This window comes from Nelumbo lutea, chromosome 5, assembly GCF_056320005.1.
Source record: "Nelumbo lutea isolate HS-2025 chromosome 5, American lotus-T2T, whole genome shotgun sequence".
NCBI lineage: Eukaryota > Viridiplantae > Streptophyta > Magnoliopsida > Proteales > Nelumbonaceae > Nelumbo > Nelumbo lutea.
This window is the reverse complement of record NC_142688.1, coordinates 83201510-83273598: the sequence shown is the minus strand read 5'-3', so window position 1 is coordinate 83273598 and position 72089 is coordinate 83201510. Positions and strand designations below refer to the sequence as shown.

At 37.4% G+C, this 72089-nt stretch overlaps 2 protein-coding genes across 3 annotated transcripts; one reads left to right on the top strand and one right to left on the bottom strand.

The window, feature by feature from the left end:
* Nucleotides 1-20337: 20337 nt before the first annotated feature.
* On the top strand, nucleotides 20338-52811 carry LOC148853153 (uncharacterized). Its single transcript, XM_088943889.1, has 9 exons — nucleotides 20338-21128; nucleotides 24156-24341; nucleotides 44098-44190; nucleotides 49405-49587; nucleotides 49670-49772; nucleotides 49860-50045; nucleotides 50419-51659; nucleotides 51836-52278; nucleotides 52394-52811. The coding sequence occupies exons 1-9, from the start codon at nucleotides 20877-20879 to the stop codon at nucleotides 52449-52451; spliced, it is 2745 nt and encodes a 914-aa protein (XP_088800015.1). The 5' UTR covers nucleotides 20338-20876; the 3' UTR covers nucleotides 52452-52811.
* A 2088-nt stretch (nucleotides 52812-54899) lies between these two features.
* Nucleotides 54900-64042, bottom strand: LOC148853152 (Melibiase family protein). 2 transcript variants are annotated; one of them, XM_088943887.1, is made up of 15 exons: nucleotides 63679-64042; nucleotides 63085-63143; nucleotides 62553-62609; nucleotides 62427-62461; nucleotides 59981-60084; nucleotides 59739-59811; nucleotides 59476-59534; nucleotides 59320-59385; nucleotides 59160-59243; nucleotides 58771-58835; nucleotides 58543-58625; nucleotides 58015-58105; nucleotides 57681-57739; nucleotides 55948-56088; nucleotides 54900-55317 (listed from the first exon to the last, which is right to left on the bottom strand). In XM_088943887.1, exons 1-15 carry the CDS (start codon nucleotides 63867-63869, stop codon nucleotides 55207-55209), a joined length of 1278 nt encoding a protein of 425 aa, XP_088800013.1. In that variant the 5' UTR covers nucleotides 63870-64042; the 3' UTR covers nucleotides 54900-55206. The 2 variants fall into 2 exon arrangements, with proteins under 2 accessions (XP_088800013.1, XP_088800014.1); XM_088943888.1 differs by lacking the exons at nucleotides 62427-62461; nucleotides 62553-62609 and having other exon boundaries at nucleotides 63679-64028.
* Between the last annotated feature and the right edge of the window lie 8047 nt (nucleotides 64043-72089).

The following is a 72089-nucleotide window of genomic DNA, read 5'->3' as shown; positions in this document are numbered from 1 at the left end:
TTTAACTAAACATAAACTGGGTTTTCAGGGAGGGCTGAATTGGTCCATGTAGTGGTCCATCAAACCCTTGGCCCATAACCGATTTTGAGCCACCAAAAACGTGACCCATGGGGTTGTGATCAGACCCCATCGACCATTTGTTCGGCCCAACTAATTTTGACCAAACTAGGTCAAATCGGCCTAAGGTTTGTTGTCCAAAACATGCAACAACTCATATGAATATGATATGAAATTTTAACAACCAAAAATTGACAATCAATCACAGCAAATAAATAGTTGCAAGTGTGATGGTTCGAATCTGATCCGGACAAACTGCAAACCTGCAAAAAACTGTTAATCGTAGATTACAAATTTTCTACAAAATCTTACTTCTTCTCTGCGCACTCCAATAAGTCTTCCGATGTAAAAAAATTAAAAATAAAAAAAAACCTAATTTTCTATTACTTAAATCAGAAAAAAATCCTAATACATTTTTTCTAAAAAGAAAAAAAAAATCATTACAGACCAATGATCAATTCACAGGTGCGCAGATCTTGGCACCGATAAAGAACCTGATCTCCATCACACAAACAACCCAAGAACCAAAGATATCATAGTAGAACAATTCTAAATTATACCAAAATATAATTATAAAAATTTTAGATCAATTTGCCCAAAAACTGAGAACCGATTTCTCAGAGAACTACAAACTGCGCAAATCGGCGAGACTAGTTCTGTTGATTTTAGTCTTGTTTCAGATCTTGTCAATTTCAGATCAAGATTGAACCTTTGACTCTGATACCACTGGAGGAAGGTTAGATCCACCCCGAACCATGCTAGATGGTTGGATGAAATTTCAAAAAATTTTCTTGCAACCTTTCAAGAATCGTATTCCCAATTTTAGAATATCTGCATTTTTCAAGGATCGTTCTTGCACCAAAATCGGACCAATTTTGAAACCAAAAGGAATGAAGAAGTATACCTGATACGGATTCTAAAAATGTAGCTTGCATAGTGGCAGTTCACGCCCAAACTGAATCTCAAAGTGGTAGTCACGCCCAAAGAAATAAGTATACCTAATATGGGTGCTCCATACCCTTATCCAAACCCATATTCGCCCAAGTTGCATGACCGCTTAAGCTATCATTTGACCACTTGATTAATCCAATTGATCATGGACTTTAGGCCCATTAAGAAAGTGGCTCACGTCCCTAGGTAGTTGTTGGCCCATTTAGGTTCTCTTTGTATGGTGTGGGACCCCAACAATGACCTTACATAAACCCATATGGGTTCGGCCTAGCCTCTGTGAAAAGGCCTGGCCGAATTCACTGTCAAGTACAATGAACCCCTAAGTCTATCAGTATGAACTCTTAATGAGTCCAACATTTATAGTAAATGATTCTTGAGTCCAACCATCCTATGAAGGTCCAAGGATAATGGACTTAAGTAAGATATAGTACATCAGGTAAACAACCCTAAATGGTCTCTTACACTGAACCTCTCAACCCATAATGATCAAGCACTACCCAACAGGGAAGGACCTCTCCCATGGCTGCAAGGTGCAGTGTTGCACTCTTTTCTCGAATAGATCTCGGGAATTAAAACCTTTTGCAAACACCTTTTCTTAAAACATAATATATATATATATATATACTCAAATACGGCTGAAATCAACTGCTGGCAGTTTTGCTTTCCATCAAAGAGAGTGCAGTTCTGATCATTCATTTTGTCTGACAAAGGGACTGATCCTATCACTATGATCACCCACTCAAATGAATTTTCAGATTGCCCCAACATGCCCAAGTTTTGACCCCCAAATGATCTCACTGATTGGCATATCAGAGACAGCCCAATCTGAGTGCAATACCATAATCGAGTCTAAAGGCTAGGTGTAACATTCCAGTTCTGCCCATCAGTCTCCAAGGTCCAAGGCATAACTAGAAATTGGTCAAGGTTTAGTATTTTAAACAAACACACACTACATCTACTTCGGATCCAACACTGGCAGCTGAGACAGGCTACCCCAACCTTTTTGGTAGCACATTAGTGTCAATATTGACAAGATAAATTCCCCAAGTCTATCCAATGGTTGAGAACATTCTAAACTAATACAAGTCTCATAAGTGTCTAGTTTAAGAGGTAATTACACAGAAACACACTAATCATAACACAAAATAATTATGTACTTTTACTCATTTACAATAAATGTATCAGCACATCAATTTGATTGGAGCTAAGGGCATATACCGTCTAATACAAACAACATTATTACCGAACAAGCAAGTGGAAATGTATTGATTCTAAGGCTTTCCTTGCCCTCTCCACATGTCGACAAAGATTAAGTATGTTGAAGATATCAATAAACTCTCCATGCTCAAATCAGGTGAATAGGAATTTCAATTAATTTCACCTGTTAAAACTCTCTAAAGCCACAGAGCACACACAAGATAGACTGTTGTGATTACATGATAGTCAAAGTGTGACAGAAAACAAGCTAGATTCTTGTCTCATGTTATAACTTTAGGAACCACAAGACCTACTACCCTCTTGGATATTGAGGAAACTGTTGAGTAAGACATAGCATGCTATCCTAGCCCCACTAAAATAGTCAACTCGCTACTATGCCTCTTAGCAAAAAGAATATTTAAACTCTTTCTTTAATACTCAATGACATTCTCAAAAAGTAGTTGGGGAATTGTCTTAGATTATGCAAAGAGAGGGACCAAATTATAGGTATCCAGGTCAACAACCCACGTTCTTTGAAAAACCTCCTATAGAGGGAATAGGGACATTGAAAGGTAAGGAGGCACTCCCTAGTAATCAGCCTTCATCTATCCTCCAACAATAAGCTACCCTTCCTTGAACCCAATGTTACTCAAAGAAAAAGCAAACAGCTCCTTGGTGTTTTTCCTTTCTTTGGTTTGCTATTGTGGTAAGATAACATGGTTCTTAACTTATCACAACCTCACTTCGTGTTTTGAAGATCACAACTTGGTTTCTTTGATCTAAACCTTCGCTAGCCTCCTCTTTTTTAACATGATTTTGGAAGACAACAAAATAATTGTGTAGGTACATAGTGTTCGCTTAGTCCCTTAGAGCACAGAAAACACTAGATTGACGCCACATGGATGCTTGCAATCAACCTACAACTCATCTCTACTCTGCAATGAACTTATAGCACATCGCAGACCTGTGATGAACCCACAGTTCACCACGCGCTTGCAATGAACATACGCTTAGCACAAGCCCAAAATAGACTCAAGTTGAACTTGCAATGAGTTTTTACACGCATTGGCCCCTGCAATGAACCCTGGATCATTATGGGATTCCAGTTCATTAAGAATCGGACTCAAATATTAGCTACACATGTAATTTCGAAGTGACAAACATGACAAGGAGCCATGTAGGTCTAATAAGACATTGTCCGCCAAGCAGTGATGTCACTAGCGCCACGTCGGTTAAATAAGGTGCAAAAGGTAGTAGCACAAGTGGGTTATGGGGATCTTCGGCTGAAAGGAAAGTCAATCCTCGAAGAGATCCCCATAGGAACATGTGGCAAAACCCTAGCAATGCTCCTTAATGACCGACAACGAATACAATATTCCCTTTCCGAGTAGAAAACAAACATTTTTAGCTCCTTCCGTTCAGGATCTTGGGATCTTCCCCATAAATAGAGATCCTTCTCATAATGAAATTCATTCAGCCACTGATTAACCCTATTATTGAACTCCCTGCTCAACTGTCTCTCCACCCTCTTTGCCTTAACCCTCTTATTGACTCCTCACCTCGGGTCTTCCCTTGTCCTTCAAGGAGACCATCTCCCTAGCCCGACCACCACCTTGCCTACAAGTTGAAATCAGATTCAAGCTCTTCAGGGATCCTATAATCAATCCAATCTAAGTTCAAACCTTATTCTTATTGCCAATCAAGGTCCAAAAACTAAAACATCCAACAATGCTAAGCTACCTCTGTGTAAGGCAACAAACCAACACTTATCATGCTAACAACTTCCCATTAATGATAACAAAACAACTCCTCAAAGTAGCTCAAGTTAAATGAAAACTCTATCTTATTCAACTAGCATGAAGTAGATCAATGCAAATTCACCATGAGTAACCCAGAAATGATGAAACTAAAATCACAAGAGAGTAGTCCTATTTAAGCAATCCAGAAACAAGGAAATGAAGCTAGCCAATGCCAATGGTCCTTCATGCTTAAATGAGTTCAAATGCTAAATTGAAGTCACCTCTATTTGAGAAAATTCACAAATGTTGGTTTGGGATCATTCCAAATACAAACATATTCAAAATGATAAACTGAGATCAATGGAGTTATGCAAGCTTAAGCAAACTCGGATTGAAAAAATTGATCCTAGCATGTAATTATTCACACCTAAGCAACTCAATATGATTAACCAAATCCACTTTGACATTATGTGCAGGAAAAGAGAAAAAAAAAACAAAAAAAGGAAACTTGGAGGGTACCTGTGCATGATGATCTGGACTAAAACTATTCAAAATTTGAAAGGATCTAGAAAATGATGGGCTAAAGTCAGCGTGAGAGTCATCATGCTTATGCAAACTTGAGAATACTAGGATGAGTCAGTTACGAAACACCGAAATTATTCATCATTAAAAAAAACTATGAACTTATTCATACCAAAAAGGAAAGAAGAGGAAGTTGAACTGAAGTTAACACTGGGTTATTCATTTCTCTAATGAAACAAAGGGAACATGCTATGTTAGTTTAAATCATAAAACTGTGCCTTAACACCCTAAGTGTTTTAATTCAGAGCTGAAGTTACTCTATAGCTACTATAATTTCTTTCTATTTCATTTGAACTTTCTCCTTTTGTTTCTCCCTCTTCCATCATTTTTATTGTTGCTTTTTTTTCATTTCTTTTTTTTTTTTTTTTTTGAATTGGTCTCAACTGAATCACCCTATAGAAGCATTCAACAATTCTAGCTTCCAAAGGGAAAACTTTAGGCTGTGAGGGACAGACCTATTGTGACTGTACTCTATACCAAGGAGTGGACTATGAACATTCTTTATTTCTCACGAGTTTAAGGTCAATGTAAGGAGAAACCAAAGGCCCAAATAGGTTTTCTAGAAGGTTGGTAAACAAAGGGAGTGAGGGACTAACAAAGCAGGACTAGGTTTGACTTCAATCAAAGCAAACTGAGTTGTTACTGTAGTTGTTGCAATGGGCTAAACCAGATTTGATTTACTTATGATCATTCTTCCCTCTTATTGGCCAAACTTTTCTCTTAAAGCTCAAGACCTTACTAGAAACTAGTAGGCCATGCTTAGTTGCACTGACAGATGGAACTACAAACCAATCTTCTTACTTATCACATTCTTCCCTCTTATTGGCCAAACTCTTCTCTTAAAACTCAGGACCTTACTAGAAACTAGTAGGCCACGCTTAGTTGCACTGACAGATGGAACTACAAACCAATCTTCTTGCCTATCAAAGGATGATTTGTTTATGCGGAAACAGATCAAACCACCCTACTAGAATGGACTACACGTGCTTTAGTAATGAAAATATAGCTCCTGCTCCCTACCTCAAAGATAATCAGCAATGAGGCTCCCTTAAGACAACAATCTTTGTCATCACCCTTGAACCCAAGAACTGCAACTACGACCTTTAGGCTTCTACTAGATTTTGAACTTTAGACTAAACCTCCTACAGAGAATCAGAAATGACCTCCTTCTACCTTCAAAACCCTCTAGTGTAAACCAAACCCGTCTAAGGATGGAAGCACAACTAGAAGGAAAATTCAACAACTTTTCCATGCTAGCTACAGGTGAGGCTAAAAACAAAATTTGGATGAAATAGCTTCAAAGTTCATGTAGTGGGATGATGACAAATGCATCAAGTATGATACTACGTAGAGCCAAGCAAGTGTAGGCATAATGCAACCACTTTGTTTCTTGGAAATTCAGAAAAAGGATGGAACCCAGACCAACACATAAGTGATTATGCTTTTGAAAACCCAAGACAACCAAACTGATATATCCAAAAACATAGTTGTCAAGGTGTTGCCTAAGTGACTAGGTGCCCTTAGCTAGGTGCCTCACCCAAACACCTTGACTTTTAGCAACTAGGCGCCTGCCTAGGTGACAAAAATGACAAGGTGGATGCCTTTTATAATATCATTTATATTGTTGTATCTTATCATCTTATCAATGTATGTGTTAATACATTTTATTATATGCTATATATATATATATATATATATATATATATATATCAATTATATTTTGTTTTGATTTTTTACTATTGAAATTTAAAAGATCAAAGGGTTTTGAGAAGAGAAAAAGAAAGAAAGAAAATAAAATAAAATAAAGGGGAAAGAATTAAACAATAGAATAATAAAGTTCTTTTTTATACTCTCTCTCTCTAATTAAATAAAACAGAAACTCCATCCTTGTTTTTTTCTATTTTACTTTCCATCTTGAATATTTATCGTATAAAGTTAATAACCTTCTTTAGCTGCTAATTAATATGAATTTTCTCTATTAAATACTTATTATAGTAGTATTATTTTTGAAAATAATGAAATTAATATATGTAAAAGATTTATATCTTTTAGATGTGATGATTTTCTACATTTTTAGAGGAAATTTAATGTTCTTAATAAAGAGAATTGCTATTTTTCAATTAACATACATGTTGAGTGGTATATAAAACTAGGAAACTAGCCAAAAGTCAGTTTTTCATATTATAAATTTTTTATCGCCTAAGCAACTAGGCGCCCCATTGTCACACAGAATAGCTTAAACGCCTTGAAAACTGTGTCCAAAAATGAAGTCAATACTCTTATTAACATGCAATTATTCCCTCCAAAAAAGAGAATTCATATAAAAATTCAAACACAAACTATAATGGACTTCTTTGATTTTTCTTTTGTTCTCTTTTTTATTTTTATGAATGCCAATAATATTCACAACTAAATGATCATGGCATGAGTTTAGCATTGATTTATCCCAAGCTCAAGCATGGCTAAGTGATTTCTTCAGCATACAGAACACAACCATGGCCAACTTTGATACTACTCTACCAAAAGGAAAGTGGGGCCTATGGCCTAAGAGTGTCAAATAAGAACTAGGCCAAGGTGGGAGTAGATATAAGGAGAATCACATTATCTACAGCTCAAAGAATCCTACTATCATACTGTAGATCTAATTACTCCCAACTCCTCCATCTTTTTTGAAGATTAACAATTAAAATCATGAAAACAGCCAAATGAATTGAGGGGTATAAGCGGGAAATCAATGTAAGTTCACAATCTCACCTGAACACATGAATTTTTGTTTTCGTTTTTTTGTTTTTTTTTTTTTGAAAAATTACTAAATCATTAGAAGACGAAAAAGACAAATGCACAGAACATAACAAAAACATAAACGTAGGCATATATACATAAGATGCACATTAAGAGGGCTTGGAACTATTTTTTCTTTTCTTTTTAATCTTATATACTTTTTTATCTGTTTTAGAAACTAACTTATGCAACAGGAAAAAAGAAACACACAAGACTAGGAGGCAAATTCCTGAAATTTCAAGTGGTGTGAGAACATCAATGGTAGGGGAGTAACAATATCCCCTTTAAAGAAAACAGGGGAAACACCACCCACACAGCCCTCAGTGCTTCCCAGTGGAGTTGCCATTATGTGAACGTCGGAAAATATCCCTCTGACTATTCACTTCATGGTCAAATAGATGGAATCACCACCCATCAGAAATAGTTAACGGGGAGTGATGGGGCACCCAGATTTGCTTTTAGTAAAACATCTCAGAATAAATAGTGACTCCGTACCACTTGGTTAAGGAAAGGCTCACCTGGGTAAATTGAGAGGGAGAGAGGGAAGGGGTTAGGCACCCCTCTCTCCGATCAGTGTGAATGTCGAAATTCCCTCCTTGTTTAAGTTCAAACTAAGAATTCGGATCCTCCAATAGCTCGTAAGGAAATGGATGCTTCTCTCCTTCCCCCCAGACCAACCCCTTTTGGATATAGGGGTCTAAGCAAAAGAGTGATTTCTTGCCCCTTTTCTATCAGAACCCCAACTTTCTGACTCGATGGACTAGTCTGAAAGAGTGGAGAAAATACCCATTAACCTCTTTGACGCAGGAGAACATGATGATTCTTGAATTTGAATTCAAGAGGAAAATAGCACACTAAACAAAGCAAACCAAAAGAAAAGAAAATAGATAAATAAATAAGGAAATAGCGCAAGCTAACAGATTTCATATCTAGAAAAATCAAGATTTGACAAGATGTGAAGTAATGGTATTACCTCTATGTAGCCTTCAAACTTCTGGAGATGCTGATTCAAGGGTTATTATTAGCTTGGTTGACATTGGGTGGGCTTCGGTGATAGACTGATATGTATAGCTGAACTCGAACATGAACAGTGATTGAGATTTCGGCAATTGGGAAGGAATAGGAGTGGTAAAACCAGGTTGAAAAAAAAAGAAGAAGAAGAAGAAGAAGAGAAGAGAAAGAACATGAAACCACCAGAGAACTAATTAGGGGGGATGCCGCTTTTTTGCCGCCACTGCTGAGAGGAAGGGGACAATGAACGGTGAAGAATTCTCTCTTTCCCCCTCTCTCTTTGACAACTCTATGTTTTCCTTCTCTCTAACCTCAAAGCTCTCCCTCGTTTTCTCTCCACTCTCGAAGTTCTCTCTCGTTTTCTTTCTCAAACGAAGCTCTCACTTTCTCAATTCTCTCTCTCTTTCTCAGAAAAATGGGAGAGCACTCTCTCGCTTCTTTCTTCCTCTTGCTCTCTCTCTCTTGAAACTCTATGCTCTCGCTCTCTCTCTTCAAACTCACTACTCTCAGTTCGATAGCCTCTTTGAAGGAGAACCACTAAGAGCTCCCCTTCTCACTCGCTCGAGCCTCTTAATAAACTTGAGTAAAATGAAGGGGCTGATTTGACAAGTTAGGGTTTGGAGGAGGGTAATACAAGTTTAGAGGGGGATTTAGGTAACTCTGGTGATTTGGGTAATTTTGGTTCAGATGGCAAAATGGTAATTTGTGTTCCAAAGGGAGAGGCTTAGAGGGGTATTTAGGTAATTTGGAAGGTCATTTTGGTATTTTTGGAAACTTGGGGTAATTTGGGAATTAGGTCAGGGGTATTTTGGTAATTGGTCCACGGGAGGTACTTTAGGAATTTGGTGTGGGTAATTCTAGTAATTTGGTCAAGGGTTTTTTGGACATTTGGTCAAGGGTATTTTGGTAATTTGGAATGGAAACAACTACTAATCTGGTCAAGGGTATTTTGAGCATTTGGTCAAGGGGTATTTTGGTAATTTGGTTAAGGTTATTTTTGGGTATTTGGAGACATGGGCGAATGAAGGGTGTAGAGAACACTGATGTGGTGCCCACTATACTATACTCGTATGACTATAGTCAGGAGTTAGTTGGTAGTTATTTTAATGAGTCTTTAAGTCAATCTTTAATTATTAGTCTTTTATTTTTGCCATATAAGTAGTAAGGGTATTTCAGCCCTTTTATCTTTATTTGAAAATTAATATAAATAGTAAGAGAGGGGCGGTAGATCTACAATCCTCTCCTTTTCTAATCTCCCCTTCGAACTCTTCTTCTCCTCCTCTCTTCTCTTCTCCTATCCCCTTCCTCTTGCTCAACTTTTTCTTATTAATTGAACACTAAAACTATGACTGATTGTAGTCTTATTCGACTACAATGGTATCAAAGCCAATCTAGGAATTCTTATGGTAGTCTAATATGGCCGACTACATAAGAACTTCCTATGGTTGGAAGCTTTCGGCAAAACAAGACCCTAAGTTGAGTCTTGTAGATTGTTGGCAGTGTGCGGCTAGCATTGGAGGATGTCCAACAATCAAGAAGAGTCAGACGAAAGGAAGAACTTTCAAGATTAGGGTTCAGACTTGATTTTGAAGGTGGCAGCTAGAGTTTCACTGAAGGCAACAGATAGTTCAATTTCAGCCTTGCAGACTAAGGCGTTTAGTTCACTGGAAGATCATCATATCAGTTCTAATTTTCTATGTGGATTACCAACCCAGAAGGGTAAATTAGGTTTGGCTATTAGCAAATTCTAGGTGTAATTACCCAGTCTCAGTGATAAAAGAGGTATTTTTTTACCTTTACCTTGAGAAAGAATGGAGTTTAAGAGTCAAGGGGGAAAGTTTTTTTGGAGGCTGGTGATGCTAGTAGCATTCCTGAGAATAGTTTTCAGATTACCATTGTTAAATTTGATGGATCAAACTACTTAGAGTGGGCCCAATCAGCCATGATGGCTATTGAGGGTAGAGGAAAGCTAAGTTATTTGCTGGGGGATGTGAAGGACCAGCCAAGGAGGACCAAATATATGCCAAATGGGTTCAGGAGAACTATTTGGTTATGACATGACTGTGCAATTCCATGCAGCCACATATCAGCCAATACTATTTATGGGAAAAAACAACTAAGGAAATTTGAAATATCATGAAAGAGACCTACTCCCAATCCCTTAATGTTGCTAGGGCTTATGTGCTAAAATGTGAAGTAAATAACCTTAAGCAATGAGAAAAACCAGTTTCAGTTTATTTTTCAACCTTAAAATCCTTGTGGCATGAAATTGATCATTTAGAAACATTTGGGTGAAAAAGTCAAAAGGATGCACAAACTAATAGGGTGTTTGAGTTCCTAAATGGGCTGAATTTTGAGTTTGGCATTAATCTGTTGAAAGTTACATCATCATCTAGTTCCAGCAAAACTCATAAATAAAAAGGAGAATGCTAATATGCCTGTTACTACTGATTGTGCAACCTTACTAGGCACAAAAATAGCACCACTAGACACTCTAGCTACTGTCTGAGCTGCTTTGACCCAGTTGGAAAATGAAGTTGGTAATTCAGCATCATCATCTCAACCGCCACTCACAACATTGGCTCCTCCCACCTTAGCTTTTGCTCATTCAGGTACACGGGCCTCAATTTATCATGCTTCAACTCTAGTTGACACTGAACTTTGTTGGGTGATAGACTCAGGTGCATCTAATCATATGGCTGGCTTGCCCTCACTATTTACTACCTATCACTTATCCTCTAGTAAGAGACAATCTATTGCTAATGTTTCACTTGTTCCCATCTCTTGAAAGGGAGACATCAAGGTGTCCAGTGCTATTTCCTTGTCTTCTATTTGCATGTTCCTAAACTTAGTACTAATTTGCTTTCAATTAGTGGCATTACTAAAATCCAGAATTACTCACTCTTTTTTTTTTTCTGATTGATGTGTTTTTCAGGATTTGGAGACAAAAAAGGTGATTCGGATTGGCCGTGAGACGAATGTGATGTATTTGCATTGAGGAATTTGGCACTAGGAAGATAGTGAAGCTAGGGGATCTTTTGTTTCTTAGTCTGTTAGTGAAGTTATGCATTGGCATAATCGTTTGGGTCATTTATCTTTTAGGTCTTTGAAAATATTGTTTCCTAGTTTATTTGAGTCTATCCAGATGTCCAATTTAAAATGTGAAAGTTGTGAACTTGCAAAGCATTGTAGAACAATCTATTCATTGAGTAATAAGAGAAGTAGTATTCTTTTTGACATTATGCATACTGATATTTGAGGACCTTATCACATCACTGCTATGGGGGGTACAGATATTTGTTCTTATTTGTTGGTGGCTGCACCCTTTTTTCTTGAGTCTACTTGATGCGTTCTTGAGATGAGATTCCTACCTTGACTCGGATCTTTCATCAGATGATTTTAATACAGTTTAGGGTAAAAATCAAAAATTTCAAATCCAATAATGCAAAAGAGTAGTTTAAAACACCACTACCTAATATTTCTTTGACCATGAGATTATCCATCAAAGTACCCGCCCTCATACCCCTTAGCAAAATGGGGTGGCCAAGAGAAAGAATAGGCACATATTGGAAGTGGCTAGAAGTATCATATTTAACTCCAATGTGCCTATACGTTTTTGGGGAGATGCTATCTCATAGTTGTATATCTCATCAACCAAATCCCTTCACCGGTTCTTAACGTGAAACCTCCACTCACCCTTTTATATCCCGATAAAGGGTTGTTCTCTGTCCCTCTTAAAACCTTTGGTTGTACTTGCTTTGTTCAGACTTTTGGCCATCATCGTTCCAAATTTGATCCTAAAGCCTCCAAATGTATTTTCCTTGGTTATGCACAAACTCAAAGGGATATTGCTGCTATGAACCTACTTCGGGGAAGAGATATGTCTCTATGGATGTCACTTTCTTTGAGGATGTACCTTATTGTCCTAGGGTTTCTTCTTAGGGAGAGAAATAAGGTTGGGGTTAACACATCAGAAGTTCATTTACCTGTTCCATTGAATGAAGAGGGATGTAATGGGGAAGGTTATCAGAGATGTCGAGATTTGAGAGTTTATCACAGACGGTGGAGGTAGGTTGGTTTCGGTCACCAATAGTCCAGGCCAGTCCCAATTCCTTCTACGGATTTAGATCTAGGTACCACAACTCCTTCATCTCCTATTATAGATGAACCTTCTATAGTTGATCACTCACATTCATTGGATGACATTGACCTTCCCATTGCAGTCCGTAAAGGCAAACGTCATTGCACCTCATCCACAACCCACTGTATCTCACAGTTCTTGTCTTATGATCATCCCTTCTAAGAAACAATACCTGGGAGCTAGTTGATCAACCTAAAGGGAAGAAACTAGTTTGATGTAGATAAGTGTTTACTGTGAAACATAATGTTGATGGTTCCATTGAAAGGTAAAGGCCTAATTAGTTGCAAAGGGATTTACTTAGACTTATGATATAGATTACTTAAAGACTTTTGCACCAGTAGCAAAAATGACCACTATCAGAGTTTTATTATCTCTTGCAGTTAGTTATTTTTTGCCCTTATTCCAGATGGATGTTAAAAATGCCTTCCTCAATGGAGATTTGCAAGAAGTGTACATGCAGTTGCCTCCTGGTTTTATAGTACAAAAATGGGAAAAATGTTTGTCGGCTGAATAAAACCTTGTATGGACTAAAATTGTCCCCTAGAGCTTGGTTTGATAGATTCAGATAAGCCCTTGAAGAATTTGGCTATGTGCAGGCTCAATCAGATCACAAACTGTTTATTAAGAAGGTGGATTATTCCTTAACTTTGTTTGTTGTATATATGGATGATATTGTAATGACAGGAAGTGATAACAGTGAGATTTAGTATCTTAAGCAACTTTATCAAGAGTTTGAGGTAAAAGACCTAGGAGAACTACGATATTTTTTGGGTATTGAGGTAGCTCAGTCTAAACATGGGATCTTTGTTTCTCAAAGAAAGTATGTCCTTGATTTGTTGGAGGAAACAGGAAAGTTGGGTGTTAAGCTAGTTGGCACACCCATTGAACAGAATCACAGGACCAGTGTAGAAGGTGGAGAGCCTCTTGAAGATAAAGGCTATGTTCCAACGGTTAGTTGGAAAACCTCTTTATCTTTGTCTCACACAACCAGACATCAGTTATGTAGTCAGTGTTATTAGTTAGTATATGCACTCTCCTAGAACTACTCATCTACTTGCTGTTGAGAGGATATTGGCATATTTGAAGTAGAAATATTGTGCTTTTGTAGGAGGTAATCTTGTTTCTTGGATGAATAAGAAACAAATTGTTGTTTATTGTTCTAGTGCTAAAGCTAAATATCGGTCCATGGCAAATAGCGTGGCTAAAATACTATGGTTGAAATCACTGTTTGAAGAGTTGGGTATTGCATATGAGAAACCCCTAATGTTGTACTGTGATAATCAAGTTGCTATTATATAGCCCATAATCCGGTACAACATGATAGAACTAAGCATATTGAAGTGGATCGACATTTTATTAGAGAATGAGTTACATCTCAAGAAGTATGCCTTCCATATATCACCTCCAACATGCAACTCGTCGATCTTCTCACCAAGACAGTTTCCAAGAAGAAGTTAGAAGCGGGTGTATGCAAGTTGGGAATGACAAGCATCTATTCCTAACTTGAGGGGGAGTGTAGAGAATACTAATGTGGTCCCCACTATACTGTACTCATATGACTATAGTCAGTAGTTAATTGGTAGTTATTTCAGTCAATCTTGAAGTCAATCTTTAATTATCAGTGTTTTATCTTTGCCATGTAAGCAATAAGGGTATTTTAGCCCTTTTATCTTTATTTGAGAATTAATATAAATAGTAAGAGAGGGGCGGCAGATCTACAATCCTTTCATTTTCTAATCTCCCCTTCGAACTCTTCTTCTCCTCATCTCCTCTCTTCTCTTATCCTCTTCCTCTTTCTCAAATTTTTCTTGTTAATTGAACACTAAAACTATGACTGATTGTAGTCTTATTCGACTATAAAGGATATTTCGGTAGGTTTGAAAGAAGGGGTATTTTGGGAATTAAGTTAGGGGGAATTTGGGAATTGATCCAAGGGGTAATTTAGGTAACCTGGTTAAGGGTATTTAGTCATTTTGGAAGGAGGAGTATTTTGGAAATTATGTCAAGGGTAATTTGGGAATTAGTCTAAGGGGTATTTTAGTAATTTGGTTAGGGGATATTTGGGTATTTTTAGTTGAAATTTTATAGGGTGGGGGTTTTGGACATTCTGGGTTAATTGGTGGGGCCAAATTGGTCCAATTGGGTCCAAATAAGGTAGATCTAAAAAGGGTTTGATTTGGCTAAATTAGAACTTCAAGACAGAATCTTTTCCAAGGAAGGGGCAAACAAGGATAGTTTTGGGTGAAATTTCACAAGGTAGGTTTTTTTTTGACAATCTAAGGTGATTGTTGAGGTTAGATTGGGTTAATTGCGCTTGGATCGGGCAAATTTAGAATCTGGTCAATCTAGAGCCTTGAAATAGAATCTTTGTGTGATGGAAGGGTAAACAAAGGTGTTTTGGGTTGGGATTTCAAAGGTGGGTATTTGGGTGTCCAAGATCTAATGATGAGGTCTAATCAGTCTTAGAGAGTCAAGATCATAGGAATTTTGGTCAACGGAATGTTTTAGAATGGAATCTTGGTTTGATAGAAGGGCAAGTGGAAGAGTCTTGAGCTGAAATTTCATGGGTGGGTGTTTTTAGGGTTTTTTGGGTGTTTCATAAGGATAGGAAAGGTTTGATCGGGGATTTGGGGTGAATTGGAGTTCAAGTGTTAGATTGAGCAAAAATCGGGTGTTGACACCCCTATAAACTTTCTAACTCAGTTGTCCAAAATATTCATCGGGCTGAATTGGACCAGGTCCATTTGTAATGGATTCACATTGAACTAGACCGGATTGGACCAAATCCAGTCCAATTGACACCCCTATCCGCATCCAACTAATTATTAATCTTTTTTTATAAAAAATATTAATATAATACTTATTGTAAAATCCAAATGTGATCCAATTATATAGATGGACCATCGATCTAGATCCAAAAGAATCTGATTAGATATCGGATCATGTATAAAAAGTTCAAAACTTTCGGAGTTCATTCGCAGTCCAATTTTAAACTTAATAGTGCAATGAAAAAGAAAGTGCAGTCAACATATACTTATAAAATGATATTTTAATTATTTGGACATATGTTGTGTTAATGTTGTGTTAGACTACGATCAAAAGGAAGATGGTGCAATAACCAATGTATTGGAATGAAAAGAAAAATGCATTTATAAATGGCACTGTTAAAACAAACTAAGAGAGAGGAGGAAAGGTGTAAAAAAGTAGTTGACATGCAGAGAGAAAGCGGGATTGGTCGTTGCCGTGGGATAGCTCGAAGTTATTAGGATTCCATAAATACTTTTTGCAAATATACATTTTATTCGGATTTTGTATAATAAAAAATGACACATTTTTTAAGTCAAAGAGATAATTTCATGTACAAGTCCACACAAAGTTAAAGATGCAAGACAATAACCCACGTAAAGAAGGTATTTTTAATGTCCCAAAGTTTGGTTTTGTACTTTTGGGGATTAAAATGATTAGAGTACAGATATAGGGTTGATAACGGGGTGAGTGGTTTGGGAGGGTTTTGTAAAATTTTAAACCCTCCCAAAATCCGTAATTTATATACATGACCCTCTTTGACCCTACCCCCTATGTGTAGTTCCATGTAGGAATGGTAGGGTATTTGTGCAAAGTGTCCTATCCATTCCCTTCCTATTCCAAACCCATTAAACCCCTCAATCAAACGCTTTTTATTAAAAAAAGTCTTGTGCTAAAAAAATTTTCTTAATGCTTATAGTGTAATTTGAACCTAGATCAATTAATAATAGCATCAAATCTCTGAGCACTATTTTAAGCCACTAAGCCATCTCACATTTTGTGTTATTTAATGAAATAAAATAGATTTCATTAGCTTTCATGTTTATCACAACAATCAATACATATATGATTAACAATTCCAACTAAAAATTAAAAGAAATAATATTTAAAATTAGCATTTTATTTCTAAATGAAACAAACAATTCATAAAATTCAAATTTACATAAAATAATGATTTTAATCCCAAGAAATTTATACAAATAATATATTAATAATAGAATAATTATCTTAATACTTAAAATTTATAAATTTGTGTATGATATATAATATAATAGGTTCATATTTATAAATCTTGGGTTTCGGGTATCCAATACCATAAAGTCAAAACCCAAACCCTATAGGGTTTTAATCTAAAATCCCAAACCCTATAAGGTTTTGATAAACGGGTCCTATTAGGGTCGGAATTGGTCAGATATCCGAAAATTCTCGCAAATTTGTCATCCCTAGCCCCATCAAGAAAAAAGTGATTTTAAAGTCCTAAAGTTTGGTGTTGTACTTTTGGGCTCCAAATGTTTAGATTATACATATAGAATTGGGTCAGTTTGGGGAGGATTTTGTAAATTCTAAGCCCTTCTCAAAATCCATAGTTTCTCACATATGAAAATACAAAACCCTCCTTTCATTTGGAGGTGGGTCATGGGGTGTTCATTAAAAACCAAAAAAATAAAAAATAAAAAACTTGAATAGAACTGATGAAACCGAATAAAAGAGGGGCAAAATTCTTAAAGTACTATGGTTTAGAAAATTGACTAACTCTACCCCTACTGTTTGCATATTGTCTTAAAGTATCCTTAAGGTTTTTGACAATTGTCTAAAACCTCCCTTTCTGTTAGCTTTTTGTCACATATTGTTTACATATAACATCACATGACAGATTTATTTTTTTCAAAAATTTCTAAAATACCCTTTTATGGTAAAAAAATGCCATTTTCAGTTTGGACGCCTTTAAGAAATTTGCCCATAAAAAAATCCAATTAACTAAATCAATTGGTATATATATATATATATATATATAATATACCTATGACCACCCTTGGTGAGTTGAGTTGGGTCAGTCTAAAACTTGCATCTAGTTTCCTGTTATATATAAGCAATAAACAAGTAAAATCAAACATCAAAATTTTGAAATATTTAATTGAAACGTGTAGAAAACACGTAAATATCAATTACCTTTCACATAAGATTCAAAACATTTTTAAATTCAACACACAATGCATAAGTTCACATGCCCTGTAACAACAAATTAAAGCTAATTAAAAGCACTATGGGTATTTTAGTAAGTTCTATATATGGGTCGTAGAGGTTGGTTTAGCCTAATACCATACCATGCCAAAACCTATATTTTAAACCAAAAGAAAAAAAAAAAGACATCGAGATGGAGTAATGTAGGGGTAGGCAATTTAAGACTGTGTTTTTAAAAGAAACCCTTACCAAATGCTTAAAAACATTTGTGCCATCATTTGGTTCACCATGCATACAGCCCAAAGCTCAAAATTAGAAACTTATCGAAGCATATTATAGAATTAACTCCCCAGTAGTTGTGATGGTCACAAAGTGTCCCTCACTCCCTCTTAAACATTTATTTTATAATTACAATCATATACAAATATAATTTTTCATCTTCTTCCTAATTTCCCTTTTTATTCATATATATTGATTTTTTGTCATTCTTTCCTTTCATTTTCATTAATTTGGGCAAATTACAAACTACTACATTGTATTTAGGGGTGGTGACACTTAGCTCTCTCAACTTTGTTTTAGGGGCTAAGTATGACTACCAATAAACTTAAAAAGTCTGATGGCCAGCATTCAATTTATCGGATTTGGTTATTATTTTGATTGGATGTGAATTTGACCCTATCTGGTCCAATAAAAATTGCAGTCCTATCATGATATAATAATACATCTATATGTTAGCCATAATAAAAATAATTTAGTAAGTTAGTTAAATAAAATAAATATAATTATTAATTATTGTTACGAGAAAATATTTATTAATATAATAAAAATAAATTAATTAATAAAAAGAATAAGATAAACTAAAAACTAATGCAAAATTATCTGACAATTATTAATTTTACTAATTTAAAACCAACTTAAGTTCTATTGAAAAATAAAAACTTAATATAGTTAATTAAATTTCATAAGGAATTGAAATTTAATAAAATATTTATATACTTAATTAAATTTATCTTTACTAATTTCAAAAATTAATATAAAATATTAATTTCAAATTTAATTCAATTATTTTAAATTAAATTTAAAAATAAGGAAAATTATTACAACATCATTAGATTTTCTAACAATCCTATGAAACTCCCCAGTGTTTTGACCTTAACAAAAACCCCCGTTATTGTTCTGAAAAAGGTGCAAATACCTCCCTTTCGTCATCATTCCAAATATAAACATTGGTGTAATGCATTAATTTAAATTCACTTTGTTTTAAAACTTGAACCTTTTTGTCTTACTTTGTCTAAAAGGAATAAGGAGAATTATTCTTTAAAAGTTATATGGAAAAATAAATTAGTGAAGGATAAAGTTGAAACTTTAAATTGTGTAAAATAATGCATTAACAATGATAAAGGTATTTTGGTAACTTCAATGTCTTTGTTACCCAAAAGCCAAGGGAAATGAGGTATTTGCACTTTTTTTTCACAAATTTAGGAGAGGCCATTATTAAGGTCAAAACACAAAGGTGGTTTATAGAATTGTTATTTATATGTTTTTTATAAATTTACCTAAAAATAATACAAAATTAATAATAAACCAATAAGAATTAATAAAAAATATTTTTTTTCTCAAAAAAGCATTAAGATACAAAAAAATACAAATTTATCTAGAGAATAGGAAATTAGCCACTCTCACTAAAGTGCAACTTAGATTGTGGTCGGATAAACTAGATCTAACCCAAAAAATAATACATGAGTTGAACTTGGATAGGCATTACTTAATTGGAAATGTCATAGAATTCCATCTTCAATTTTGTTTATAAATAACGCCCATACATCACACACATCCTTACTAGTATACATTATATCAGACACACATAAAACAAAAATTCCTATAGTTTAATAAATTTTAATTAAAATCAAATTCGATTATTGGATTTGGGTTTGAAAATTGAAATTAGTCATAAGGTTGAATTTGGATACAGTTGAATCCGATTACAACCATAAAAATCGTAGCCCACCTTAAGGCTGCGTTTGGAAACGATGCAAATGGAGTGTAAATCCTGGTTTTGTGTAAATTTACACTCTGGTTCACTTTTGCTTGTGTTTGTCAACACTACATTTATGCATTGACAAATGACATATCAATGCATATTTACATTGATAATAAGATTTAAAAGTACATCAATAAAAAAGAAATAAATTTGCATTCAAGTGGGCTTTTGATAAAAAAAAAAAGTATATGCTTTATTGGAATTCATGTTTGCATTCGTTATAGCTAAAAGTCTGTTTGATAAGAAGATAAACTTGTCAATGCAAAACTGACCACTTTACATTCTACATATTTACGTTCACACTTATTTGCATCTTTTCCAAACTCAGCTTAAACAATGATCTACCCTTTATACAAATTACACGAGGATTGAAGCCATGACATTTACAACAAATAATAACTATTCTCAGATTTTGGGCCGTAATCTAACATTTTTATCTATCTTTGAAAAATAGTTCAGTCACTCACCACAATGACAAAATCCATAATTAAATAAGGAAAGTTATTAAAGATTATTAACTCCCCTCCCAATAAATAAATAAATAAATAAATAAAATAAAGACATTAAACACATCATATATATATACATTTATTTTATCCAAATATGTGTATATGGTATAGACCAAATTACCCAGTCTGCTTGCCAATTTTACTCGAAAAGAATTATCTTTTTTTTGGGATAATAAAAGATATTGATGCCCTTTTCCCCAAGTCGAAATATTACATATAATTCGGATTTCTATTTCTATGTGGTAGTAATAGTGAGTCCTGACTCACTAAAATTCAGAGCAAACGGGTACCGTAGCGTATGGAACAAATTCTAAGTGGAAAAAGAATACCTAGGTGGGTGGTGGCGGAGGGTACGATACCTGTATAATGAGAGGGAAAGTAGGTCTGACAAGTGCCCTTTGGCGCAGTAAAGTAAAAAACCAGGTTTCTCCACTGCTTGCCTCCTCTGCCTCTACCTCTAGGCTACGGAGATTATCAATTGCGATTTGCGTGCGAGACCTTCACCGAAATCTGTAACCACCTTCGATCGTACTCATACCACTCTTCCAGGTTGTTTTTCTTCCAACTTCTTATTCGATTATTCTGTCCTTCTCCATCTGCAGCTTCCGTTCCTATATCCTGTTACTGTATCCACCCATATCAATTTCCCCCTCTCCCTGGAAATATCCTCAATTTTAGTCCTTCTGGATACGCCTCAGAGAGTCAGAGTCCTTGAATGGCTCAGATGAGTGTCTCCTATGATCTTATGATATCTTGAATTCCCAATATTTTCACTGTCGTTCCGTGTCCCGACGGCCGTCAAAACCGCCGCCGGGGTACTGGGCCTCTGAGGTTCGCCTGCTCTTGTATTCTCGGGGCTGATACCTTCAGCTCTTGGTTGCATGGGCGATCTTCAAGCTTGGTTGCCACTGCCAGACGGCATCTTAACCGAAGACCGCCAGTTCCCTGCCCCATCGTCTTCTTCTTCACCCAATCCAAACCCATTATCCATTGGTGCCGGCAGCTGGTCGAGGGCCGAGCTAACGACCCATGAGATAGTATGCCAAATTCAGCCTACAGTGGTCTCTGAGGAGAGGAGAAAGGCGGTCATTGATTATGTGCAGAGGCTAATTAGAGGTTATCTTGGAAGCGAGGTAAGAATCATTTCCTTTCAATTTTCTTCATCTTATCTCGAGAGTCGTAATTTTTATTTTCCTGTGTACCAAATATGTTTATATGTTTATTTATTTCTATATGATTCATCCACCACCTGGTTATGGCTCCTTTTTTTGTTGTTCTTTAACTGCGTGCTTTTTCCAGGCGTAATTGCAATGCATTCAGTCCCTTCACCTGTTTAAGCGTTAAGGTGTTTTGGTTTCAAAAAAGAACACTTTCGTTTCTTTCGTTCTTTGTAAAGAAAGTGGAGGTGGGGGGCTAGTCTTGGAATGCGTTAAGCATCCTGCTCGGTTCCTCCTTACCTTCCGTCTTCTTATGCGGTCACGGTATCGGTTTGCTTTTAAGATGGCATCTAAACTTCTGCTTCATGCAAGAAATTGATCTTATCTTCAACTATCTATCCTACTAATAATCGATCCATGCGTCCACCCATAAACATATACTATTATGTTTCCATGAGGAGTATCTTAAGTTCTGCTTTATGCATAGCATTAATCCGTCTTCCATCACACCTTTTTTGATATCAAAAGATAAATTCATTAAAATAGAAGACTTCTACAACACAGTGGTGATCACCGACAAAAATACACTTCAGCATTATCCCAAACCAGAAATTCGACCAATACATATCACACTTCCAAATAGGATAAAGATAAACTCTACCCTAATACCTAAACCACACGACAAAAAAAAACTCATTTCTTCTTGAAGCCAATATCTGCCGAGGGACTGTCTTTCTTGTCCAATTCCACTTAGCTTTCTCAGTTTGCTGGCGTATATCTATGTATATATGCATGTATCTAGATCCAAGCATATTTGCAGATACCTGCATTTTTTTTTTCTATTACTATATATTGCTGATACTTGCCTTAACTTCATGTCCATGCCACCATTACTTTAGCCCATGTATTTTCCTCTCTCTCTCTCTTGCCTCTGTAAGTGCATGTGCCACTCAACTATTATGCATAAATGCATAATATCCTTTCTTCATTTCCAAAAGAAACTACAAAGGAATATAGAGAAGTATATTTAACAGTCACAACAACAATGGTCTCATTGGTTAAAGGAAAACCTGCTCGATCTACTGCTATTTTTGACATTAATTAGTTGAGCAAGATGGTCTCTTATAAATGAAATCACTTATCACTCTCTTCTTGTTATAACGGCAAGCCAGTTTTCAAGAAAGCAAAAGAGGACAAACAGATTGCATATGTGTATCTATATCTATGCATATACGCATTTGCCTATGTATATATACACTTGTATTTTCTACTCAGATGATTCAGTGCTAACAGTTTTTCGGGGAAGAATTTATTCTTGGGTGGCTTCTCACAAATTATTCAAGAACACTCCATACAATACTTTTTTTTGACAACTGCAACATATTTGTATCTAGCTGAATAGAAGCCCATGAGATGTATAAAGTTTTTTTTTTTTTTTTTTTTCTTTTTTTTGTGTGTGTGTGTGTTTTGTTTTCCTGCTTGGTGTCTTACTGTGCAGGTCTCCTGTAATTTCTTCTCTTCTTTAATGAAATACTTTACCTTTTCTCAAAAAAAAAGTGTTCAGTCCACATTCCCTTATTTAATTACCTATTAGGGCTACTCCTAGGTTCCTTCCAATAATTTCATTTCTGACCATGTCCTTTATAGTTTTCCCAATCATCCAGGATCCATATCAACATTTGCATTTCTGCCAAGCTCTTTTTCTGGACATTTTGTTTCTTGATTGCCCAACACTCTGCTCCACACAATATTGCTGGCCTTACAACCATTTTATAAAATTTTTCCTTTCAGCTTAAGTGGTATTTTCCTATCATGTAAGTCTTTGGCCATCCTGCTCTAATTCTATGGGTGACATCCATTGCATTGAGCTATCACTTGTTTATAATCCCAAGTATACCCTGATTTGCACTCCTATTATTATTAAATTTATACTTCATTTATTCTATTTTAATCCTATTTATTTTAATACCTCTTGTTTCTAAAGCATTTTCAATAAATCTAATTTTACATTTTAATCCTTTGTTTGTTTTGTTTCATCAATTAATACTGCGAGTACACCCAATCAGCAAATGACAAGCACCATGGGCAAATACCATTTATATGTTTTTCCTTTGTTCTAGGTGTTGCTTTGTGCACCTTTATTTGAATGTATTTTTGGGGTCTTGTAAATGGGACATCTTGAGCTCACCATTTTCTTTTTAAAGTTTTATAAATCATATTTCCATCCTTTCTTTGACCCCAAACATCCCACATGAAGGGGCAGTCACCTAAAACATTACTAAATAAATTCAACTACTAAAGTCCTCCATTGACCCATATTTGTGAATCTTCCTCACTAACTTAAAAACATGGTTTTCAGAGCTTTGTTTATTGATGTATCTATAGACTAGTCAGCTTAGGGAATCCAGGAATTTCTGGAGTTGGGGGTGTTTTCAGGAAGTGGGAAGGAAACATTAGAGGAGGTTTATTTGGGGTGGGGCCCATCAAGAAGGTGAAGAAGCCAAAGAAGGTCTGGAAGATAGAGAAAGAGATTCATCTTCAAGTCACTGGAGAAGCTGAAAGTTCATCAAAATTCTGGTTGAAGGTTAAAGGGGAGTGTAGTTTTTGGTGTCTGTTTTTTAATCTTTTGGTGGTGGATGGGGTTTTGGTGTTATGGCTTTGGGTGGGTGCTGGGTCTTGTGTTGAGTCAGGTTTTCTATTTTTTTTTTTTCTGTTGTTTTTGTCTGGTTTGTTTGGATTGGGTGGTTGCCTTAATTTTTTGGTGGGGGGGGGTGGGTGTATAAATTGTTTGTAGTGGATGGTGAAGTAGGGGGTTGAGGTTTGGAGTTTGATGGAGGTTGTTTGTTGTCTTTCTTCTCTCAGGTGACTTCTGGTCACCTTTCTTGTAGTTTCTATTTTTTTCTTTTAAAAAATTTTTATTTTATCTTCAAAAAAGTATCTGTAGATTGGTTTTTCCATTAGTCTTATTATCTTCTGTATCATTTCTAATTTGCATTGTTACAGGTTTTTCCCTTTGGTTCAGTGCCACTGAAGACATATCTTCCTGATGGAGATATAGATTTGACTGCTCTCAGTTATCAAAATGTTGAGGATGCTTTGGCCAATGATGTTCGTACTGTCCTTGAAGGAGAGGAGCAAAATAATGCTGCTGAATTTGAAGTAAAGGATGTTCAATACATTCATGCAGAGGTTTCTCCATACTAACACCTTAAGGACATTTTAATTCTACTAAACTATGTTACCTAGAAATGGCAAGAACATGGTCAGATAAAGTGGTGGATATGGAATTTAAACTAAAAGTTGAAGCATTTCTTATGATACACAACCCTGTACAGGTGTTTAGTGTCATAGCTAAAAGGATATTCCATGCATGATTATTTGCTGTTTACTTTGCATTTCTTTTTTTCTTTTTTGTGTTTGATATTACTGGCTATCCATGCTTTAAATAGAACAGATTGGAGAAACAGGATTTGTGTAGCTGACCCCATATAGTTTTTTTTTTTTGATCAGCAACAATGATTGATTCATTAATTAAAAATATACGGGATTAAGTACAGTCTGATGACCCGAATGTCATCCCCAAGACTAAAACCAAAGTTACAAAGATGTCCAGTATAGATGCTGCCTTGCAGCCCCTTGTTTGGCTAAAGTATCTGCTAACCCATTTGCACTCCTCCTGATCCACCTGAAATCAGCATTTATATCCTTCGCTATCTTTGCACTTCCCTGAAGACATGTTTGAGGGTCCATGGGACATGTCTGTTACATCTTGCCCAAGATATAACAACTTTTGAATCCCCTTCCACTTCCACCTGTCAAAAACCCAATTGCTTTGCCAACCGGAGCCCCTGTAGTAATGCTCGTAACTCTGCCTTTGTTGAATTTGTAATGCCAATTGGCCCTGAATATAGAGCCAATATCTTACATTCCGCATTCCTGATTGCTCCCCCTATTCTTGCCACTCTTGGGTTGCCCATAGAGCTTCCATCAAAATTCAGTTTTACTTTGTTAACCTCAGGTGGTTTCCATTCAGCTCTTAGAATTTCCTTTTCTCTAGAGGACTGTGCTATTTCCTTCCATGCCTTTAGGATGCCAATTACTGAGAAAAGTTGGAAATCGACTAAGGTTTTTATCCACGATGCAAACCTCACTTTTATGCTGTCAATGACCTCTTCCAAAGTTCAACTTTTTTCAGCAAAAAAATTGTTATTTCTTTCCGCCCATACTTCTCCAAGCAATAGTTGCTTTAGTAGCTCTCAACATTATTCTCCCTCTTTTCTTTTGTTGCCTCAAGAAGTTGGGATTGAAGATGTCTGTCACCTCTTGGGGAGGGATCCACATGTAGTCAAAGAGAGAACAAAAAAATTCTCAAATACGAACAGTGATTTAAAAGGCGTGCCCAGGCGCACAGGTGAGGCACATTTTAGGGTATGCGCCTCGCCTAGGTCCTAGGCGCAGCCCTTTCAAAAGGCGCACAGAGAAGCAACAAGAAAACACAACAGTAAGAATGACTAAAGCATTACAGTTGAGCCCAAAAGCACTGTGCCCTGTTAACCCCTTGTTTTGCCAGTTGATCTGCAATATTATTTTGACATTGCGACCCACTGAAATTCCACCTGCCTATTACTTTGCAATCTTCTGACCTTTTTTTTTTATCTCATTCTGAAAGTACCATGGGGCTTTTTCAGGCTGTTTCATCCAACTGATGATTACCTTTGAATCTCCTTCTATTATCAATTTATTGACTCTTATTTCAACAGTTTTTTGTATGCCATAGCATTCCATTCTGCTGTTATGGAGTCCCCTGGGCTAAGAGGGGCTAAGAGGGCAGGGATATAGTCCCCAAATTGCTCCACTGTCATCTCTTATCACCCCTCCTATTCCAGAGGGCCCTGGATTACCCAAATTGCTTCCATCAAAATTTAGTTTAAGGAAGCCATTCACTGGTGGATTCCATGATTTTATCAGTTTCCTCTTTGAATGAGAAGAAGCTGCTATTACCTTCCAGTTCCTGGTTAAATCATCATGACTAAAGTCTGAAAACAGAATTAAAGTCTTAACCCAATGTACCACCCTTACCATAGCCCCTTCTATTACAACTTCCTTGCTTCTTTTCTTTTCCTCAAAGATTCTCAGGTTTCTTTTCTCCCAAATGGTCCATATGATTGCTGCCCTCGTACATCTCCACATTGCTCTCCCTCTCTTTTTTGGCAACCTGAAAGTAGAAGGGCCAAACAACCCGTCCAGACTTCCTAGAGTGTTCCACCTGCACCCAAAGAGTGAGAAAAACCAGTCCCAAATACAATAAGCAAAAGGGCAAGAGATAAGAACATGATAAGCAGTTGCACCATTAGATTCACATAGGTAGCACCAGTTTAGGGAGAGGCACCATCCTGGTCTCTTTCTCTGTAATAAGCAGTGTTTTAAAAGTGAAAGGCGCAAGGGCCATTTTGCGCCTGAGGCGCAAGGCGCAAGGTGAGGCATGCGCCTCTTTGAGGCAAGGTGCACAATTTAAAAAAAAAGCTAAAAAATCAAAAAATTATAAAACATAATATTAATAAAAATATAAACTTAAGCTTTAAAATAAATGTTTTAAAAAACCTGTTATTTAAAATTAAAATACATAAACATAATATGTAAAGCATATTCAAATGAGAATTTAAAAATGAAATCAAACATATAAAACATTTTCAAGCATATAAAACCCACAATCTCTTTTTTTTTCCTCAATTTCATCAAGTAACTAATGTGACATATTACATTCCTAATTCTATGAGCCACCTTTGTGCCACGCCCCTCGTGGCAAGCCCAAACAAACCCATTTTAGGGTTTTAAATTCTGAGTTTTCTCACAAAGGCATTTGTTTCCCGTGTAAATCTCCAAAGCCATTTTCCTAGGAGTGCCGAGTTCTCTTTCAATCTCCCTAAACCTAACCCTCCCGATTCCTTCCTTGCATGCATCTCCTTTGATCTGGACCTTTTCTAGTTTTGTAGCTTCCACAAACCTTAAATGATAAAAAATTTCTTTTTTTTTTCTTTTTCTTTTTTGTTTTGTTTTGGGGGGGGGGGGTTCAAGCGTCTGGCTTGGGATGTGGTGGAGGCTGAAACTGCTAGGGAAAGGGGTGGAAAAAAGAGAGAGAAAAGTAATGCATATGAAGTGGGAAGGAAGGTGGTTATGATTGGAAGGTCCATTTATTCAAGGAAAGGGAAGAAAGAGGAGTGGTAAGAATGGTTAACCAAAGCTTGGTTTAACAGGTTGGTTTTGTAGTTCTGTAGTTGCTGTGGTTCCCTTTGCATGCTATCACTGTTGGTTGTAGGTTCCAATATGATTGGTGGACAATTGAAGCACAAACACAAATACACTGTATAAGAACAAGTTGAAAAATACTACCCTGAAAGGGTAATTACTCCAATAGAATAAAGCATACAAGTCATAATATTCTCAATCCCCATACCCTTCTACTCACTAGATCTCATCTCACCAAATGATCCTTCTTAGACTTGCTTGGCTCCCAAAATCTCTCATAATTTTCTCAGTTCTCCTAGCCACTTTCACTAGGATTCTGATTATAGAGAGAAAGTAAATGGCCAAATTGGACAGGTTAGCCTTGATTAAAGTGATCCCCCCCCCCCCCCCCCCCCCCCCAAAAAAAAAAAAAAGAGATGTAAATGTAATTCCTCTTCCACATGGCCAGTCTTTTGGTCACTCTCTCTATCACAGGCTTCCAAAAGTCATCGGCTCTCAGATTTCTCCCCAAGAGAGAGCCCTAAGTAAACCATTGGCCATGATTTTGTCTCACACTCAAGAAGGTTTGCTATAGAGTTTACTTCCCCATCCTCCACATTTTGATCCTTGTCACATAGCTCTTCCCCAGATTTATCTTTAGGTTAGACATCCTTTCAAGTCTTTGGAAAACATCTATTAGATTCTTCAATTCATCTTCATTTTCCTCCTCACAAAAAAAGATAGTATCTTTTGCAAACTGAAGATGATTACTCTCATCTTGTCTACTTTCCATCCTTTTATCAAATATTACTGTACACTAATGATTAATCTGCTATCAAGGTCAGCAAAAAGGGAGAAAGTGGGCCCCTTGCCTCAATCTCCCTTATCTTGGAAGAAATCTATTTCTACCCCATTAACCAAGATCGAATTGTGGCGGCTCTTTAAGCACCCTGTCATCCATCTACACCATCTTTCACCAAAACCTTCTCTAGAGTCTCCAACAAGAATGACCAGTCCACCATATCATAAGCCTTAAGTCAATTTGCACACTATCCCTTTTCTACCATTATGTTTTCCCTCCTCCACACATTCATTTGCAATAAGGATCTGGTCTATTATTTGTGTACCCCACATGAAAGCATCTTGAAAAGGGGAGATTATAGATGGAAACACCTTCCTAATTCTCAAGGATAGCACCTTAGAAATGTTCTTATACATACTTTTCAAGCTAATAGGGCTGAAAACCTTTTAGGAATTACTACCACAAAGGTTGCAATAGCACTTTCATTTATTCTTCCTCTCTCAAAGAATTCATCAAATACTCCTCATGATCTTGTTTGATTACATCCAAGCAGTCTTGGTAAAAATCCACAGTAAAACCATCTGGGCTAGGTGCTTTAGATCTGTTCATCACAACACTGCTTGCTTTATCTCTTTCTTATCAAAATTCATCTCTAGCAGCTCTACTTGTTCTCTCCTTAGATCTGCCCAATCCTCTCCACTTTTCGTCTAGCTAAACTTATCTGTTAGAGGGTTTGTTGATCTATGTACCCATCTGAATAAGGTGTTCACTCTAGAAGGCAGAGCTCTAGTCTCTCTAATATAATCCCAGACTTCAGAACTGAACTATTTAACTAGGACAATGCATCTCTCTAACACTAAAAGGAAGTGCCTGACATGACTACGGAAAACCTGAAAGACGGATATATTTGTATAATTATTTCAAATGGTACATGTTTCTCAAAGAATTTGTTAATGGACAGAGAACACACAACTGCACAAGCAACTTGGAAATACAGATTCATTTTAAGGGAATCATTAGTAGAAAAATTGGATGTCATCTTTCATTGGGTTTCTAGAAGTGATGGTTGATGGTTTAACAAGGCAAGGGGTAAATTGAACAGAAATGTATTGGGGTGTGGTTTCAAGGGGAACCTGATGCAAGACTTTTTTTAAGAGCAGACAACATGTGCTGGTCTACAAGTCTTCTCTTGTAAACTTGCATACAATGTTTACATTCTAGGGCAAATTTCTTAAAATACCCTTATGGTTTAGGAAATTGACTAACAATACCCCTACTGTTTACATATTGTCTTGAATTACCCTTAGGTTTTCTGACAATTGACCAATCCTTTCTTGTCATTAACGTTCGTTAACAGAGATATGAAAAGACTATTTTACCCTCCACTCTTTAAATTTTCAAAAGTACACCCATCTTCCTCTACTGCGTTGACATCCCTAGTGTCGTCAACAACGTCATTCGACCAACTGAGACTGATCGCCCATCTTCGTTGTTGACGGGACCACTGATCTGAAGCTCGATAGAAGCCACTCACTTGAAGCAATTGAACCAAGCAACAGAGCACTGATATGAAGCTCGATAGATACCACTCACTTGAAGCAATAGAATCAAGCAAGAGAGCATCGATATGAAGCTCGATAGATACCACTCAATTGAAGCAAGAGAATCAAGTAAGGGATGGTGGTTTCTAGGGTGGAAATTAAGTAAGCCAATGAAGATACTGAGTTGGATTATCAGAGGGTTGGGTAGTGCTAGGAAAAGAAGGGTAGTAAAGGATTTGATTAGAAAGGAAAACCCGGATATAGTCTTGCTTCAAGAAACAAAAGTGGCAGTTTGGGATAGGAAATGGGTGAGAAGTGTGTGGTATTCTAGAGGAGTAGGGTGGTCTTTTCTGCCGTCATGTGGGGCTTCAGGAGGTATAGTGACTTTGTGAAGGAAAGAGGTAGTGGAGCCAATGGAAGATCTAATAAGTCAGTTTACGATTTCTTTGAAATTTACGGGTGTGGGAGAAGAGTTTACCTGGATGATGGCGAACTTCTATGGCCCGAATAGATATGGAGAGAGAGGCAAAATGAGGGAAGAGTTCTATGATATAAGGGGTTTGTGGGAGGATCCATGGTGTTTAGGTGGGGATTTTAATGTGACTAGGTTTACAAATGAGACCAATAACCCCAATCAAGCGATCACAATTAGCATGAGGAGATTCAGTGAGTGTGGCTGTTAGAAATCCCCCTCCAATAGGCTGTCTTCACTTGGTCCAACCTACAATCTAACCCGAGATGCTCTAAGCTGGATAGGTTCATCTTTAGTTCAGATTGGGGAGAACATTGGTTAGGTCTGTCAGCTAGGGTCTTGCCAAGAAACACTTTAGATCATTGGCCGATAAGCATTGGAACTAGGAATTTCTTGAGTGGGAACCTTTCAGATTTGAAAATATGTGTTAACACATCCAAAATTTACCCATAAGGTTAAAGAGTGGTAGAGTGAAGAAGTGGTGGGTACCCTTGGGAGGGGTGTCAAATTTCACAGGAAAATTCAAAGGCTAAAAGGTAAAAATGAAGAGTGGAACATGAAGCATTTCAGGAGAGTGAAGGAGAAGAAATCAAGTGTTATTTCCCAGATTGAACTTTTGGATGAAAAAGGACACAACTTTCTCAGAAGAAGAAAGGACCTTAAGACGGACTATGAAGGAGTTGGGAGAGATAGTGCCAAGGGAAGAGATGTGTTGGAGACAAAAATCAAGGCATCAATGGATTAAGGAAGGGGGTGGTAATACTAAATTTTTCCATGCAATCGCTAATGGAAGAAGGAGAAAAAACTTCGTGGAAAAGTTAGAGATCAATGGCGAAGTTGTGGATGATCAAGAAGAGATTGCTAACGTTTTCACGAATCATTTCAGGGCAGTTTACAAAAGACAGGGGGATGCGAGGCTTAGAGTGGATGGGTTAGAGTGGTCTAGATTGGACTCAGAGGTGGCAAATTAGTTGGAAAAGGATTTTGATTTGGAAGAACTAAAGGGAGATGTGCTTTCAATGGATAGATCTAAAGCTCCTGGACTTGATGGTTTCACTATGGCTTTCTTTCAGGATTGTTGGGATATCATCAAGTTAGAATTGTTGGCAGTATTTGAGGAGTTTGCGAAGGCTCACTTTATAAGTCCAGGGATCAACTCCACCTTCCTAGCTTTGATTCCTAAAAAGGGAGAGGCTGTTCAACCGAAAGACTTTAGACCCATCAGTCTAGTGACTAGCATTTATAAAATTTTGGCAAAGTGTTGTCGTTAAGGTTAAAATCAGCCCTTCCAACCTTAATAAGCCAATCACAAGTGGCCTTTATTCAAGGAAGACAGATCATAGATCAAATCTTGATAGCAAATGAATGTGCAGAGGACTTCAAGAAAAGGGGGAAGAAAGGTTTTGTATGTAAACTGGACTTGGAGAAAGCGTATGACATGGTCGATTGGTCTTTTTTGATGGAATCCTTGAGGAACTTTGGGTTTGGAGAGAAATGGTGTGGCTGGATTGAGGCTTGTTTAAAAACCTGCCATTTTTCAGTTTTAGTTAACGGAGTGGTTAGAGACTTCTTTCTAGCCTCTAGAGGGTTGAGACAAGGGGATCCTCTTTCTCCTTTCCTTTTCACCTTGGTAGTCGATGTGTTTATTAGGCTCATTTCAAGAGCTGATGGGTTGGATATGTTTAGAGGATGGAAGGTAGGAAGAGAGGGTATTGTGGTGTCACACTTGCAATTTGTGGATGATACAATAATTTTTTTGTGAGTCTAGAGATCCCTCAAAGGCCAGAAACTTGAAAGGAGTAATAAAGTTGTTGAGTGTGTGTTGAAGATGAAGGTCAATTGAAAAGAGTTGTGTAGTGGGGGTAAATTTGGAGACGGAGGAGTTGAGTAAGGTGGCAAAGTCCTTAGGTTGCCTTACATCTAGCTGGCCCTTGAAGTACTTGGGTATGCCTCTAGGAGATAATTCAAGAGAAGGAAGATTTTGGAATTCGATCGTAGAAAAATGCATAGAGAAGCTGGCAGTTTGGAAGAGAAACTACATTTCCCTTGGGGGTCGGATCACTTTAATTAGAGCTACTCTTGTGAACTTGCGAACTTACCTTCTTTTCGTCTTTAGAATGCCACAAAAGGTGATTTTGAAGGTAGAGAAAGTCATGAGGGATTTCTTGTGGGAGTCGGGGGAAGGGAGGAAGGATCATGTGGTTAGGTGGGAAATAGTGTGTAGGAGGAAGGTGCAGGGGGGTTTGGGATTAGGCAATCTAAGGAAGAAAAATACTACATTACTAGGTAAATGGCTATGGAGGTGGCCTTTAGAAAGGGAGAGACTTTGGCATAAAGTGGTAAGGAGTGTGCATGGTGTTGCAGACAATGGTTGGGATGCTGGTGTATCTCGACATGCTACGCTGAAATCCCCATGGAAGGCTATTCATAGTATTCTTCCCGTTTTCCTGAACCTGATCAGGTATGATGTTAGTACTAGAGATAGGGTTTTGTTTTGGGAGGATGTTTGGATTGGTGACTGTGCCCTCAAGGACTTCTTTCCCTCCTTGTATTCCAACTTGTGTTTTAAAAACGAGCCAATTCAAAGGTTTGTATCCTCATCCTTTTCTTCTGGCATAATCTGGAATCTAGGTTTTAGAAGAGATTTGAGAGATTCTGAGCTCGACCAGGTTGCTTTGCTCCTTAAAACTATTGATCCCGTTTGCTTCGACCCTCTTTTTGTAGATTCCCGTATTTGGAAGCCTTTACCTTTGAGATCCTTTTCTTGTGCTTCTTTCTTTGCTTCCTTGTGCTTCTATCCATTGCCTCAACCTTTTCATAACAAGGAAGTTTGGTCCAAACCTGTCCCTCCTAAAGTTGGAGCCCTTTGTTGGGAAGTCTCCCTCGGGAAAATCAACACTCTGGATGTTTTGCAAAAAAGAAGACCTAGTCTTTGTACCTATCTTAACTGGTGTACCCTATGCAAAACAAACGAGGAAAGTTGCTACCATCCACTATACTGATCGCTTGCCCTTTTGTTGTAGGCCTTTGGGAAAAAGCTTTTTGATCTTTTTGGGTGCAGGTGGATAGAACCGGTGCAGATTTGATCTTTTTGATCCTACAACTTTCAGGTGGCCAAAGAGAAGAGGAAGAGTTTTGTGGAGGTGTGTTAGAGCTACTTTAGTGTAGACTGTGTGGGAGGAACGAAATGCTAGAATCTTTAATGACAAGGAGAGGGATCAAACATGCGTTCTAGAAAGTATCTTATGTAGGGCCATAAGTTGGGTAAAATCCTTGGATCTATTATCTTCCTACACTTTTGATGACATAAAGAGAAATTGGGAACAACTAGCTAAAAGTTCTGCAGTCAGAAGCAAGCCGGTGGTGGATTGGAAGTTTCCTGATGCAGGCGTCATTAAACTAAACTTTGATGGCAATAGTTTGGGCAACCTGGGGCCATCTGGAATAGGGGGAGTCTTTAGAAATGATGAGGGTCAGATTGTAGCTCTATTTTCTGGTCCTATAGGGTGGGGAGACTCATTAAATGCAGAACTCCAAGCTGTGTTACAAGGAGCAGAATATGCAAAAGAGTTGGTAGTGGAGCATTTAATGATTGAAGGTGATTCCAAATTGGTTATTGGATGGCTAAAAGAACCAGAGACTGCAGCCTAGCCGTACAGGGGGGCTTTGAGAAGATTTAAGTGGCTGACTTCAAATATTTCAGTCAAGTTCAATGGGAAAGAAGATCGGCAACTGGGCTGGCTGACCTCCTAGCTAAACAAGGAGTACATAGGAATCAACTCTTTTGGGCTCAATTGTAAGCTTTATGATGTAGTTTGGAGGCTGCACCTCGTGCCTCTTAGTGGGGAATTGTATGATGTATACTTAGTTCTTTAATTAATAAAATTTTCATTACCATTATCTATAAAAAAAGCAAGAGAATCAAGTGAGAGTTTTTCTTTTCTTTTTTTTTTTTTTTTTCCCGTAAACAGAATGAGGAAGAACCACTGATCTCATATATCAATTGAGCTGAAACCAGATCACCAACACCAAAATACCTTGAAATCATCGAGGTATGAGAGACGATATCCCTTTCAGCCATTTCATCATATAAAAGGCATGCTTCATCAACGAACCCACATTTCAAAGACATATCCAGGAGACAGTTCAGGATATAAATATCTGACTGGAAACCATACTTCACTATGTTATTATGAATCTGTTTTCCTTCTACGAATGCCTCCAAACCACTACAAGACTTAGAACAAAAGGGTAAGTAGGGTGATTTGGGTCAATACCTGGTCGACCCATATTAACAAAAAAGACTATAGGTGGTAATGTCCATTTTGGGATCCTCTTATCACAAAAGTCCACAAATAAGGGCTTGGGTGCGGGATTTGATGAAAAACAGAAGAGGCTAGATGCATCTGGCGAGCAGAGTTGCATAAATCAATGAGCTTGATTGCAAGAAAGCTTGAATTTTTTAGCCCATTTGTGAATAATTGCACGAGTATTGCAAACGGTTCTCACCGTTTCTGAGAAACCTCCCCATCTCTCACCATCACCTCCCCTCTCCTCCCCTCTCTTAGGCGGCCATCTACTCTACCCCATTGAACCTCAACTAATATTTTTGATAGGAAACAGTAACTTTCATTAGATAATTGAAAAGATTACAGGCGTACCACCCACAAAATGGATGGAAAAAGAAAATCAAAAACTTATAAGTAGGCCCAAAACAAAGCATCCCTAGTAACTCTATGCTTAGCTAAAGTGTCAGCCATTCCATTCGTTGACCTTCTTACCCAATTAAAGTGCACCCTAATCTCCCTTGCTAAGCTAATAATCTCTCTTAGAGGCTGTCTAAGAGACCACACTCCCAGGTTTCCAGTTTGCATCCACTCTATTACCAGCTTGGAGTCTCCTTCCACTTCTAATTGCTTCATGCCCCATTGGTTCGCCAGTTTCAAACCTTGAAGTAAGGCCATTACTTCTGCCCTTAATGAATCTCCCACCCCAATTGGGCCCGAGTAAAGGGCCAAGACTTTTCCTTCCTCGTTTCTGTACACACCCCCAACTCCCGACTGACTTGGATTACCCAAGAAGCTTCCATCAAAGTTTAGCTTCACCTTGAACTGAGGCAGTGGTACCCAACAATCTTGTACCACATGGGAGGAAGGCGGGGATATAGCTATAACACTCCAATTTCTAATCAAGTATGTTGAGGAGAAATCCTTGAAGAGATGATGTACTTTCAACCAGTGCATAACCTTGATGGTGACAACCTCCACAAGTGCTTCCTTGGATTTTTCTTGCCCTAGGAAAGTCCTATTGTTTCTCTCTTCCCAAATTGACCATAGGATGGCAGCTCTTGTTATTCTCTACATTACCCTGCCCCTTTTCCTTGGCTGTTGGAAGAAGCTAGAGTCAAAAAGGTTCAACACACTTGAGAGAGGGTTCCATCTATAGCCAAACAAAGAAGAGAACCAATTCCACAAATAATAAGCAAAAGGACAAGAAATCAAAAGATGAGTTGCCGTCTCACCATTTCTTAAGCAAAGGTAACAAGCATGTGGGCAAGAAAAATTAGACTAAGGCACAGGAGAATACCAGATATTTTTAGTAGGAAAAGAGACAGACACAAAAAGAAGATTGGACTAAGGCGTTGAAGAAAGATGAACAAGAGAAAGTCCCTAAAGAGGACTCTTTCCAAATTCTACTATCTGGGCAGGAAAGATCTAGGAAAACTGAATTCTACACAGTAAATAACTCATTTGCAGAAGCCAATTCTAAATCCCTCAACCCTCTTCTCAAACCCTAATCCCAAGTCCCCTCAGACACACGAAGTGAGGAGATGGTTTTGAATTTATTTAGGGAAAGAGATTGATCTACTGTCATTAAAGGTTTTCCTCAATTCAAAACATACATTCGTTAGTTGGAGAGGCGGTCCCCCAGTTTTAAGCATTTGTCATCGACGACACAGTTTCAGTGCATTCCGCCAGTCGCCAGCAATACCGTCTATTGAATTTTTTAGCCCACTTGTGAAGAATTGTGTGAGGATTTGATTGAATTGGTGAATATGAACAGTCAATTTTAACAAATAGATGCATTTGTCTTCTGGCCTTTAATTTTGTTGATGAGTGACCAAACATGCAGATGATCTCAGGAAACATGTTGCCCCTTTTCGAAAATCAGGGCAGGGAATGCAGCTGTAGTGGTACACAGGATCTAGTTCTTTCACCATTGATTAGAGAGAGAAAGAGAAGAGGGAAGCAAGGAGATGGGCAGAACGAGAGGTGATCGGGGAGGAAGACTGCCCCCCCAAAATCATTGCAAAATGCAGCATAGGGTATTTTGGGAATTTTTGAAGAATACATCAGTCATGTGATGTCACATGTGACGGAGTGTGACGGAAAATTAACAATAGGGGAGGTTTTAGACAATTTTCAGAAAACTTAAGGGTACTTTAAGACAATAATCAAACAGTAAGGGTACAATTTGTCAAATAGCTAAACAGTAGAGGTAGTTTAAGAAATTTGCCCTAAATTCTAATAAAATTTTGGTAAATTCCCCTTTAGTACCCTGAACTTTGGGGGTAGTGTCAAGTTAGTACCCGAACTTTCAAACGTGTCACTACAGTACCTAAACTTTCAAAAAGTGTCAAGTTGGTCCCTGCTGTTAACCGACTGTCAGTTATCTGTTGAAAATGTCAGAAGTACCCTTCAAAAGAAGACACTGTTCATTGTCTTCTACCTTGAGACTGAACTGGTTGAGGTGTTTGAGATTCTGGACTAATGAAGTCATTGACTTCTACCTTTAGATCTGAAACACATTCTTGTATAGTTATTTCTTTGCTTTCAGTTATTGCTTCTTGCTATCATATTTCATGTTTTTCTCTCTTTTTCTTTGAAGATAACCGGTTCAGTCTCAAGGTAGAAGATAATGAACAGTGTCTTCTTTTGAAGGGTAGTTTTGACATTTTCAACAGATGACTGATGGTCAGTTAACGACAGGGACCAACTTGACACTTTTTGAAAGTTTAGGTACTGCAGTGACACGTTTAAAAGTTCGGGTACTAACTTGACACTACCCCCAACGTTCAGGGTACTGAAGTTGAATTTTCCCTAAAATTTTTCATTGTTACTAATAGAAAAAGTTAATGGGCATAGCTCTAGTCTTTCTCTCTCTCTCTCTCTCTCTAATGTCTAATGTCTAATCACTAACAACTCAGCTCTTGTGGAGTTGCCATGCTCAATGGACCCTGAAAAAATAGCTAAGGTGATGCTAAAACTGTCTCTTATGGTTCCTCATACACCTGAAGGTTCCAGATTTCCCAAGCTACATCCATCGGAATTGGTCTTTATCTTCAGTTGGTGGCTGCTGTTGCAGACAGCTATTGTGCTTAATTGTGGGGGACACAACTGCGCATTACCATCCTCTAAGGATATTTTCCAAGGAAAAGAGGGAAAAGATCTCTAGAGTCTATTCATTGTGTCATTTTGATTGAAACGCTCTAGATAATTTCTTTGGATCAGTTCTTTCCATTGAAAATTCTATTGTTGTTTTCTTCCAAAATTATCTAAAGAAAAGCTGCTCTAGGGGGAAACTGACTGAAGAAAATCTGAAGATGGGAGAGTTCGTGGAGGTAGGCCGTTGGAAAAAAACTTTGAAGATTGAAGCTAAGGAGCTCCTATTTGAGGAACAGAGATTAAAAGGTCAGCTGAGCTTGAAAATCAGGGAAGCAAAGAATGGGATGGTGCTGTCAGAAGGTTTGGGGGTGATTGAAGGGCTCAACGAGTTTGTGGAAGGTGCAAGTAACAAAGGCAAACAAAATAGTTGAAAGAGTTTCTCTCAGAAACTGGAAGAAGATTTGTAGTAGAGTGTAGGAGAGATTCTAAAGGCTTTTTCATTTCTTGGACAGAATTTTTTGGCAAGGGTAGGAAGCAGATGGTCTGTTTCCCAGAGGGAAGGAAAAGTCAGGGCTGGAAGGCAGTTCATTGGGTATTATGTGAACTGCTGCAATGGTTGGGTGCTAAAAGAGAAGTAACAGAAAAAAGGAAGATAAGCAGTTCTACTAGTATGGAGAGCAATAATAAGCAAGAGACTCTTATAGTGACAGCTTGAGCAGGTAAACACAGAATGGGAGTAAACCTACAGAGAGGAGATTGGGAAAGTAAATTGATAGTTAAAGCTTCAGCTCAGATTCTAGATTGGAGGGAAGTTGCAGATTTGTTAACAGCAAGCTTGAAGTTGAAGAGTACGTTTATATTAACACCCTTTGAGAAAGACAAGGCTTTGCTGGACTTGCTTGAGAATAGAGTAGAAGCTGAGGCTTTAAATATCCAAGCTGAATTTGGGAACTTCACACTATCAAGATGGTGTCCAGGATCAAACTCCAAAGATTTCTTTGTTGAAGATGGAGTGTTGGTGCGTCTCTTAGGCCTTCCCTTTCACTTGTGGAAGCAAGAAACTGCTGAAGCCATTGCTCTGATGTGTGGAGGATCACTAGGAGGTGTCTCTTGGGGGGACCTCTTTTCAGCTTCCATTTTATTGAATGGAGTAAAACTTGAGGAGATTCCTCGGAAGATAGAGGTGTGAGTTGAAGGACAATTTTACTCAGTGTGGCTGGCTTCATCCATTGAACATGCGCTTTGGAAAGAGGCTCGTAGGGAGGGAGATGAGAAGGTTGAAGAAGAAGAATTGCGTGCAATAAAGGATTGGATGGTTCAAACAAGAATAGCACTTTCACTAAAATGGAAAAACAAATGTTGGAGAAACAAAAAGGTAGTATTCAGGGGGAAGGTCTTATGCGTGTAGAAGAAGAAAACAGTCTGGAGGGCGGTTGGACTTTTGCACAGGTTGTAACTGGCGTCAATATGGCTTTCTTAAACAAGGAGAAGGTGTTGGTTCAGGGAAGAACCGAACCTAGGTTTGATAAAACCAAACCAAACTTTGGGATGAACGTGTGTGACCCTATTAAAAGTCACGTGAAGTCGCGAGTCTTTAAGAATGGGCCAAGTAATAAGCTAAAGCCCATGTTGAGGGAACTAAGTGTTAGTAAAGGCCCAAATGGGTCAGCGGGCCTGACCCAGTCAACTAAAAAGGCGCTTGACCCTTTAAAGACTCACGTGATCGGGGATAGATCTAAGGCAGACGACAGAAACCGTCTGTCATCGTCTTCCTCAACCTCTTCGACCTCCGCGAAGAACCTTTTTAATTGTGAATTAAAAAGGTGTGTGAGCCTTTAAAAGCTTAGTCGGATGGCTCTCTACAGTGGCTTCCAGTGAAAAAACCTCAACGATCATCTCCTAATCGTCGTAATCCATGCTGTCAAAAGAAGTAATCTAGAGAAATGCGACTTGAATCTTTTGTTTGACGAGGAGGATTGCTTTGATTTTGATTTTGAAATTGAGGATACTTTGAGCCTTGGCAGTATTGGCTTCTCTCAAACAAAGGACCTCTTTGAAGGTGGCATTTAAACACCGAAGTGTTGTTCCTAGAGGAAGACATTTGTGGCTCTTTGGCAGGATTTCAAGCGGCTACTCCCTCCCCCCCGCCAGGTTGTACTTCACATAAGGTCTGTATGGGTTCAATAGATGTTATGGAAGATGCACAGGGACATCTACTCCAACAAACAAACCCACCTTTGGACTGCAACATGCTCAAGTTATCTATTTAGGGGATCAAAACTCATTATTGTCGTTCCACGCAGAATCACCGATTAGGAGGCAACCTTTAATGGTAGCTTCGGCTACATTGGTTAATACAAATTTGATTGAACCTAGACAACTTCCAAGGATCAATCAATCAGGGGGACCAGGCCTAGATTCGATGCCTCCGATAGCACCTTCAACTCCTGTTCCCACTCTACCAATTCCCTTTGATTCATGTACGCTTGTGGATTTGTTTTCTGGTACTAACAAGGGTCCTTTGCCTGGAATAGGTACTTCGGCTTCTCAACCAGAAGGAATGGCCAACGGAGGGGAGAGTGGGACTACGGTTAAGGGTTGTGGAGAAGAGGAGGGGGAGTTCTTATTGAAAAGGAAGCAGGAAGAAGAATTAGAGAGAATTTGGGAGCGGATTTGTGCTCTCTTGGAGGGTTATAAAGAGAAAGAAGAGCAAATGGAGGTTACCCCTACAAAATTGGAACAAAAGAAGGAAATTGAGGACAAAATTGAAAGCCTGGAACAGGGACCGTTTTGGGAGGATAAAGGATTTAAAATCTTTCTTGTTGACTCAAATTGAAGAATTGGGCAAAAAGAAATCTTAAAGGACTATGAATGCACATGAACGAAAGTTGAGATGGAGTTTAAAGAAGGAATTAGAAGAGGTCCTGTTGCTAGAAGAGATTTCATGGAGGCAAAAATCAAGGTTTAAATGGATCAAGGAAGGAGATGGGAATACAAAATTTTTTCATGCGATGGCCAATGGGAGGAGGAGGAAAAATTTTGTAGCACAACTTGAGATTGATGGAGAGGAAATCTCCTCTCAAGAAGAGATAGCCAGATGCTTTGTAGATCGTTTTAAGTCAATTCTAAGAAGACCTCTTGATTGTAGGGTGGAAGTGGATGGTCTAGATTGGCCAAGTCTTTCTGAGAGGGATAGGGGATGTTTGGAAAGAAACTTTGAGGAGGAAGAGATCAGACAAGCAGTTTTCTTAATGGATAGATTTAAGGCTCTTGGGCCAGATGGATTTACGATGGCCTTTTATCAAGGTTGTTGGGACATAGTTAAAAATGATTTATTTTAGGTCTTCAGGGAGTTTGAGGATAATTACGTTGTTAGCCTTGGAGTAATGCTACTTTTGTAGCTCTTATTCCCAAGAAGGCAGCTAAGCGTCCTAAGGACTTCAGACCAATTAGCTTGGTGACTAGTGTTTACAAAATTTTGGCTAAGGTCTTATCCTTGAGGATCAAAGTGGTACTTCCCTCTCTAATTAGTCAAGCTCAAGGTGCTTTTGTACAAGGCAGACAAATGGTAGATCGGATTTTGATAGCTAATGAATGTGTGGAGGAGATGAAGAGATCAGGTAAAAAAGGCTTTGTCTGTAAATTGGATCTTGAAAAAGCCTATGATTTGGTGGATTGGAGCTTCCTCTTAGAGGTGCTAAGTAAGTGTGGGTTTGGGGGAAGATGGTGCAAGTGAATTAAGGGTTGTCTCACTTCTTGCCGTTATTCTATCCTTGTCAATGGAGTAGTTAAGGACTTCTTCCTAGCTTGTAGAGGCCTAAGACAAGGTGATCCACTCTCCCCCTTTTTATTCACTCTTGTTGCTGATATGTTAAGTAGATTTATTTCAAAAGCAAATAGGGAGGAGGTAGCGAGTGGTTGGAGAATAGGAAGAATAGTGTGCCTGTGACTCACCTTCAGTTTGCAGATGATACTGTAATCTTTTGTGAAGGAAGCGATTTGAGGAAGGTTGGGAACCTTAAGAACTTAATTAATTGTTTTGAAAAGGCCTCAAATCTAAAAATCAATTTTGAAAAAAGTTGTGTGGTGGGAGTCAATATGGATGCTCAAGAAATAGAGGCTATTGCAGGTTGCTTAGAGTGCTCCACCTCATCCTGGCCCTTAACTTATCCAGGTCTTCCCCTAGGAGCTAACCCAAAGAAAAGCCGCTTTTGGATCCCTGTTGTGGAAAAGTTTGGAAAGAAGTTGGTAAGCTGGAAAAAGAATTATACCTCTATGGGGGGTAGAGTGACTTTGATCAAACCCACACTTTCTAATTTGTCGGTTTACTTTTTGTCTGTGTTTAAGATTCCTACTAGGGAAGCTAAGAGGATAGAGAAGATGATGAGGATCATTTGATTAGATGGGAGATAGTTAGTTGAAGTAAGGAGGAAAAAGGATTAGGATTAGGGAATACTACTTTTAAGAATGTAGCTCTTCTAGGTAAGTGGTTGTGGAGATGGCCTTTTGAGAGGGAGAGGTTATGGCATGAAGTGGTGACAAGTATCCATGGCTATTCCGGAAATGGTTGGGATGTAGGGGTATCCAGATGGGCAACTCTTGCAACACCTTGGAAGGCAATTCATGGCATCCTCCCACGGTTCCTACGCTTTGTAAGGTATGATGCTTGCTCTGGGACTCGTGTTCTTTTATGGGAAGACACTTGGGTGGGAAATTTGCCCCTTAAGGATCTGTTCCCTTCTCTCTTCTCTATTACCCTTTATAAAAAAGAACTTGTCTTCCTTTCTTTTGTCCCCATATACCCCTTTGTCGACAAATTGGGATGTTGACTTCCGTAGAGGGTCGAGGGATGAGGAATCCTTATCAGTTTTTGAGCTCTTATTGTTACTTGATTCTGTTTGCCTGGACCCACTAATTTTTGATAGGAGGATTTGGACTTTGACTCCGAAAGGGTCGTTTACTTGTGCATCTTTCTTTAATTTCCTTTGCTCTAGTTCCTCTCCTCGGGCTTTCCCAATTAAGGAAGTTTGGTCTAGGCCTATTCCCCCAAAAATTGCTGTGTTTTGTTGGGAAGTTTACTATGGTAAAATCAATACGATGAATAACTTGCAGAAGAAAAGACCTTTCTTGTGTTTATCCCCTAACTGGTGTATTTTGTGCAAAGCACAGAATGAGGACTGTTACCACTTATTGATTTTTTGTCCTTTTTCTGCAGCCATTTGGAATTGGGTATTTGATTTGTTTGAGTGCAGGTTGAACTTGCCAACTAAGGTAAATTTGCTGTTTTCCCCTTCTACCTTTGTATGGACCACAAGAAGAGGGAGAATCCTGTTGAAGTGTATAAGAGCAGCTCTCCTTTGGACTATTTGGGAAGAGAGAAATTCTAGAATTTTTCAGGAGAAGGAAAGAAGCATTCTTGAGGATTTAATGAAGACCTGGTTCAGTATTCTCAAAGTCAAACCCGATTTAAGAGTGTATTGTTACAAGGACTATCTTGTGGCTGAAATTCTTAAGGCTCTTTGAAGATTATTCCTTTGAGGATTTAATGAGGAATTGGTCTCCAGTTGCCCTCACTTCCTCTGGGAAGCCTAGAGTTCAAGTAACTTGGACTCTGCCGATGGAAGGTTTTGTTAAGCTGAACTTTGACGGAAGTAGTCAGGGTAACCCAGGACCGTTTGGGATTGGTGGTGTACTGAGAGATGAGAACACCAACATCATTGCCTTTTTTCGGGACCGGTGGGGATAGGAGACTCTGTGAGGGCTGAACTCTTAGCTGTGGCACAGGGGGTACAGATTGCTTATCAACTTGGAGTGCAAAGCTTGATAATTGAAGGAAACTCCAAGGTGGTAGTAGGATGGTTGGCTGACCTGGGTACTGTCACTTGGAACTTTAAGGATATTTTAACAAAGGTCAAATGGCTATTGAGGGGCATGATAGTTAGAGTTCAGTGGTCGGGTAGATCGGCTAATGCCTTGGCTGATTATCCTACTAAACAAGGGGCTACTCGGGTTTCATTGTATTGGGCTTCTTTGTAATTTTCTTTTTCCTTTGTTATGTTCTTTAACTAAAGGGTTGATGGTTTCTTCCATCTTCCCTCCTTAAAGGGGAGGTAGCATCTCGTGCCTCTCTCTAAATTGTACTATCTTTGGCTTTGATTTAATAAATCTGACAGTTCACTGATAAAAAAAAAGCTCCTCTAGTACGTCAACATATTTTTTTAATGGGAGTTTCTGCATGTGCTCAGTCATATGGTATCTGACGTGAAATTCCAATGATGAAGTGGCCTTATTACATTGTACCTGATAGATGGATTCAAGATTTCGTATAATTGCACATCCAACAGTTCCTATGTCCAGCTACATGCTCAACCACATATCTCATTTTCAGGGATGCTGCTATCTTTTCATTGTAGATACCTTAGATATGATTCCACTGGATCAGTTTTTACCTTTTGGCAACTTTTTACCTGCTACATTTATCTTGTTAAGACATTAAAAATTGGTTTTCTTTTCATGGCAGGTTAAGCTCGTTAAATGCCTTGTACAGAATATTGTAGTAGACATCTCCTTCAATCAGCTAGGAGGACTCTGTACGCTATGCTTTCTTGAGCGGGTATGATTGGAGATTCACTGTAGTATTCAAAATTTGGATCAATTAGTTATTGTTGACAAATAATACTACTTACATTGTTATATGTTAGAGAACCTAGGGTCACAATGACCTGGCATATTAGTTTGAGTAACTCAAGGTAGTGACCAACAGTTATTTTTTTTCACAGGTATTTGCAGTATTGAGATAATGTGAAATATTTAATCATGGAGATATTGTTTCTGATTATATGTTCTGCTGAAAATATTTAGGTTGAATCTTTTCTTGTTTTCTTTTAATGATCGACTGTCTTTTATTTCTGATTTCCTTTTTTGGTTTCCCTGTCACGATCTATTGGAAGATCTGAATGAGCAGTCCTGGTGGGAGAAGTGTGGGGAATACTATGATGGAAGAGGATGTCCTGAAATGGACAGATAAATGGCCAGGATTTGTTAGGAACAAAATGGGGAGACAAAGATGGTGTAGGCAATTCAAAATAGTTGTTAACATGTTATTAATCCAGCCTTGGGAGAGGCAGCAGAGGCCATCTGGGGCATTTCCAAATCTTGAATTTGGATAATCTCCAGCACATCCAATGGATGACCAACCAAATTTGTTTCCCCCTCCTCAACAATGATGATCCACTTCGTATTTCCTAAATGTTCTATGCAAACAATTTTTTTATTGAACTCCTTTTTAAGGTAAATGACTTTCTTTTAACATAGTGGAATTATCATTACTCTTTTAAGTTCCAAAAAGTCCACGTTTCTTTTCAGAAAAAAAAAAAGATACAAATTGTATTGTTTCCATTCTTTGCCCCTAATTTAGTAGTTGAGTATTTATTTTTCTGATGAATAATAGAAATTTCATTGATTATATTAAAATATGTAATATTATACAGATGCCAAGCATCCTATTGGTATGGTAGCTGGGAAACCACCTGCACCACCACATGGTCTTCACTCTTATTGCTACAAAACTGTTCCAAATTTCCCAAAAACATTGGCTGATCTTTGGATCCATTTCACATTTATAACCCTTTCTCTTCTCAGCATCTTGATTTCCTTCATAGTATTCTTGTATTGCCAAGTGATCAGCTCCCTCATTCTCGAATCACTGAATCACCACTTTTGAGTCCCTTACCATTTCTATTTTTCTGTAATCATTTAGCCTGGCTAGTCTCAAACCACTTTTTCCCATAATGTAGTAGCTGAAGTATCGATAAAAAAATTGTAGCAGTTGATGTTTTCTATGCTTTAACCATTCCTTTTCTTGTTGTAACTTATGTTACCTGGATACCTACACAATGGTATGGTAGTGTATCATGTTAGATATTTCAATTTTTAGTTTGACTTTCATATTTGACACCTTGTCCATATAATGGTGGGCCATACCAGAAGAACTGCCTAACCTGTGGCTATTCCTGAAGTTGGACTGAAGTTAAACTTTGATGGTTGCAATCTAGGCAACCTTGGTGAATATAGCATTGCAGAGGTAATTAGGGATGATTTTGGTAATATCATTCTTAGCTATCAGGACCCCGCAGAGTTTGGTTCCTCATTAAGAGCTGAATTGATGGCTGTGACTCAAGGTATTAAGCTGGTAGCATTAAATAATTGGAGAAGCCTTGTAGTGACAAATAATTGTTAAGTAGTGATTCCGTGGTTGTGTAACAATGAATAGGTGCCTTGGAATTTCTGAGAAGCCAAAGCATTAGGAAACAACATGAACTGTTCATTCAGGTGGGTTTTTAGATCTGCCAATGATTTTGCAGATGCTTAAGCCAAATCTGGGGTGATCAGATAAAGCTTGAATTTTGCTATGCTGGTTTTTGGCCTGTGCCAATTGTAGGCTTGGTTTTTGGCCTGGGATTGAGATGTTAATTGCTTTTCCTGTTTTTGTACCTGGATTTTGGCCTGTGCCAATTATACAGTTAATCATAGAAGTCTTTTTTTTTTCCTTTCTTGGATAGCAAGAGTTTTTTCCCCAATATTGACTGTAATTCATTTCTGTTGACTAAAAGTATACGGAGAAATTGTGCCAAGCACCCCGTTTAATAGGCTTGCCCTTGCTACCTAACCCACTTGTATTGTGTTTTACATTTCCCTATTTCCTTGCCTTGGGGGGGAGGGGGGAGATAACAGCAAATTCTCTGATCTAATTCTATGTGACTATACCTCAAATCAACTCATATTAACACCACCTTTTTTTTTCCCTTTTTTTTATTTATCACATATAGGAGCTAGTCATCCCTCTCTGCATTTGCATCTTTTGCTACACATTTTTTGGACATGCTTTTTGATAATCCAACATTCTACTCCATACCAATTGCTGACCTTAACATTTTTCATTTGACTTGATTGGTATTCTCTGGTCACATAAATTCCACATGCACCATTCTATCAATGTTGATGTTGATGGAAATGTCGCTTACCAAAATATAGGACATATGTCGGAAATGTTGAGGGGAAATATTGTAAAAATTAGAGACATTGTGGAAATATTATGAAATATGTGGAAATATGCAAAGATACTGTGTAAAATGATAAAAGAAGCATTAATACATATTTCTAGACTATTATCTTATTCCCAACCATTATATAAAGTTAAGAAACTAAGATCAATAACAAATTAGTAAATGACGATTTACTGATTTATTATGCATTTTGATGTTTTTACAAGGTTATCTGATATTTTCTTTTCTTATTTTTAGTTCTGATTTATTATAAATTCTAATATATTTATTTCACACTAGTAAATAGAAATACATTTATTCTGATTTTTTAAATATTAAAGTTATAATACATTATGTTTTATCATAAATTTAATAAACTGATTCTCCTTTTTGTAGTATTAAGTTTATGATAAATTCTGATTTCTTATAAAACTTATTATATTTTAAATACTAAATTTATAATTAATTATGATTTAGTATAAAATTTATTAAATTTATTCTGATTTTTTATATTAAATGTAGAATATGGTTTATTATAAAATTTAATAAACATTTTCTGATTTTAATAAATATTTAAAAAATACTAACTAGTTAATATTTTATTACTTGAAAAATATTTTATGTTTTATATTATAAAGTAATTAATTTATTCTTTTGTTTTTATATTTTGTTAATTCTTTTTATAAATATTTTTTTGAAATATTAAATAGAAATATTAATGGAATAATCTATATTAATATACTGTATTATATTAATATAATATACTAATATATTATATTTTTAATGTACATTAGTCAACATCTTGTCGATATAATAGGAAAAACTGTATTTTTTTTTGGTTATTTGGACCGATTTGGTCGACATTTCCGAAGTATAGGAAATGTCGACCGACATAATGTAATTTTTATATTACCATCCATTTTCATGTCGTTGAGCCTCGACATCGACATATATCGGGCGACATTAGCGACATTTAGCGACATTTGAAACCATGATTCTATCTCATCTACTCTGCTCTAGATCTATGTGCAACATCATCTTCAATTCCGGCTCCTTTTTGGTCTATACCAAGGTAAAGGAAGCAGTCACTTTGAGGTATCTCTTGGCCTTCCATCCTAATTGTACCTTGATCTTCTTCTTTTTTTTTAATCTTGTGTTGCTAAATTTGCATGACAGATACCATCCCATTGCTACCTTTGATCCTGGAGTCATTCTTCATATCTCTTATTTTGCATTTTGTTGCACTCTGGAATTGTCAATCAGCACCCTCAATTGGCAAAAACACGCATCATGGAACCTCCTTTCGGATGTGCTTAGTCAATCCATTGATTACTAGTGTGATAAGAGTAAGGGTTGAAATCGTTGAACCCTGAGGAAGGTCCATGATAACTGAAATGCCTGATATCTATCTTTTAGTTGTTCCAACAATAGTCATTTCACTGTCATACATCTTAGTTAGGTTAATGTATTCATTTGGAACTCCTTTTTTTCAAAGCTCACCATATTATATCCCTAGGAATTTTATCATGTGCTGGATTAAAGGATAATGTAAAAATCTTTCATCCATTATCATGCTTTTCTACAATTGCCTAAGTAAATAGCTTTTACAGTTGATCTCCCTAGCATAAAGTCAAATTGGTTTTCAACATGCATGTTTCATGTTGTAGTTTTTGTGCACTCACTCTCCTAAAGTTTAATGGTGTGGCTTATAAAGTTAATTCCATGGTAATAATTACTATAAATTTGCACATTCCTTTTATTCTTATATAGATAACTTTTTGTTCTTCCTCAACTCCATTCACTAGGTATTTTCCTTGTTATTGATGTCTTATTGAACACCTTAGTCAGCCATAATAAGCATCTCTCATAGAAAAAAATGAAAAATTTCTTTTGCCATCAAAAAAATAAAAAGCGTATCTCTCATAGATTTCCAAACGTAGATTAGAATGCCATCGAATCCTAAAGTCTTTCCCTTCATCTTTCTTAGAGCCTGTTTAGCAATGGATATCCTTATTCTGGGAGATTTTCAATCTCACCAAAGCAACTAAATATTCTAAACTGTGTTTAAGTCTAATTAGGTCTTATTGGGATAAGAAATTAATTTTATGCATAAATAGTCTTCATCTGAAGTTTGTTGAGACTATCATGTTGAAGTTTTTTGCTGAAGAGGAGATAACAGTTTATTCTCTTTAAACCTAAAGGGTATTCTTGTCATTATGAAAGTTTTGAAAGGTTAATGTCAAACGAAGCACTTGCTGCACAACTAGTAAGTGATAAGTAGTGTTTCCACCAATTATGTCAAAATGAGATTTCAAATATAGATGGGCCTATTAGAATCTGACCAAACATACTAAAAAGTCAAAGTTTCTACTGAGTTTCAATCTTTTATCTCTCTAGTTTATGCACAGAAATGAGGGTCAAAATAGGTGGCCCTATGGAACTGGGGAAATGCAACTTTTTTTTTTATCTCAACCCCAACCTAAGTAACCTGGAATACAGGTAGTAGGTTGATTCATTGTTTTCTGGTGGACTGGTAAAGGAGGTATTCAATATTTGCATTGATTCCTTTCAAAAAAGGGGAAAAAATGCTTCCTGGCATGTGTTTAACTTTGGTCAGAGTTCCGGCAAAATATTCCTAAGGTACATATTAAAAGATGGATCTTTGATAATCTGTGCAAATTCTTTTGAATACATGAATTTATTTATTTTTCTGTTGTTTTGGCTTGTATGTTTGTACTATGTGGATGCGGAGTATGACTTTTCTGGTACATCCCTTTTGGCAGATTGATCAACTTATTGGTAAAGATCACCTCTTTAAACGCAGTATTATACTGATAAAAGCTTGGTGCTATTATGAGAGCCGCATTCTTGGTGCTCATCATGGCCTGATTTCTACATATGCTTTGGAAACATTGGTGCTGTATATCTTCCATCTCTATCACTCGTCATTAGATGGCCCTCTAGCAGTGAGTTTCACTACAAATTAACATGGTCGTGTTGTGTGTATATGCATCAACTCATCTTTAATAAAATGCTACCTGTTTATAGGTTCTATATAGATTTTTAGACTACTTCAGCAAATTTGATTGGGATAATTACTGTATCAGTTTAAATGGCCCAGTCTTCTTATCTTCTCTGCCTGAAATAGTGGGTAAGCAATATCTTTTTTTCCTCCCTCTCTTTGAGATCGAATGGATTCAATTGTTCATAAATCCTGATACTTATGTGCCCTTTGCAGCTGAGGTACCGGAAAATGGTAGGACTGATTTGTTGCTTAGTAAAGAATTCCTTAAGAATTGTATGGACGTGTTCTCAGTTCCTGCTAGGGGGAATGAGACAAACTCCCGAGCATTTCCCAAGAAGCATCTTAACATCATTGATCCATTGAAAGAAAATAACAACCTTGGACGCAGTGTGAGCAAAGGTATGTAGCAGTTTTTCCTTCTTGGGTAGTCTTCAGGTCATTGTGTTAACAGAGCTATGGAGGTCTTTCTCGATGTTCCATTCCAGTCACATTTTTTTCCTGAATTTTTTCAGAAGGGAAATTCTCAAGAGCAAAGCTTGAAGTAAAGAATAACTTTAAAGCTAGAAAACCAAGTATTTAATTGAGTTTTATGAAGACCTTGGGGAACCTTGCTGATATTTCCCATGAATTATTTTTTAAATACATTGATGGTCATGGTCACTCCATGAAAATGTTTGAAATTTAAAAACTTCCAACTTAAGCTAACGTCAATGTTTTTTCAGTGTAAAACTTCTTCCACTTTCATTTGTTAATTATGTATGTCTTCACACAGGCAACTTTTATCGCATACGTAGTGCATTTACATATGGGGCCCGAAAACTTGGCCGCATCCTTTTGCTACCAGGGGAAAGTTTAGAGGTTGAACTGAAAAAGTTTTTTATGAACACATTGGATAGACATGGGAATGGGCAGAGGCCAGATGTGCAAGATCCTGTCCCACATTTTTGTGATAATGGATCTGGTCTTACATCATCAAAATCAGACATTGGGAAAATCAGAGAGGATAAGTCCCATTCAGAATCTCCATCCATTGATTCTGGTGGCACGATGGGAGAGTCATCATTATGTGAACAAATCAATGGTGTCAGGATATCAGGAACAGAAAGAGAAAGTGGAACTGAAATTGCAAATGAACCACAAAGTTATTCCAACAAAGTTGTTCCTGCACCATTGGAGTTAGAACCAGGTGATTCTGCACATGGGCATGCTGTTTCAGGACATCGTCTAGATGGGGATGCAAAGGACCTTGCTACATCCAGGGTTGAAGATTCACGAAACATAAATGAGATGACATCTAGCTCTGCACCTCCAAGAAATGGGAAGGGTACCTCATTGTTTGGAAAAGCACAAAATGCACCTCGCCTCCACTTCTCCCAATTATTTCCCAGAAATGGGAAGCCTGGAAGTGGAAATACCAACTTTCCAAAGCCAGTAGACTCTGGAATGCATGAGAAGGTGTCTTCTTGGTTTCCACCAGTAGGGGCAAGCAGTTTTTATTCACAAGACATGGAAGAGACTTCTACGGTGGCCAGTAGTACAATATATTTTTCAAGTAGTCACGAGGGTCCAACTTTTGGGTCAATTAACATTATAATGCCAAATCAAGTTGTCTATTCCTCAGAGGATTCATCTCCTGCATATGGAGAAAGGGACTTGACTGGCAATGCTGGAAGTCTTGAAGCCATGGATACCTTGGCAGATCTTAGTGGGGACTATGACAGTCATCTCTATAGTCTCCAATATGCTCAACAATGCCATGAATATCACGAATATACCTTCTGGGGCACTGTTCTGCCAATCTCTCCATCATCACCTCAGCTGCAGAACAAGCATGGGTGGGATACTCTTCGTCGGTCAATGCAGTTTAAGAGAAATATATATTCACATGTGAACACAAATGGTGTCATCCCAGGATCGCAATTCTACACTGTAAACTCTCCACTATTGTCTCCTGGTGCCTTCATAGAAGAAACATCAAAACCGCGAGGAACTGGAACATATTTTCCCAATACGGTATATTCACTTCAAGGCTTTGGGTGTTTTGGATTTGAGTTATGTTGAAATTATTGTTTGCGGCTGTGTCTATATTTTAGATGATGGGGCTGTTTTGCAGCTCTGTGTTTCTTGTTGAACTTTGCAGATGGTGGGGCCTTTTTATCTCAGTGATTTTATGCTTGAAATTTTTGCAGAATCATCATTCATACAGGGAGAGACCCTCCCTGGCGAGGGGGAAGAATGCAATGGTGGTGACTCAAGGTCAGTTGCAGAGATCCTCTCGTAACAATGGCCGAGCTATGACACCACCAAAGATGAATGTGCTGGACAAAGGCAGCCATGAGCTGTCACAAGCAGACTTCCCAGTTCTTTCAGGCCATGGAAAGCCAGGGTCGTTGGAGTTGTTTCAGTCTGGCCACCCTACTGTGAAGAGTTCCTCACATTCCAATGGCTTTTCTGCCCAAACTGACAGACTTGAATTTGGGTCTTTTGGACATATGTCATTGGGTGCACACTCGGCACAAACAAGCAAGCAATCGGACTCTGGTACCACACACAATCAAGGGGCAATTTCAAATTTCCCAACTTCTGCGGCTCAGAGGATGAGACCTGTTTTGGGTATGCAGCAGGAGAAAAGGTACGGAAATGTTCTACATTATTAATAATATATTTGGCATTTGGGAACATATGCAGGATGTGTTCTAAGTTCTCTTCTCCCCCCCCCCCCCCCCCCCCCTTGTTCGGACCTGCAGGGGTGCAGTACAAACCTACCATCTGAAAGATGAAGACTTCCCCCCCTTATCCATCTGAATATGGGTTGCAAGGGGAGGATCTATGTATAGATAAGGTAGATGAACAGACTGAACAGCAGTAAATTCTAACAGACCAGCCCGGAGCTTGAACTTTTGCTTGCGTGCCTTGCTGTCGGCATATTTGAATCATCAGAAAAGAAATCCTTTTCTTTTGTTTTTTTTTAGTGTGGTGCACAATGCATATTGTACATTCTCCTGATTCTTTTTCTGATCTGTATTCCCTTTCTTCCTGGTAGCTGCTTCATACACAGAACCTCGTTGATGATTTTCACTCCGGGTCGTCCTTTGCACCATTTTTGGTGATAGATAAACAGAATTTGAGTTTGGTTATTTCTTTAGATAGATTTTCTTTCCCCAAGAAGCATGTGGTTTCATTATTACCCTAATTAATCCAGCATTACTGCAATCTTTTAGTGAAGTATAAAAGGCACTAAAGCCCAGCCCATAACGTCAACGCTACCAGGAGACACCAAGACAGATTGCGTAAGCGTAAGTGCGCAACTTCATTGCGGCCTTATGGGGGCCAAGGGTCAATTACATCTGACCTTTGGTGCGCTGAAGTCGGGTGATGCGCCATGCTGTGTTGCTTGTATTTGTTCTTTCACATTTTAACTCGACTAAAACTCACAGGAGGACAAAATTTAACGCCCATGTTTGGTGTGTATTTCCCAATAAAATGATTACACTTTCAATGTGGAACTTTTGAATTGAAGGCCGTAGGTCGGTGAGCTGTTGATATTTTGGAGAATGCTAACAATACGAAAACCATCAACGGCTTTCCAAGTTACTGCCAAAAATGGGGTTGTCTTAGTATTGTACCTTTATTCTTTTGGTAAATTTATTGAAAATTAATTCATTCTTCCAACTTGGTGCATGTATAATTAGCACCAATCTTCCTTGCTTTAAAATGTTATGTCATTACGTGTCCAAAAAACACGTCACTAAGTCCAAATAAAGAACAAATCCTATTTTTGTATTGGCTATTTTGTCATTTAAGATATAGTGCCTTTTATATTCTTTCCTGTTAATTAAGACTGGAAATTAGTTTAATAATCATCTAGAGGGAAATCCAGATGGCCAATTAATTAATAAAACAAATATAAAATATGAAAGAAATATTATTCGGCTTAGTAGATAGTATAACAATTAACAAACAGAAGCTAAAGCATCTGTGCCCAAGCTCTGCCTAAGCATAATAACAATAAGAAATTGAACAGGGTTTGATGGGCATAATAATAAGTATTTTTTTTTTAATTTGATTTAAATTTCCTAATTAGAATCAAAATAGTTGTAAGTTGAAGGGGCTAAAAGGGTTGGGGACAGCCCCCACCCCGCAAAAAAAATAAAACCGGGTAGTACATTAAACAGAATGGCAGAACGAGATTCACGTAACCGACCCTCTGGTTGGAATAAGGTTTGAATGATGATGATGAGTTATAAGCAAATGTTTGGAAAAATGGATGCTTGAGCATAGGCTTCTTAAATCGAATTCAGACCTACCCATATGACACTACAGCTGTACATTGAGAACATCTCTCCCCTTGAATGGTAACATCTAACATGGGATGTTCTCAATGCACAGATGTAGTGAAGCGTGGGTAGGAGATCCGAACTCCCTTAAAACACAAAGCGAGGACATATTGACATAATCTATTGTATTTGTATACCAAACCCTCTTTATGCATTGTTCGTGCTTTCGACATTCGCGTGGAGGGCAATGCCCAGGCTATCGAACTTAAATACAGACAACGTATACTCAATGAGCAGCAAGAAAATATGATGGAACTTAATGTGCATCGAACGTCGAAACTGGCTCAAGTGTAAACGGGCTACACCATTCCTTTACCTAGCAGAAATGGATATATCGTGTTGAACAAAAATCATGTCCAGATTGTGAAAACATAATTATATATTGTATGTAAGCTCTATAACAGTGTAGGATCTACTGATCTTTTATGGCTAAAGGTTGTCCTAGAAGATTCAGCAAGCCTTCCAATCCAAGAATGTCAAAATGTATATCACAAGAATTAAGTAAATAATGAAAATAAACTCAAGCACTGTTTTCAAAACCGGACTGGACCGGACAGTCGGCCGGAAAAACCGGGAACCGGTCACCTGACCGCTTCTGTTTACCTCCAAAACTGTTTTTCCCCCAAAACCATTGATTTTGGTCAGCAAACCGCTGAACCGGCTGGTTAACCATTCGAACGGTTGACTATTTTTCAATTTTGCAAATTTTTAAATTTTTTTTTATTTGTCAGAATGGGCTGACCATTCGGGTTGAATGGTTGAACCGTTCAAACCGGTAACTGGACCCTGACCGGTTCGTTTTTAAAAACCATGAACTCAAGTTTCATGTATAATTATGTATTTTGATGATAGAGGGTGAATTTATGAGGTGTGTAAAGAATGCTTTCAGTTAAATTGAGAGTTCCAAGACCTCAACTTTTGCAGCATGAGGAAACCAGCATTAATAACCAAAGAAAAGAGGAAACCAGCAAAGTCACCCCTTAAATCACATTGTTTTCACTTATAACACCCCTTAATCACATTGCCTTCAAAGTGCACAACATAACCATATGCTGATACTAAATAAATCAGTTACGGTTAATATCCATGTGCAAAGATATCATACTGCTACATTCCTATATATAGAGCCATGCCCCATCTGGCTGGATGGGTTGGGATTGAAAACCACTGTACATCGTACAGCACATCTGACTTAGGCCGGGTACTTGAATCCAATGGAATGACTAAACTGCAAAATGATATGCCATTTGGGGAGTGAAGATATACATCTTACAATCATGAGAATCAACTTGAGTGCTGAATGATGTCAAAGCATCTTCTGGCATATCTTCATGCTGGCAGTAGATGCATTACAAAATAAGTACGAGTTTTACAAAAGAAATAAAGAAAGAAAAGCCAAAAGCCTACCAAAAAAGAGCCAAAACATAAAGCAAGAGGACTGAGGTTTTTAGATATTAAAGAGGTTATACCAAGGCTGGAGGCAGTATAAGTGGCAATGAAAAGGCACAGTAAAGGCAATTCTTTAGCTGCAGTAATCTGTTCCTGGATTCTGTCTTAAATTTTGGTTTGGTAGACTCTTTTTCACTATGTTACCCAGATATGGCATGGACATAATTGGATATGCTGTCTACAGATGTCATAGGTTTGGAACTAATTGTTAAGGTTTTGATCGGTAGATAACCCAGGTCAAAGCCAGGTAAAAGTTAGGCAAAGACTCATAACTCAGATGGTTACGATTGCTTCGCATGGTTGGTTCTCTCAGAGATTAGATAGATGAACTTTTGCATAGTGAGTTCGACCAATTTTCATGTGCAACGTATTCCGCAATGGGTTTTGGATTATAAGTATTCTGAAACTACAAGTTGGAATGGACATTTCCTTCTATGCACCTATGCAAGCACAAGTATCTATATTATAATCATCCAATCATCTTTGTTCAAGTTGTTCATGCATGTTTTAATCACCTTCCATATATCTCGTACAGAAACACTGATGGTTGGGTCAAGGCCCAATGCTTCCCATTTGGCTGTGATTGTGACTGCTTTTGAACACCGGTTCCAAAAGGCAACTACCAACCGGTTTCCAGACAGAGGGCCTGCCCAAACCTGCAACAACATGACTCTTTCTATGAGATGGTACTTGGTGTAAGATATATATCTTAGTCTGTATTCTGAAATGATAATTGCAGCATGGACATCTCATTTTTTTTGGTTCTCAAGTCGGCATGTGTCTCCAAGTCAACACATGTCAAATTTCCCAAATTATAAGTGGTACTTGGCAGTATGGGAATGAAGAATTTATAGTTTTCTCCCACCAGGCCTTTTCTCCAAAATTGCAAATCTTGGGAACAGTGTACATCACAGAGATGACCATTTCCATTCATAATGTATTTGTGCACTTCTAACTGATGAGAGCAGAAGTTTTTTTCACCATAGTGGATATAAGTTTTCCAAAATGTCCTTCACAAGCATTACATTGTTTGAAATTTGATATATTGTCAACATTGCATTAATTAACCACAAGCTTAGCCTTATGGAAGCACCTCATGCACAAGTTATGATACTATAAAGATACGCATTTCTGCTTTGGGAAAATAAAAACACAGAATATTGCAGACATGGAAAAGGGAAGGAAGCAATGAAGAAAAATACCAATTTTTTCCATTTCCTCATCCAACAGTAATTTTTGGGGTTTTTCTAGTTTGTTTTGATTTTAATTTTTCTACTTGTCTTCTAGGTTATGGTTGCCATGCTTCATAAGTTTAATTGATCTAATGAGTCAAAGAAGTAAAATGAGTCATGGTGGAAAGTTCCAAAATTTAGAAACGTTGAAATTGTAGGTTATCTCACTTTCCTTGCAGCTTAAGTGCTTTTTTGGATGGAATAGTGGGCAACATTCTGTTTGATTAAATTTTTGAGTCATTAAATACATTTTTCAGTTACCTATCCAATGAGCCAAGATCTTGGGAAACCAATCTGCTCCAGTAAAGTTATGAGCATTTTACTGATAAGGTGTAGTTGGTAAGAAAATTTTAGTCTTTCAAAATCTTTTTTTTTTCTTCTATTGTCTTTTTTAAGTTTTGCTCTTTTTTTTTGCTTCAAGAGTTCTACTATTCTTCTATATTTATCGAAACTCTATGGCCATTATTCAATATTGGTCCTAGCTATCTGGTGTCTTGGGAGGGGTAGACTGGATATGGACCTAACCTTTGTCATTTATCTGTGCTATATGACTTTCTTCTAATTTCTCATTTGCTACAATCTTCATCCAACACTACTATCAATCTAACTACTTGTATTTCATTTCTATTATCACTTCCCATTTCAAGGTTCTTTCTACTTAATCCTAAATTTCCATTTTCTGTTATGTATATATCAAAAGATTTTTATTATATTACATAAAACAGGGGAAAAATTATCTGACAGTTACTGAAAAAGATTTTCCACCCACTATTAATACCACGTGCAAAACCCATACTTCCCCCACTTGTATAATTAATAAAAATTCACCATTACAGGAAAAAAAAAACAGTTACTGAAAAATAACTTCATAAACTTGGTCAGTTTGCCAGTAAACTCAGTCAAGTAAAAACCCAAAACTGATAAGCTACTTTCCAATTCTAACTAGATTTAGATCAATTAGCTGACAAAAGCATTGCTTCTCAGAGATATAGATGTATTCTGTGGGAGAGGTAGACCTGTTTGCAGTTGTCCTTTCCTTCAGCATAGACTTTCCGGCCTTGAACCCCAAGTGGGTCTGCAAGGAAAAAAAAGTGTTCTTAATTAGTCATTCTGCTAGTGCATGCTAAAATTGCACCTAGAGAACATGTCAGAACAAGATACCCAAGAAGAATATAAATCGTAGTAAGAACAAAGATACTACTTTTTAGTCTATGGGAACTAGATGACAGAGAGAAAAAGATGTTAGGGAACCCACCATTATGGTCATACACACATAAAGTGATAAAGATATTCCCCCAAATTCTTTGGCCATAATAGCAACATTAGTATGGAAATGAAAATATAGAATACCTTGGTTTACAGCAATGACCTCTTTATTGCTCAGAATCTCCAATGTTTCTGCAGTCATGTTTCTTACATCACAACCTATCAAAAGAGGTGCCTGTACACACAAAAAAGTTAGTAAACTATGCTACATGCTGTGCAACAGTCAACAGACCTTGTACTTATTGCCCCTTGATCTCCAACAATTGGAATTTGGGACTGTTATCTTTCATGTTGTTAAGGATGTTTTAGACTAGTGAAGTTGTAAATAATACATATTAGTTTAACTTTTGAGAGATCAACATTAAAAAGCATGGCCTTGACTCATAAATTTGGTCTTCTTCCATCTAAGGTCATCTTGTGAAAGATTAAGATAGTAAGAAAATAGCTGAAGTTGATCATCTACTGAGGAAAACTCTTGACAAGACCAGAAAAGTAACATGAAGAGCTCCTAATATGTCATTTTAGATAAAAGGAGAATAGAAGATTAATTATAGACACTTGCAAGATATTTTTCCAAATAAAACAAAATCCTCTAGTCTTGCAGAACAGCACCTTCATCAATGCCCAAATACTGAAATGTGCACGGTACTCCTGGTAAGTCATGCCTCCATTGCCAACTTCTAACATATCTGGGTCTGCTCATAAAGGTGGAATCTATTAGCAAGTTGGCAGAAACTTTAATGGTTATAGCTTCCAAGTTCCAATCAAGTCTGCAATTAACAAAAGAAGGCATCCACCACTAAATAATATCCAAGTCTCTACAATGAAGACATGTCTTACCATTCCACCCACCAGGCCCAGCATATGCAGCCCACTTGTCATTAAGATCAGCGATTGTGGTCATACTTCCCAATAAAGAGAAAAAATATGATCAGTATAAAAAGGAACCAAGTTAATCATATTATGCACATCAATGACATGTACCTGCACAAATACTCCCGAGTCCTATAAAAATCCTAAATAAATAAGCTCCAGTTTCTGTTGCAGGCTCATTTTTGTTTCCATACTGTTAGACTTATAGGTATACCACATGCTGGAATTCTCAAAACCCTGAAGAACACTGAATTACTGAACAAGGATTTCTATCTATTGGGTCACTGACTCATTGCCATGTTCATCAATTGGATTATGAAATTGAAAAATACTGCACTTCCGTTCAAATTACAAACCTTGCCCATGAGTCATTGATGTCATCCGTTGTTCGCCAACTATTTCCAACTCCACCTGCCCACAAGGCAGGGTCATCCACGCCCCTAAATAAAATGAAAACATCATTACTTTTGATTGAATGACTTTAAATGTACAAAAAGTGCAAAAAATCTTACTTACCATTCACAAAGTGAATAGAAAATTGTATGGCCAGTTGCATTTAGAGCATCACGCATAGGTGGGTATCTGGAAATGATGGAAAACTGAATCAATTTAGGAACTACTTACAAATGTTTTTAGACTTCTTACTTAAGGAGATTCAAGGTGAGGTTAAACCTTTTCTCTGGTTTGATCCCTAGGTTGTAACAGTTGTCATACTTCAAATAGTCTACACCCTGAATGAAAAAGCAAGAAAAATATAAATATAAATTGGAAATGAAGTGATGTAAATGAAAACAATTTGACAAATGTGGGATTCACCTAAATTGAGATGACCCAACTGCAGATTCAAAATTTCATTTCAAACTATTTTATTTGTACATAAATGAACTGGAATTCTCATGCCCCATTTTATGAAAAAAAATATAAAAAATCCTTACCCAAGATGCAAATAATTCAGCATCAGCACTCTCGTGAAAAAGGGATCCAGGCCGAACTTGACATGTAAAAACCCTAAAAGTTTCATTTGGATCAGAAGAGAGTGAAAATAAAGTGCTAATAACATCTAAAATTAATTATGATGGAGGATTCATTTTGGTATTTCTTTGTTCACTTTCTCGAAGTCTTAAGCATGTACTAAATTCTATCCTTTTTACCCCAATAATTGTGAAATTTATCCTACCCAGCATCAGAATAAATACCGAGCTTGAGGCCCTTCTCATGTATATAATCAGCAAGGGATTTAATACCGAATGGAAAGGTTTCTGGATCAGGGACCAAACTGCCCTGCACAATCACATAGTTGTTATGTGGGAAAATAAAAAAATAAACAGAAAAAAACTCTTTTTTTTCCTCTAGGTTTTTATCAGTTACAAAAGGAAGAAGGCTTGCCTTGCAAAATGCTATATTCTGTAGGGCTTTGGTCAGCAAAAAATTCAGCATGAAGTTGCAAGTTGCTGAACTTTAATGCATTGAGTTGCCAATCAGGAAAGAAAAAAGGTTTTCTAATCAGGTCAAGCAGGAAGCCTTCCTATTTGATCCCACCCACTTCTGACACAAAGGATAATGTGGCTGATCCAAACCATCCATTGACTGTGCAACCCACAGTCCATACTGACCCTGTAGTCAATCTTATATCAGAAATTTGTCCAATTGTTAATAGTTGCCCATACTTTTTTAATAGAAATTATCCATAAAATGGGGCCCATTTTGAACATGTGGCAAGATCTTTCTTGCTCAAATATTTTCCATGAATAAAGGGTTGGGAGAGGAATGAGACTCTTCTCAAGCTCCAAACTAAGTTGCCACATGGAAGATTCAGAGGTTGTTTAGGAAAAGCTCACTGAATTATCTGGACTACCAGCTCACTCTCGGCTAGCAAGTGTGCTGATTAGGGGTCATTTGGCATATGAGTTATATGATTTAAGAATTTTCAGTGTGACAAGATAGTTGGGAGCCCTTTGGGCTCCCTGTGTTCTGGTCACCGTTTATTAATAGGGCAACCTTTAGCATTAAAACCCTAAAATTAAGCCCTTTTTTGTTGGTAATTCTTAAATTAATAATGCAGCTAGCTACCTGCTAGCTAGCCAGATCCGGTTTGCCTAAATGGAATACAGGTATCCCATGTAATGTGCTTATATTATGGATCTATATTTAGTTTTTGAATCTAAATGTCATTTTCAGGACTTGTGTATTGCCAAATTTAATTAAGTTTCTAACATGTGCAGATATTTTAGTTATTGAAAAAAAAAACATGTGCAGATATTTGTTTGTTTTTTTTTTTTTTGATCAGTAACAAAAAATTTTATTAATGATGTGAAGATTTGTGAAACTTTAGATACGATAGGGGGAGGTAAAATGTCTTAACTCCCCATCAACAGAATACAATGAAAGAAAGTTAAAAATTAGCCCAAAAGATAGACTCCCTATTCACCCCCTGCTTGGCCAGCCCATCTGCAAATGAATTAGCAGTCCTCTTCACCCAGCTGTATCGTATCTCAATGTGCAGATGCTTGTTTAAACATACAACATTACATATTGTAAAGTGTCGATGCTATAGAATATATATATCTAGAAGCATCAATCAGTATCTGGTATCATATCCAATAAATATTAGAAACTGGTACACTAGGCATGTACAGGCATCCATGATCCAGGTATCATAATATGGGCCACAAAAAAATGTATGGAAGATTCTAGTATCTGTAAAGATTTGGTTAGATTGAACATCTTTGTTAGTGGATTGGTAAAAGAACTGTATTTTATGCCAAAAAATGTAAACATACTAGGGGAATTCTCCTTATACATCAATTACAGGTATGGCTGTTCTGCTCATTTACAAAATCTACAGATACAGATCTTCAGGATAGAAGTATCTTTGGTAGTCTACGTGTGTGTGTATATATATATATATATATATATAATGAACTGAGTAAAGAAATTGTTTTTGCAACTGTGGAAATCTGTGGTGAGGTTCTATATAAATGGGAAAGCATTGAGATTGTTGTTTAAGACCTATGAAGCACAAGCTTTGGAACAAGTCAGACTCCACCAATATTCTTTTAATCTATATATGCTTGTTTATTTTCTGCTTTTATCGATTCCCTTAACCTTCATCCCACTTCTCTCAGTTATAAACCATAGTTAACATCTTTGTTATTATTCTTTCCCTTCCCCAATCAATCTAGCTCTTTTATTGATCTTCTTCTTAAAAATTTACCCATTAAAATCCCGTGTCAACCACTGTTTGACCCTTTGGATGTGTGTGCCCCTCTTTACCAAACAATTTTAGACTACTAATATACTAAAGGAAAGCTCAAAAAGAAGGGCTGAAGGATTGATATTGATGGCTGAAAAAGTGTCCACCTCAAGGCCCTATCAAATGGACGATTTGGATCAGACACATCATCCCTGGATGTGGTAGAAGCGTGGCATATATGGAAGAACTCTACTTGACATATAATATTTTTTAAGCTTCTTGATTTGGAGAAAACAATAAAACAGATATACTGCTCAAACAGTAAATAAAAACGTGGCACTTGCTGATTCTATTGGACCGTAACCTATCATTACTAATCTAATTATTAAAATTCATTTAAAAATGTGAAGATAAATAGCTCTAGATGAACCTGTAGACTCCTTGAAGGGGAAGACCAACAATCATCTGTCATCAAAGATGATGGATAAGTCTAAGACAAATAAGAGAATAAAATTGTGCCCATTGACTGGAATACATGGGTAATAGGAAGAATTACCTATATTCACATAAACATAACCTAATTCAGCCAAACCAGTCGAGATGAGTTCATCAGCTGTCAGTAAAGAAAACAATTGAAAATCGTGAGGTAGTTTGGTCAAATAACAAGACGAAGCATCGGATAAATTCCTCAGGTGGCATATACGACTGATACTCGTACACATCACAGCATTCTCAACAAACCGGTCATACACATTACAGCATATTCAACTAATCAAACACACACACACACACACATTATATATATAAATGCATACTCAACGCATCTTAAAATTCGGAGGGAAGGGATAACAAAATATTAAACTCAATACTGAAACAAATAAAGAAGATGCATTAATTTGTCTCTCCTTGCAAGCAACAATATGATGCATGCACAAGCACTAGAATATATGCATTGTACACTGCAGAAGCCTCGTGGAAATTGTTGCCTAGGTATCTTGCTGACCCGCTATTGCCCAGGCACCAATTGCGTAGCGAGCTTAATTTAAGAGCTAAACAAATGAACGATGGAAGAAGGCAGATAGTCAGACCTGTTTCCTTAATAACAGTTTCGTTAATATTGCAGGCAAAGAAATTCCAGCTATTCCATCTGCAACCACAATAGAAATAACAATAACTAAAGGCATAGCAAAGAAAAAACAATGAAAAAGAAAACATCAGAACCCAACTAATGATGATGGATTAGTAAAGTAAAATTCAGCCTTGCCCAAAAATGTAAGCCCGTGACTTGCATGTCATTCTAAAAATAGTGTTTTCAATTTGAAGTCGGAATTGAGAAACTGAAAATCCAATTTCCGTTCCAAATCATTATTTTTTTTTTCTAATTTCAACAGAAATAAGAAAAAGAAACATATTTATTTCTTGCAAATAAACTGCTGACACGTCTCCAATAAAAACAGTAAATCCGAAAAATCGCTGGTTATTGTGTAGCAAAAAAAAAAAGAAAAAAAAAAACAGAAAAATCGCTGGATATCAGGTGTAGTGAAAATACAAGTTGCAAAAATGTCTCGCTGCTCAAAATCAGGAAGAAGGTCAACAAAAAGATTAAAACAGTATGTAACAATGCATGACAAGTCGGGGAAAAAAGAAGATAAAACTTAGCATTAGTAGTGGGAAAGGGTTACCCCATCTGAGGCGTTTGAGCCAATCCGTTGTTGAGTTGCAGTTTTCCATAATTAGAAGTATCGAAAAGGTTGGATTTCAAGGCGGGTCTTTCGTTATTTTCAGGAAGAGGTACCACGCGAACTGCGACCGTGATAGAAATTGCAGAAACCCAAAGGATCAGAAGAGAAATGTACACGGTGTGATTAACCATTCTCTCTATCTCTGTCTCTCCGTTTTCTTCTCCTTCCTCACTTGTCAGAGTAAGAACGGAGGGATTTGATTTAAGAAAAAAAAGTGCGGGATACAGAGCTGGTTGCCCGGGGCCTGGCGGTTTATCCACTTGATACAACTAGAAGATTCCTTGTTTGGTACAGACTGAAGCGTGAATTTGGAAGTAAAGATATACTTAATTTATTATTAATTAATACAATTTTGGTTTAATTACAAATATACCCACTTTTTTTCTTCAACGCTTACTCTTTATTTCTTTTGTATGTACGCTCGTCTTTCTTTTTCAATTGAAAAAACAAAATCATTTCAGACTCTTCCTTGTGCAAATTTCCCATTGCTTATTGGAAATTTGCCTTAATTTCTCACGCAGAAAAAGTGGCAGACGAGGAGGTTAGGTTAGATCAAGATCCATTCATAGCAAAATCGCTTCAGACTCTCTCAGAGTCTTGAGTCTTGACAGGTAAGTGAGGATACGTAGACTAGATGCAAATTTTGCAAAATCTTGGACAAACAAGACGAGGGCATTTTGGATAATGTGATCCATACAGCATTCCAGTGTCTTCTTATCATTATTTGTTCTTAGGTGGGTAGGGATGGGCTATAAGAATTGGGATATGCTACTCACACAGGGCGCCTCGTAATTAACCTCACAGGCACATCTACTTTGTATTGGAAATATTTCCGTAAATAATAATGTATAACTACGAAAGTTGTTTCCAATGCATGGTTGAGTAGGTGCAGCGCCATGTGCGAGAAGTGGATCTGGTCTCATGTTATAAATTTATAATAATCTTTTACTTACCAAAAAAATAATTCAATCTTTTTTTATTATTAGAGTGGTCAATGGTTATTTTTGTTATTATTATATTATAAAAAATATTACTTATAAAAAGATATTATAAAAATAAGTAAATAAATGAATGGGAAGGTTCCACTTATCTTGAACTTTGGGTGTATTGTCAAGTTAGTACTCAAATTTTTAAATTTGTCACTACAATATCTAAACTTTCAAAAAGTATCAAGTTGGCCCCTACTATTAACCGATTGTCAATTATTTGTTGAAAATGTTAAAATTACCCCTCAAAAGAAGACATTGTTCATCGTCTTCTACTTTGAGACTGACTCAATTATCTTCAAAGAAAAAGAGAGAAAAAAACATGAAATATGATAAATAGAAACAATAACTAAAAGCAAAGAAATAACTAGACAATAATGTGTCTCGGATCTAAAGGTAGTAGAAGACAATGACTTCATTAGTTTACGTTAGAAAATAGTTAAAAAGACAGAATGGAACATATAAAACAGCCCACAGGCCACTTGTAGGCATGCATCCACTTACCAGACCTCTGTGAACCACCAAGAATGATGCTCATAAAATCGACACTTGACAGAGATAGAAAGTTGTGTTGTATGCAATGATTTGTGTTTTTAGGTCGACCAACACTCATTTTATGTGAATATTTATAGTGCTTTCCTCCTATGGGTCCCTACCCATAGAGAGAACAAATCTATAGATATATTCCAACTCAACTCCCTTCCCAAGCAATGTGGGATAAGGAGTCTTCCCATGCATTTAAATGAGGGAAGAGGTACAAGGAGGGAGGAGAGATTTTTGAAATTTTGAATCTCCCTCTAACGGTCTAAAATTTCAAACACCTCAATTGGTCCAGTCTGAAGGGAGAAGATAATGAATAATGTTTTCTTTTGAAGTGTAGTTTTGACATTTTCAATAGATAATTAACGACCGATTAACGCCAGAGACCAACTTGACACTTTTTGAAAATTTAAAAGTTAGGATACAAATTTGACACCAGCCCAAAATTCAGGTGCTAAGGTAGAATTTTCTTTAATGAAAAAGAAACCACAGAGAGCGGATCTGCTTCTCACACCTAGCGGCTCACATGCACATCGTACCATGTATTGGGAACATCTTCCATATTTATGTTATTATTCACGATAGATATTCCCAATGCACGGTGGATGTGCATGTAAGGCGCCCTCGTGTGAGGAGCAGATCCCGTTCCTCTTATGGGACCAGTTCCCAAGTTCCAAGTTCCAAGTTCCAACCCAGCTTCGTCAGGTGATTGAGATAAGCTCATCAACCAGTGACACACCAAAATTTGGGGCTTCATATATGCAGGGGACACATCTATGATTCCTACACCAGATAACCACTGACTACATCAGTCAATCAAACTGACGGTATTATCACTTGATTCTAGTTCTAGATTGGCTTCCGGTACTTGAGAGGTTTCAGTCAATCAGCTCCAGATTTGAGTGGCACCTCTCATGCCAAAAATCTCAAAAAAGAAAAAAAAAAGAGTAAACGTCGCGTCATTGCTTTTGTATGTCCTCACTGGCGAGACCAGATCTGCTCCTCACACCTAGCGCCTCATACGCACATCCTATCATGCATTGGGAACATCTCCCGTACTTATTGGCTATTATTCACTGGAGATGTTCCCAATGCACGGTGGATGTGCCTGTGAGGCGCCGATCCCGGCACGAAATCACATGTAGTGAGCCAGTGAGGTGACGGGATCTGTTCCTCACAAATGGGCGCCTCACAGGCACATCCACCGTGCATTGGGAACATCTCCAGTGAATAATAGCCAATAAGTACGGGAGATGTTCCCAATGCATGATAGGATGTGCGTATGAGGCGCTAGGTGTGAGGAGCAGATCTGGTCTCGCCAGTGAGGACATACAAAAGCAATGACGCGACGTTTACTCTTTTTTTTTTCTTTTTTGAGATTTTTGGCATGAGAGGTGCCACTCAAATCTGGAGCTGATTGACTGAAACCTCTCAAGTACCGGAAGCCAATCAGAACTAGAATCAAGTGATAATACCGTAGCTAATGAGTACGGGAGATGTTCTTAATGCATGATAGGATGTGTGTGTGAGGCGCCTGTGAGGCGCTAGGTGTGAGGAGTAGATCCTATCTCTTCCAATTGATAAAGGGCTAATTTGGCATTCTAGTAACGTCGTGTCACGTGGTACCTATGAACCTTTGCATAATACCTTGGCGCCACATGGGCAGTGATGCGTCATTATAAAGTCAGCTAGATTCACTTTGGATGTACCTTGAATCTACCTCCAATCCACTTTGGTTGCACCTCAGATCTACCTCATATGCAACTCGGATCCACCTTGAATTCACCTTGGCACCTCGGCTAGGGATAGAGGAAGGCATGGCCTTATGCGATGTATGTACCTCAGTGGAGCAAACCAGCAACCTCGATAGGATCAGATCAGGGACCTCGACAAAGAGGGGCAACCTCCCTCTGAGGACTTATCGACTTGATCGAGGTCGAGGTGACGACCTACATGATGTGGCAACTGACTTCCACTACATGCAATTTATCATCTCCAAGTCCTCTAGGATTACGTTGCCCAACTGATGAAGTTGACTCTCGTGCCGCATGCATCGATTATAATCGGATAAGCCTTATGACTATCCATGGAAACCACCTCAGATGTGTTATGTGAGACTCATGACTACCTACACCTATATAAAGGTACATCCTTCAATAACAAAAGATACTCGCGATTTAGCTCTCAGAACTTTCTTTCTTTTTTGCTTTCTAACTCTCTCAAAACTCTTCGCTCACTTAAACATTGGAACACCCACCTCGAATACTTTGACTGTCTTCTTGCAGTCCGACCAACCAATCTTATCATACAAGCGTCTGAACTATCCTCCAACAGGGAGTATTAAATTACGCACCATCACCAATGTTTTTTTAACTAGAATGGCGAACTGATCAACCAAACCGAGTTGAACTAGAATTCAGACTCTTTGATTGGACTATATTTAAAATAATGTTGAGTTTAGTCAAATTTGGTTTAGACTGTGAACGACGTACCTAAAATTTAGTTTAGATTGTGGTTGAACCATGGTTTTTAAAAATGAACCGGTGATCAAACCAGTTAGGGGTCCGGTTATCGGTTTGAATGGTTCGACCATTCGACCCGAACGCCCAACCTGTTTTGACAAAAAAAATTAAAAAAAATGAAAAATTGAAAAACGGACAAAACCGTTCTAACGGTTCAAATGGTTCAAACGATTAACCGGCCGGTTTAGCGGTTTGTTGACCAAAATCAATGATTTTAGGGTTTTGGAGGAAAACGGAATGACAAACAATTCTTGGTTTTTCCGGTTTGACTGTCCAGTCCGATCCAGTTTTAAAAACAATGGGTTGAACCATGAATCATTTAAACCAATTTCTCGGTATATGCAAACCTAACAAATACATAAACAATACTAATAGTAGAGCTTAATTGGCTATTAAAACAAAAATAAGGTGCAAGAACATAAGAAACACATGCGTCTAACACACTTGTGTGAAGTAATAATATATTTCAATCAACATAATGGACATGGACTAATTCATATATATATATATATATATATATATATATATATGAATTATAAACCTATTGTAAATTATAGTGTATAAATATTATATAATACATTATAAAATTTACAATTTACTTAAATATCAAATAATACAAACCAAAGTGTTTTATTTCTAATTCTTATGTTGAACTTCTTTAAAAAAAATCCAATTTGAATGAGTTAATCAACTATAATAACTGATGATGGATATTTTAATTATGAAAACAATTTATTAATCAACTACAAATCATACAGTGCTCTTCACAACGACCTTCCAGGCACATCCCATCATGTATTGAGAATATTTCCCGTATTTATGTGTTATTAAAATATTATTTATGGGAGATGTTTCTAAATGCACAGTGGGATGTACGTGGGATGTTGGTGTGAGGTGCGCTTCGTGATGAGCATATCGTTCATTTCATTTATGTAGCTGCTATAAATTTTGCATGTCCCTCAATATACCACCAAAGCAATGGGAAGTCAGATCCCCATCAATCCAAAATTTGGAGTCCGTTTAATAGGACTTTCGCGTTGGAGCCGAGGTGTATTGATTCAACCTGGTGGTTGAGCATTGGTATTTCCGAGATGCTGCCTGGTCAACTTGCCGCTGTATTTCTTGCGTCCGGAACACTGATAAACTCTTACCCGATTTTTATCAAATATATATACAGCTCCTGGCATTTCTGTATGGAGCCAGATTAGAATGCCAAAAACCGCATTCGGAAAGCCGAAAGCCTCTCTTTATATGGGTTGGCTTGGGCCCGTCTGGTTATACATAATTATACATACATATAAAATATTGAACATTTCTATTTATTGATTTAAGTTATGTTAAATAGATTGGGTTGCATTTTAAACATATTCGGCCCAATGTGCCTGTCTGAGCCGAACTGAACAACCTAAGCTTGGCCAGGCCCAACATTAACCTCACTATGCCAATTTTTAGTTTGAACTGGGCCTGAGTTGAACAAATTGAACATGAGCTTGGGCTCGGCCTTTGGGATTGGATGTGAATTGGTCTCAAACCAGGCCCAGCCTGCCTAAGGGACACACCTAGTTAAATTACCCATTTTCTATCCTTGTAGAAATAAGCTAACCACCTTTTCTATTTTGTTGATGGAGATATATAGGACTGGTTTGGAAGGAGTTTAAATTCAAATACAAATATATAAAGTGCAAAATTTTGTATTTTGTATTATTTTACATGTATATTCAATGTATATATTTGTATTTATACTCTTTCCAAACTGAGACATATTAAAATTAATGATAAGGGAAATGCTAGTACAGATTGCACCTAAGGGTGTCAATGGACCAGTTTTGGATTGGACCCTGTCCAGTCCAAAATCAATTTGGATAGATTGGACGGACCAACAAGATATATTGGATTGGATCAATCTGGTCCAAATTATTTATTAGATTGGATTGGACCTGGTCCGTCTGTAACAAATTTATATTGGATTAGGTTGGATTAAGTCAATATCTGGTCCATTGATATAAGATAGGAATATATGTGTGAATGGACCGGGTTTGGGTTGAAACCAATCTAAATCAAAATAAATTTAAACAGATTGAACGGTCCAGACATTAAATTGGATTGGTCCAAATTGGTCCATAACATTCATTGGACTTGGTCCATTTATAATGGACTCACATTGGACTGGATTGGACCAAAATCAGTCCAATTGACACCCCTGATTGCACCTAAAACCTGCAAGAAATTAAAAGAAGTGCAATCATATGCAATTTCCAGTCCGAGAAGGGTGCCACAACACATGCTAAAATAGGTTGCAATTTCTGTAATTTATTAGTAGAACTGTAGAAGAACATGATTAAAAAAAAAAAAAAAGTGGAAGAAGAGGGCTGTCAAAATTCATAGTGAGTGCCAATGGTGGAATGACATCATATAAGGTTTCTTTTCATTAGGTTAGATAGTCCAACATATAAGGCATTCTAAACTTTGGGAGAATGGCATCATCATTTTCTGTTATGTTTTTAACATCAACTTAACATAAGGGGGTGTGGTGTAGATGCCATGGTGACTTGAATCTCTGTGGAGGTTTTATATACAAAATAAAAGGGAGGTTTAAGCAATTATCAGAAGACACGGGAGAGCTTTAAGCAAAGTATGATGCGGATTTTGTCTTTAAAAAAGTGATGAACCCACAAAAGTAATTAGATACCAACCCAATTGTGCACATGCAAGTTGATTTTGAATAAGTGGAGTGGAGGAAGTGAGAGGAACACAAAACCACACATTTCTAACAATATGTTTTGTCTCTGTTGTTCTTTTTCTTGCAATTTTATCAAGTGCAAACGAGAACGTAATAATTGTCGCTATTGGATTGGCTACTTGTTTTGATTTTGTGGTGGCAGTGGCCTCGTCCCTCATATAAGTTTGCGGATGTTAATTATGCAAACCACAAACTTTGCCCATAAAGTAAGAAGTGACAATCATACTCGTTGGTCACTGACTGGGTCACCTCTCACCTGCGAGGACGGAGGACGCCATGCCAATTGCCGATCACCCGGCTTTTGACTTTTCGGCCAAATGAATAGCTGTATTGCATGCGTATCAGAACCACCCATTTGAAAGTTATTTATCTTAACACGCCACCTATTAACTTGGAGCATCATTCAAAAGTTTAATGGAAACTGAAATTTTGAATATAATGGGGAATTAATTATTGTTATTTGAGGCCAGTTTTTCTTTTCAACTTTTCAAATCTGTCACCTGCCGTTTCAATTTTCAAACCCTAGATTGCGCTTTCCTCCGGTTCCACGGATGATCGATGCAGTACGTAATTTTTCATTTCATTTGCCTAAAATGGATGATCACTTTTGGGTCAGGAATCAGGATAGACAGACATATCGGGTCTCGATCATCATTCAGTTGGCCATACCATAACAAAACAAACCCTCTTCTATTCCAAAAATTACCACAATTATTTAGCCTTGCTATTTCTAGGGTGCATTTATAGTTGTAAGAAATTGTTTTCTCTCGTGACAAGAAAAAAAAAAACGAGTTTTTCAATTGTGAAAGAAAAAAAAAATCAATAACAACTATTCATCCAATAGCATGTGAAATTTTCATCTGGATAATTTCTTTAAGGGGGCTCAGAAAATGATGGGTACTGATTCTCTATTACATTTAAAATCAAGTGCATATCTTACTCCTAATCTGGTACTTTTCGTGGAACTGGACTAAACTATGTTTTAAATGTAAATAGATCCTCTTCAGTCTTCATGGATATATAGTGGGAGTCGGGGTGGGTGGCAATAGAGTGGGCATGAGATGATCCATGCCTAACATGATCCAACAAAAAAACTTTTACAGGGAAATTGCCTAAAATTCACTATGAGTTTTCAGTATTTGTCTTAAATCCATCACAGCTTTTTTAAAATGTTCAAGCAACTTTATTGTCAGTGAATTTTTGATTTCCAAAATTCATCATCCCTTAGACCATTGTTAATATTTATTAACAGAAGTTGTCCATTTTAGCATATATACAATTTTCATGACGAAATTACCCTTGTCTCCAGTTTCCTTCTCTCTTTCATCACACCAATGCAGTAATCTCTCTCTCTCTCTCTCTCTCTCTCATAATTTTGCCCGAGACCAGTTCAAAACAAACAAACTGAAACAGAGAGAGATAATCATTGATCCTCACTCGACCTTTCTTCGAGTTTCAATGGATGCTCACTAGACCTCTCTCTCTCTCTCTCTCTCTCTCTCTCTTTCATGTGCAAAATCTAGAGGTGCTCACTAGACCCAGACATGGGTGCAACTCGGGGTG

Coding starts and splice junctions, on each gene's coding strand:
- LOC148853153 (XM_088943889.1), top strand. CDS start 20,877: ATGGGCGATCTTCAAGCTTGGTTGCCACTGCCAGACGGCATCTTAACC. Junction 44,191..49,404: donor CGCTATGCTTTCTTGAGCGG/GTATGATTGGAG, acceptor CCCTTTTGGCAG/ATTGATCAACTTATTGGTAA. Junction 52,279..52,393: donor GGTATGCAGCAGGAGAAAAG/GTACGGAAATGT, acceptor TCGGACCTGCAG/GGGTGCAGTACAAACCTACC.
- LOC148853152 (XM_088943887.1), bottom strand. CDS start 63,869: ATGGTTAATCACACCGTGTACATTTCTCTTCTGATCCTTTGGGTTTCT. Junction 62,610..63,084: donor AACTGTTATTAAGGAAACAG/GTCTGACTATCT, acceptor CTTTACTGACAG/CTGATGAACTCATCTCGACT. Junction 59,535..59,738: donor CTGAATTATTTGCATCTTGG/GTAAGGATTTTT, acceptor TTTTTCATTCAG/GGTGTAGACTATTTGAAGTA.